This window comes from Vicia villosa, linkage group LG4 (assembly GCF_029867415.1).
Source record: "Vicia villosa cultivar HV-30 ecotype Madison, WI linkage group LG4, Vvil1.0, whole genome shotgun sequence".
In the NCBI taxonomy this organism is placed as follows: Eukaryota; Viridiplantae; Streptophyta; class Magnoliopsida; order Fabales; family Fabaceae; genus Vicia; species Vicia villosa.
The window spans coordinates 136,548,858-136,620,946 of record NC_081183.1 but is presented as its reverse complement, the minus strand read 5'-3'; the positions used below and the strand labels follow the sequence as shown (position 1 = coordinate 136,620,946).

At 31.9% G+C, this 72,089-nt stretch overlaps 6 protein-coding genes, 1 long non-coding RNA gene and 1 other non-coding gene across 8 annotated transcripts; 6 read left to right on the top strand and 2 right to left on the bottom strand.

Moving 5' to 3' along the window:
* The first annotated feature begins 19,474 nt into the window (after positions 1–19,474).
* LOC131599756 (uncharacterized) lies at positions 19,475–22,764 on the top strand. Its single transcript, XR_009282901.1, has 3 exons — positions 19,475–19,609; positions 19,686–19,835; positions 22,659–22,764. It is a non-coding gene; the product is annotated as an uncharacterized LOC131599756 (long non-coding RNA).
* Positions 22,765–24,428: 1,664 nt separating this feature from the next.
* LOC131599755 (desiccation-related protein PCC13-62-like) lies at positions 24,429–25,761 on the top strand. Its single transcript, XM_058872022.1, has 3 exons — positions 24,429–24,801; positions 24,886–25,111; positions 25,297–25,761. The coding sequence occupies exons 1-3, from the start codon at positions 24,476–24,478 to the stop codon at positions 25,654–25,656; spliced, it is 912 nt and encodes a 303-aa protein (XP_058728005.1). The 5' UTR covers positions 24,429–24,475; the 3' UTR covers positions 25,657–25,761.
* Positions 25,762–27,473: 1,712 nt separating this feature from the next.
* On the top strand, positions 27,474–30,880 carry LOC131595289 (uncharacterized). Its single transcript, XM_058867600.1, has 5 exons — positions 27,474–27,658; positions 28,663–28,807; positions 29,079–29,274; positions 30,201–30,220; positions 30,555–30,880. The coding sequence occupies exons 2-5, from the start codon at positions 28,692–28,694 to the stop codon at positions 30,583–30,585; spliced, it is 363 nt and encodes a 120-aa protein (XP_058723583.1). The 5' UTR covers positions 27,474–27,658; positions 28,663–28,691; the 3' UTR covers positions 30,586–30,880.
* A 3,369-nt stretch (positions 30,881–34,249) lies between these two features.
* TRNAW-CCA (transfer RNA tryptophan (anticodon CCA)) lies at positions 34,250–34,321 on the top strand. The gene has a single exon. It is a non-coding gene; the product is annotated as a tRNA-Trp (tRNA).
* Positions 34,322–43,837: 9,516 nt separating this feature from the next.
* Positions 43,838–45,020, bottom strand: LOC131597936 (auxin-induced protein 22E-like). The gene is made up of 4 exons (XM_058870593.1): positions 44,997–45,020; positions 44,742–44,890; positions 44,451–44,650; positions 43,838–44,359 (listed from the first exon to the last, which is right to left on the bottom strand). The coding sequence occupies exons 1-4, from the start codon at positions 45,018–45,020 to the stop codon at positions 44,250–44,252; spliced, it is 483 nt and encodes a 160-aa protein (XP_058726576.1). The 3' UTR covers positions 43,838–44,249.
* Positions 45,021–52,467: 7,447 nt separating this feature from the next.
* LOC131599754 (cell wall / vacuolar inhibitor of fructosidase 1-like) lies at positions 52,468–53,298 on the top strand. The gene has a single exon (XM_058872021.1). It carries the CDS (start codon positions 52,567–52,569, stop codon positions 53,122–53,124), a length of 558 nt encoding a protein of 185 aa, XP_058728004.1. The 5' UTR covers positions 52,468–52,566; the 3' UTR covers positions 53,125–53,298.
* Positions 53,299–58,980: 5,682 nt separating this feature from the next.
* LOC131597935 (uncharacterized mitochondrial protein AtMg01250-like) lies at positions 58,981–59,328 on the top strand. The gene has a single exon (XM_058870592.1). It carries the CDS (start codon positions 58,981–58,983, stop codon positions 59,326–59,328), a length of 348 nt encoding a protein of 115 aa, XP_058726575.1.
* Positions 59,329–61,857: 2,529 nt separating this feature from the next.
* LOC131599753 (uncharacterized) lies at positions 61,858–64,149 on the bottom strand. The gene is made up of 4 exons (XM_058872020.1): positions 63,872–64,149; positions 62,835–63,584; positions 62,286–62,439; positions 61,858–62,072 (listed from the first exon to the last, which is right to left on the bottom strand). The coding sequence occupies exons 2-4, from the start codon at positions 63,340–63,342 to the stop codon at positions 62,018–62,020; spliced, it is 717 nt and encodes a 238-aa protein (XP_058728003.1). The 5' UTR covers positions 63,343–63,584; positions 63,872–64,149; the 3' UTR covers positions 61,858–62,017.
* Positions 64,150–72,089: the final 7,940 nt, after the last annotated feature.

The window sequence follows — 72,089 nt, the reverse complement described above, 5'->3', positions numbered from 1 at the left end:
ATTTGTTACTTTATATAAATTCTAAATTACTATTTTTCTAAAAATATGCGCAAAATAGTTATTAAAAACTTTATTGATATTAACAAAAACATATTATTTGTAGATTTTAAAAATAAAATTAGATCAAAATACACCTTTTAAGATTTTTTTTATTTTATCATATTATTTGTATTCTAAATACAATATTATTTGTATATTTAAATACAATAATTAATTTTTTATATTATATTAAAAATTATTAAAATAAAATGTTAATACATTTTAAACTATTATATTTAATCTTTAGTTTGTTTTTAAATTATTATTTTTATAATATCTTTTCTACTTCAATTGTTTGACATATATACTTTTGTTATATTGTTAGATAATTGTTTAATTTATTCCTCATATATTTTTAATAATTATTAATATAGTGTTAAATTATATAGTTGGGTGCATAATAGATAATAAATTATAACTTTTATAAATAATAATATTTTTAATTGTGGTAGTTGAATACTATATTATAATATTATTATTATCAGTTTATTATTAAATGAATATTAAATTATAATTTATTATTTATATTATTATTCTTAGTGGTGACTGAAATATTATATTATTATTATTTTAGTTATAATATTATTATTTTTATTATGATTATTATTATTATAGTTATTATTATTATTATTATTATGATTATTATTATTATAGTTATTATTATTATTATTATTATTATTATTATTATTATTATTATTATCTACTTTAATATAAATGTAAAGAAGTCATGATGGCAACCCTAGCCACATGTAGGGCTGGACAACGGCCCGGGTTGGGCGGGTTCGGGCCCAAAAGCCTCACCCAACCGAACCCGCGGGTTAACCGAAACGGTTTACTCGGGTTATTGGGTCGATTCCTCTTCCAAAAAAATGAAAGTTTAACGAGCACTTCTACAAAATGATATAATTAATAATTGGCCAAATATCATCTTGCACCTTAATTAAACATGATACCAGTATGATTCAATGACACATTCAATCTTATAAGTTACAATTACAAATTATTATAACCAACACATTCAATATTTACAACCAACACATTCAATATCACTTCCTCGGAGCAAAATGCTGCTTGTTTATACCTGGCAGGAAGACACATTAAAAAAAACAAAGGAAGATTAATAATTAGCAACATAAATATTATCTTTACTGAAAGAGAAATGAAAAAATTATCTTACATTTACAAAAGATACTTTAGCCTTATGTAACCATATCTCCATTGGTTATAGAAGGAGGTTTTCATTCATCTGCTCCAAGCTTCTACCCTGCATAACATTATTATTATTCCCATAACTTTAATTGATAAAACTTCAAAAAGAAAACATATAAAAGAAAAATCTACCACTTATATAAACCAAACAAGACAACAAAAGTTTACACTATACACCAAGATAACACCTGACAGCCTCACAAGCTCATACCATGCTTCCCTTTCCCACTTATGTTCCATTAATGTCTGCAAAGATAAAGCAATAGAAATTCAATTAACTAGTTTTAATAGAAATTCAATAGAACTTGTGTTCTGATATCATCACCCAACAATAAGTTCATATCATAATAGATGAAAATTATTGCAATTATAACTAGTTTTAACATAAATTAATGTTTACTCTACGCTCGCTCGTCTAAAGCAAAATCAACTATAGTTTCAGAATCGGTAAACCTCTTATGTGCAGATACTATGAGAGCTTACAGCTGCCAACCTCTTGCAGAGCTTCCAACCTCTTGCAGAGCTTCCAACCGTCATTTCTGAGTACCTCATTATATTATGATAAGCCGCATCTAGATTCATCGAAATCGCATTTTCGAGTCCAAGGTCGAACCCCCCTTCTGCATTCTCATATTCAGTTAGAGATGCTGCATTTAGAAAGTTCAAAGACTCTTTTTGAAATGTAACTCTTTTAGAATACACTATAGATGTTCTAGCTGTTGTCCCGTAACAGAAATTGTTGGCCTTAAACTCTAAAATGCTCATTTTGATGCTTGGCTAGATCAATAACTTGTTGTGAACTCTAAACTGAAACCAAATCATACAAAACAACACGTACCTCATAGAGATGGAGAGACATATGAAATTTATATGGAGAGTCTAACAGAAAAAATCATAAAAACAAACCAAACAATAACCCCAATCAAAAGTTAGAACTATCACTAAAGAAGTTAGAAAATAGAAAGGGTAAGAAATAAAATTACACCTTCAGCTCAAAGATCAGAAAAAATGCATCCTAATGAATTGGGCCGGTTAGTCCGATTGGACCCGCCCATTGGACCCGTTAGTCCGATTGGACCCGCCCATTTTCTTTTTATTTTTCGGTTTACCAAGGATTGGGCCGGTTTCCCGGTTTTTGTCCACCCCTAGCCACATGTCATCTTAATAATAATCTTCGCCACATGTCATCATTTGTTAATAATTTTAAATAGAAATCCTAATTATTCAAACTCTATATTAAAATAATTAAAATAAATAATGAAATAATTATAATTATAATAATAATAAAACTAAACCATCACTAATAATAATAATAATAATATAATATCTTACTAATATCATAGTAATAATAATAATATTAAGAATAATAATAATATAATATTCAACCACTACTATTAATAATACTATAACTTAATAATATTGTATTAATAATATAATAATTCTAAATACAAACCTAATGATACAAACTCTATATTAAAATAATTAAAATAAATAATAAAATAATTATAATTATAATAATAATAATAAAACTAAACCATCATTATTAATAATAATAATATATTATCTAACTAATATCATAATAATAATAATAATAATAATAATAATAATAATAATAATAATAATAATATTCAACCACTACTATTATTAATAATAATACTACCACAACTTAATAATATTGTATTAATAATATAATATAATAATAATAATAATAAAAATAATAACTTAATATTTATCTAATCATAATAATAAAATAATAATAATAATAATATATCTAGCACTCACTATTAAAAATAGTATAATTTATGTAAATTATAATTATTTATTTATTATTGCAATCCAGTTAAATTTAATATTAATTTCAATAAAAATAAAAATTAAAAAAATATTTAAAGTGTGAGATTACTAATACTTTTTTTTGTCAGATATAAAATATCTAATAAATTTATAAGATAAATTGTATTTGCCTATAATTTTACACTCTTTAATTTTCACACTTTACAACTTAATTGTCTATTAATATTTTTTACATTATATACTTAAAATACATTTAATAGCATATAAAGAATAAAATATTGTAATAACAATGAAAATATAAGAAAAAATTCTTTTAGTTTAATCCTATATATATATATATATATATATATATATATATATATATATATATATATATATATATATAATTTTTATTGTGTAAAAAGTAACGGTTCTTACATTAAAATTTCATTAAAACACTTAAAAAAAATTTGTTACAAAACACTCTTAAATTTCATTAAAATATTCTTAAATTTCGTACATTATTATTTTTGATGGTATACCTTCAATTTTCTATTTTTTTCATAACCACTCGGTCTTTATAACCATGATTCAAAGATTTATTTTTCAATCGTATTCACTTTTTATTGGAACTCAGTCTTTTTCACTTTTCATTGGAACTCAGTCTTTTTTCACTTTTCATTGGAACTCTCTCAATTGTTTGTTCATGTATTATAATTAATGATTTTGACGGTATCATTCACACTTTCCTTTGAGCAGAACTATGAGTCGTCCAGAATATCAAAGATATCTTATTTAGAAACACTGATGTTATCCACATTCTCCGTGAAGTTAAATCAAATTGTAGATTTTATGTCAAAGCTCGCCTCCACCAATAACAATCTTCTGATTCACAACTCCTATTCATCGGGAAGAAATTTATTTTTATGTTTATAGTTTTTTTCTCTCTTCTTTTAAGCATTATACACTATACCAAATTTGTCTTTTAGCAGCACCCCTACGAAAGCGCTTTTAGGAAAAAACGCTGGTATAGGCTTCGCTAAAAACAAAATTAAAAAACACGCTAAAAAAGCGCTCTTATAGGGGGGGTATGAAAGCGCTTTTAAAAAGCGCTCTAGTAGGGGGGGTATGAGAGCGCTTTTTCAAAAGCGCTCTGGTAGGGGGGGTACGAAAGCGCTTTTCAAAAGCGCTCTGGTAGGGGGGAGGAACGAAAGCGCTTTTCAAAAGCGCTCTGGTAGGGGGGTTTAATGAGAGCGCTTTTTAGTCAAAAGCGCTGGTATAGACCAGGCTATGAGAGCGCTTTCCAGAAGCGCTTTAGTAGCCTTTATTAATAAAATTAAAACCAAAAACACGCTTCTACTGTTTCTCACTTTCTCTCTTTCGTTTTCTCTGCACGCGAAACAGAAACCCTCACCGTCTTCTTCATCATCCTCCATCGCCCCTCCGTCCACCACCTTCGGTCCTCCGTCCACCACCATCGGTGCCGTCCACCACCATCGGTCCTCCGTCCACAACCATCGGTGCCGTCCACCACCGCGAAGTTCTTCTCCGATTCTCACGACATCTTTCAATTTCGGTAATCTTCACAAACTTTGAATTGAGTTTTGATCATTGGATTTGCTTGTCGTTAGTTCTTGCGAATTTGTTTGAATTATCTGTTTATTACTCGAGATGCAATAGATTTGTTATAATGGAAGTGTTCATAATCTTGCTTTTGTGCATACTAACTGTTTGTGGAATGGATTGAACCAAGTATGTATCAATACTGCCTTGCTTTATGAAAATGTATTGGAATTGCTTGCATCTCCCATAACTGAAAACAGAAGCAAATAAATTGAGTTATTTTATTTTAAAAATTTCTATTGTTATGCTTCAAAGAATACTACTTCATACTCTGTACTAATTAGTGAACTGTTCAATTTTGTTTCATCATCGTCGCTCATGTGTTGATTGCAGCCAAAATATCTGAAAGTAAAGCAAATACAAGCTGAATAAATCAAGTACAGTAAAAATATACAACGAGTTTAAATGAAGTAGAACTAGAATGACAAAATATAAAACTTACAGTGAGTTTAAATGTGGCAGTGAGATAATGGATTCTGGAAGCTGTCCCGTTAGATCATTGTATGAAAATGTATCAATAGATTTTCAATAGTTTTGATCATTGGATTTGCTTGTCGTTAGTGCTCTAATTGTTTCACATGTAGAGATTAAGTAAGTGCTTATTGAGATAGGTGATTTTGTCTTGTTCTATTGATACCATTTTCTTCTTGTCTTGTTCTATTGCTACCATTACCAAGGTTTTTTTCTCTCATCTTTCACAACTTGCTCAATTTACAAATTCTTGTTACTATATATGAATTTATGAAGAAACATTATTGGTATTTTTACGGTTTAATCAATGAAATTGTTTGTGTAAAAAATGAAAGACATGGTTGGGTATCTCCGAGAATCTTCCATCTATGGATAGTTAGTTATTCTTTTTTTGTTGCTTTTCAATTCAACTTGATTAGTTCTAGTGTATAGCTTGTGTGTAGACTTAGGAAATGAATGATATTCCAAAACACATTTTTATTTAATTTTAATTTTAATTATTTGTATAGTAAAATATATGGTATGCATTTTCATGTTTGTCTCTTTTATTTTTTATGATACATGCAAGAACTTATTAAGTACTTTTTTTATTTAATTTTTGTTTTAAGTTAAATTAATAAATAGCTAAACATATTTAAATAATTTTTGTAAATTCGAGTGTTTGTAGTTACTATAGCTAATTGATAATTGATTTCATATCATTTTAAATAATGGAGTTCTATATTGGGGTTTTTTTGATATTGTGTTAGTAGTGGTGTATTTAACTGCATCGTGTGTGTGTTTAATTTTACAGTTACTTTGAAGTCTCTGGTTTCTACTTGTACAACGCCGATTCAAACCTATCCATCTCCCACATCAAGTCTATAACTCAGGTTACTATCCCTTTCTTCTTGCTTATAGTTTGTTATATTCTGCTTATAGTTTATTGTTTATGGTTCTATTTAATATCAATTTAGTGTCTCTCAACCAGTTTTTTGGTTTGTGGACTTATATTACCTTGAAATAAGGTAATGTCTTCTTTAAGAAATCGGGTATTCTGATTAGGTATTCTGATTAGGTATTCTATTATGATGATAGCTATTTATTATCTTGACAGAATTCCTTATAGAAACGAAGAAGCACTTGTTTAGCTTAATTAAGACATGGATAAGACATGGATGAATTCAAACCGATTGTCGAAAGAGTACGAGAAAGGGGTATGGGAATTTGTTGAGTTTGCGGTTGCGCACTCCAAAGACCCGCTTCGAATTCCGTGTCCTTGCTTGGGTTGCTGTTATGGGAGTAAGGTTGACGGGAATCAGTTGGGATCTCATTTACTACGGTTTGGAATTGATAGAAGTTATACATGTTGGACAATGCATGGTGAGAAAAGTAACGGGAATGCTGAGTCGAGGTGTAATAGGAAGTATGCTTCAAACGACGATTGCACAGACACATACGATTGCGATCGAGTCGAAGAGATTGCAGAAGCGCTTGAAGAAGATCTTGCGGATTGTCCCAAAATGTTTGAGAGGTTGGTAAGCGATGCAGAGAAACCGTTGTATGATGGTTGTTCAAAATTCACAAGATTATCTGCGGTGTTAAAGTTGTACAACTTAAAGGCGGACAACGGATGGTCGGATAAAAGTTTCACAGAGTTATTAGCTCTTATGAAAGATATGCTACCAGAGGATAATGTTCTTCCCAATCGAACGTATGAAGCCAAAAAGATGTTGTCCTCTATTGGCATGAGCTATGATAAGATACATGCATGTCCAAACGATTGCGTTTTGTTTCGAAACGAGTATGCAGCGTTGAATGAGTGTCCTAAATGTGGTGCCCCTCGATATAAGAAAAAGTTGTCTCCGGCTAAAGTCTTATGGTATTTTCCTATAATTCCGAGATTTAGACGCATGTATCGTAGTGAGACCGATTCAAGACACTTGACTTGGCATGCAGATGAAAGAATTATTTTTGTTATGCATCATTTAAATAATAACGTCTTTTTATATGAATAATAGGTATAATTTCTATTTTATTTTACACATCAATTGAATTGTATAAATTATATTATTATTATTATTATTGAGTGTGGAAGAATCATGAACATGGATGAGAATGCAGCCATGGAAATGGAGCATCTCAGTGTAAAGGAAGAAGAAGATTAACAGAAAAAATAACCAATTTCTGTTATTCAGTTTCAATCAATTTATAAATGGGTGCTATCACCACCTTATATACATCTTGGAAATAGTAAAGCTTATCTATCCTTTAACTATCCCACCTTCACCTACAATTACATTGTTACCCTTAATACTCCCCCTCAAGTGGGAAGATAGATATCTAACATTCCCCACTTGGAAGTGAGAGATTCATACAGTGGTGGGGGAAGAGCTTTGGTTAAAGGATCTGTAAGTTGTTGTGCAGATTTAACATGAACAAGTTTGAGAAACTGTGTTTGTACATGTTGACGGATGAAATGACAATCAATATCCACATGTTTTGACCTTTCATGACTCAAGGGATTTGAAGCAAGCTGGATTGCCGATTGACTATCGCAAAACACCATTACAGACTGCAAAGAAATGTCAAACACTCTGAGGAGCTGCTTAATCCACAATAATTCAGAGGTGAGAGAGGCAAGTGCTCGGTATTCTGCTTCTGCTGAGGAACGAGCAATGGTTGGTTACTTCTTAGACTTCCAAGCTATTAGAGCTTCTCCTAAGAAAATACAAAAACCGGATGTAGACCTTCTCGATACTTTGCAGCTGCCCCAGTCAGCATCAACAAAGGCAGTCAACCGAAGAGAGGACTTTGAAGGGTAGAACAAACCCTTGCCTGGTGTGTTTTTAAGGTATTGTAAAATTTGATGAACCGCTGCTAAATGTTGCATGAACTGGCTCAGGCGATTTACAACATAGGTGATGTCAGGTCTTAAAATTGTCAAGTACATGAGCTTACCAATCAACCTTCTGTAGCCAGAGACATCTTCTAAGAGTTCCCCATCAGTGTTATTGAAAGATACAGCTGCATCCATCGGAATATCCATTGGTTTAGAAGCTAAATAACTTGTATCCTGAAGTAATTGCAGAGTATATTTTCTTTGGCAAAGATGAATGCCAGTGCTGGACTAAGCAATCTCCAGGCCCAAAAAATAATTCAAGTCTCCAAGGACTTTCAACTTGAAGTGTTGCTTTAAGATGTCTTCCATTACCTTTAATCTATCCATGTTAGGACCAGCAAGCACAATGTCATCTACATATACAAGTAGGATGACTAATGTGAAACCTGTGCCACTAAAAAACAAAGAATGATCAGCAGGTGATTGTGTAAAACCTATGGAGATGAGTGTGGAACTAAATTTCTGGTACCACTGTCTGGAAGCCTGTCTCAGACCATACAAAGACTTATTGAGTTTGCACACTGCGTTCTCCCTCTGGATAGGATAACCCTTAGGCAATTGCATGTATACTTCTTCAGACAAATCTCCATTTAAAAAAGCATTATTAATGTCAAGCTGAATAAACTTCCACTGTTTTTGAGCAGCCATGGATAAGAGAATTCTCACAGTGGTAAGCTTTGCCATAGGAGAGAATGTATCTAGAAAATCCACACCAGCTTGTTGTGTGAAGCCTTGAGCCACTAAGCGTGCCTTATACTTGTCAAAGGATCCATCAGCCCTGTACTTGACTTTATATATCCATCTGCAGCCCACAACCTTTTTTCCAGGTGGAAGAGATTCAATGGACCAAGTGTTATTTGCTTCTAAAGCAGCAATTTCTTCAGCCATGGCAAGTCTCCATCTGGGATCAGAAACAGCCTGGTGATAGAAAGAAGGCTCATAAATGGTAGAGACTTGGTTGATGAAATGATGATAGGAAGAGTGGAGTTTGTCATAGGATAAGTGGCTTTGAATAGGATATTTGACATTGCACTGAAAATCCTGTAAATAAGATGGAGGTCTATGTTGTCTAACTCACCTTCTAAGTGCAGAGATATGTTCACCAGCTATTGGATTATCACCTTGATTTTGTCCATCATGTAACAACTGGTTATCAGCCAGCAAAGGTAGTTCTTGGGTATTGGTTAAAGGTGTGGCAGTATAGGAGTTCTCACTTGCTGAAGGAGTGTTAGGCATAGTATCATGAGGTACTATGGGAACCAAAGGATCAAAGGTAGAAGCATGTTCATTGACTGTTCGAGGCAGAACAATATCCGAAAAATAATATGGCTGGAGAGATGTGTCTTGGAATGTGTGAAAAGGGAAAATAGACTCATGAAAGATAACATCTCTAGTGATGATGACCTTTTTGAACTCAAGACACAATAGTTTGTATCCTTTGGTACTAGGGGGATAACCAAGTAATATACAAGGGAGAGCACAAGGAGTGAATTTATGTCTATATGCAGGAATTGTAGAGGCAAAACACATACATCCAAACACTCTTAAAGCAGCATAATCAGGAAGTTTACCATGAAGCAACTCAAATGGAGATTGATTGTTCAGGCCAGATGATGGTGTTCTATTAATCAAATAAGCACTTGTAGTAACACAATCACCCCAAAACTGAATTGGCACTTTGGATTGGAACAATAAAGCTCTAGCAACATTGAGTAAATGTTGATGCTTTCTCTCTACTACAGAATTCTGTTGTGGCCTATGTGGACAAGAAAACTGGTGTATGGCCCCCTCTGCTTGCAGGAAATCACCCAGCTGTAATTCCTTAGCATTATCACTCTGAATCCCTTTAACAGATGTATTAAACTGAGTATTGACATATTTAAAAAACAACTTGATTAACATAGTGGCTTCAGACTTGTGTTTCATCAAGTGTATCTAAGTGTACCGTGTATTATCATCTACAATTGTTAAGAAATAATGTGAACCATTGTATGTAGATTTTCTAAAAGGCCCCCACACATCACAATGAATTAATTCAAATGGTACATTAGTGTGATTATTGTTAGAAGTAAAAGGCAAACGATGGAACTTAGCAAGTGGACAAACATGACAAATTCCATTATATGATGAATTGACAGGAAACAACTTAGGAATTTTATTATGAATACTTTGCAATACTTGATCAGATAAGTGACCTAATCTAGCATGCCAAGTAGAAATAGAAATGTTACCAACTGCATGACATGTTGGTACATTTAACATATGCGTATTAGAACACTTATCAATGACAGCAGGAGAAGTAGTCTCAATTCTGAGGAAATAAAGGTCATGAATGCGATCACTCTTGCCAATCACCATCCCCGTGTAACTGTCCTGAATGGTAAATCCATTATCAGAAAAAACAATAGATAATTTGGATTGTTTGACTAACTGACTTACAGACAATAGGTTAATATTGAACTGTGGAATATACAACACATTTTGTAATGTCAATTTTGAGCCTAAATCAATTGTGCCTATTGCAGATACTGGGACTTTAGTATTGTTAGGCAAAGACACAAATTTATCAGATAGAGTTTTATAGGAAGTAAACAAATTTAAATAGTGCACAATGTGAGATGTGGCTCCTGAATCTACAATCCAAACATGTTTTAAAGGTGAATTATTGTGATGTGTTGAAGAAAAAACCATACCCAGTGAGTCATGTGATGAAGAAGCATCTCCAAGATTGGTTTGTCGAGCCATTTGACCTTGGATATAAGCAATGAGTTGCTGATATTGCTTTGTGTTCAGTGGTGGTGAATCTTCCATGCTACCTGTGTTAATGGCGTTTGCAGCAAGCTGTGCAGATGGCATGGTTTTGTTCTTTCTGTATCCAGGAGGATATCCATGGAGCTTAAAGCATTTATCCTTGATGTGGCCAAGAATCCCACAGTTGGAACAGAGAGGCCTATCTTTCTTTCCAATTTTAGACTTAGCGCCATTGGAATCATTGACAACATATGCCAAACTCTCAGTGGTGTCACTTGCAACAGAGTTAATTACTCTCTGCTTCTCTTCTTGAATAACAAGTGAAAATACACGACTAACCGAAGGCAATGGATCCATGAGTAAAATTTGGCTGCGAATTGAATTAAAGCTTTCATTCAATCCAAGGAGAAAAGTTAGAACATACTCACGATTGATGTGCTCAATCAAAGGACCGACGCCGCCACACACACATTGATGGATTGGACGAAACTCAGTAAGTTCTTCCCAAAGACCTTTGATCTTGGAGTAAAAAGCTCCAACAGAGAGAGTACCTTGGGTGCAAGTGATGAAATCCTTGCGAAGCTGAAATAGTCGTGGACCATTATTCTGCAAAAAACGCTCTTGAAGATCTGACCAAATCGCCGCTGCTGTAGACGCATAGATGATGCTTGCGGTGAGTTCTTTGGATACCGAGTTCAAAAGCCAAGACGCAAAGACATTATCATTGCGCTGCCATAGTTGAAACTGAGGATCATCTTCTGGAGGTTGCGGAATCGAACCATCAACAAATCCGACCTTGTTCTTGGCACGAAGAGCGATGAACATAGCATGACGCCATGAAGAATAGTTCTCTTCTGTCAAGGGATGCGAAACGAGAACAAGACCGGGGTGATCTGAATGATGGATAAAGAAAGGATTCTGCTGTTGATCGGCGATAGAAGATGTGAACAAGATTGAAACGGATCGAAGCAAAACGAAAGGGAAATAGATCGCGGAAGAAAAAAGAACGTAAATCTTGGACAAAGATTAAACGCAAAGATCTACTGATACCATATTGAGTATTGAAGAATCATGAACATGGATGAGAATGCAGCCATGGAAATGGAGCATCTCAGTGTAAAGGAAGAAGAAGATTAACAGAAAAAATAATCAATTTCTGTTATTCAGTTTCAATCAATTTACAAATGGGTGCTATCACCACCTTATATACATCTTGGAAATAGTAAAGCTTATCTATCCTTTAACTATCCCACCTTCACCTACAATTACATTGTTACCCTTAATAATAATAATAATAATAATAATAATAATAATAATAATAATAATTATTATTATTATTATTATTATTATTATTATTATTATTATATTATTATTGTTATTAATATGATAATAATTATTAACTATCTCTATATATCCTTTTAAATTATATAATTATTTATGGGAATTAAAATTGCAAAATTAAATTAAATATAATATTATAATTGATTTAGTTATTAGTTACATAACTCTGAATATTATTTAAGAAATACGTAATAATAGAGTATTTGATTTATTATAATATTTAAATAATATGTATTATGAATAATTGATTTATTTTATTAAATGGATAAAAAATATGATGACTTATCATAGTGACAGCTAAATATCACTATTTAATAAAAAAATTAAGATAGTTAGGCTAAAAAATTAATAACCTAAATTAATAAATTTTAGAATCATCCATATAAAATTGAGGAAAAAAACCTCTTTAAAATTTCATTTTTATTTTAAAAATCATTTTTTCTTTAAATTTAATTTAATTTAATTTAATTATTGATGTAAAAATAATTAATTTATTAACATGATTATATAAAAAAAATTATATTCATTACTGATAAACATTAACCCATAATAAATAATAGTTTTTTATATCTCGTGAAGTAAACAATTTATCAATCATGTCACAATATATCTCTTCCACTATAATAAACAAACAAAAAAAATCATGAAAATATAAAATGGAGTTACTTGATTAACATAGGAACACTAAAGAAAAAATCAATATGGTATGATATATTATAATTTTAAAAAAAAATCTAGAGAATATATGATTTAAAAAAAAAATCTAGATAATATATGATTTAATACTTTTTTGGACTTGACATTAAATAAATAAATTCTTAGTTTTTGTAAATTATAGATTAAACACTTATACGTATTATAAATTTAATGATTAATCACAAATAATATATACAAACAATTTAATATAATACTTTTTAAAATATTGTATTATTCACGTAAATATGACTTATCTTTCAAATTTAAAAAATATAATTGAATTTATATATATATATATATATATATATATATATATATATATATATATATATATATATATATATATATATATATATATATATATATATATATATATATATATATATATCATTAAGTATTTTTATAATTTAAAATTTTATTTATATTTAATACAATTTTAAAACACATTCAATCATAGATTATAATTAACTATAATTAATTAAATATATTTTTTTTTATTTAAAAAATATTAAGGGAAAAATTCTAACAAATCTGTGCAACGCACGGGCCATATATCTAGTTATTATTTATTTTCAATGTAGGGACAAATTAGCAAAAGTATAATTAGGGTTTGTGTTTAGAGTTGCTACCAAGGTGACATGTGGCTAGAATTTGTGTTTAGAGTTGCTACCAAGATGACATGTGGCTAGGGTTGTTATAATGACAACCTTGGATTTATATATATTAAGATTAAGATAGTCTATGTGTACTGAATGTTTCAAACTAGACCAAGGTTAAACTCATATAAAATCGGGTCATTATAGTATTTATTAGCTAGGAAGATCAAGGGATGAACACAAATTTGAGCATACTAAATTAGGTTCGATTAGCTTATATAAACAGTGAGATCATGGAACTTAAATGATCTCTCAACTGACCATAGATAATTGTCTCATATAAGGTTAAAGGGTCCTATAAACCTTAATATATGTTATGAAGTCTAACAAGTGGTTCAGACTCAAGTATACCCACAAATTTTGAGATATAAGGAAGCTGATTAATCACCATAATAATGTGAAGGACTTCGTAATAAAGAAACAGAGTCGAAGAAGGCGAGAAGATGTGAGGATTTTAAAACAACAAAGACATCTAAGAGACGAACACTTCAAAGTAAAGAAAACGAAGATGGGAGCTAAACTCATCCCATTTGTATATAAAGGCATTAACACATATCGTAGAGGTCTAGATCCACGTAGAGGACCTCCACAATAAATCGTTTCAAAGATGGGTCAAATATTTAATGCGCGTGTTCTTAAGATCTCATACTCTCACTCAAGTCGCTAGCAGCTTCCTCACTAACTCAAAGAACTTGATACGCACAGAAAAATAATGAGGACAAAATGTACTTTAGGCCGATCTCGATAAATTATATGACAACAATCATAGCTTCGTGGTCGATACCAAGGACTTAAGGGAAAATGTTCCAGACTGACCCAATGCGAAGGTCCAACTTAAAGAAAACAGTTAAATAGGTAGTCCTTATTAAGGAGTCGCGCATGACAACCAAACATTGTGTTCATCTCACACATTGGAGTCAATCTGACGCTCTCCCGTATCCAGCGTTGCATTCACCAGAGCAGTTCTAATCATACTTCATATATAAACATGGCTTTGTGTTGAACCAAAGTACAATTCATTTTATTTTTGCAAGTTACATGTCTCTGATCTTACTAACTTAAGCGTTGAAGTGCTTAATTTTTCGGTTTACCTTCTCCCCATCTACCAGAGACTTTCACCTTCGTAACAGGGACCTTTCACTACAGACTTCACAGGCGCATCTCCAATTTTGTTTTCTATATCAGAATAATAATATAACATATTATGAATATTTGAGTTTGTTTTAACTCATCCATATAAAACCGATTTGTAAGATGGGGAGTGATACTCTATTAAACTCTTTTAAAGCTCTATTTCTTTTGTGTTTGGTGCGTAGATATAAACAATGGACAGTCCATGATCTGATTGATAAACTCGAATACCGTATTATAAATTGCCTTAACTCATTCTTACAAAATCGATTTATAAAGCGAAATGTGATATTTTATATAATTTTTTTTTAAGATTCTATCTTTAATTAATGGGTGAGTTGAATTTTTTTTCAAATAATAATTAAAAATAATAAACATATTATAAATAATAATAAATTTAAATTGAGATAAGGAAATAGATATAGTATCATTTATTATTAGTATCATAAAAAAAACTATGAAACGTTTAAATATTGAACAAGTCCAACAATGTATAACGAACTTCCACATGGAAGCTCTAAGTTCTGTGTGGCTACCACGCGTTCAAATGTGAGCAAATGGCAAATAACAGCACTTGCTAATAGTAGTATTTATCTGGTAACGTGGCACATAATCCAGTACGTATGACTTTGACAAGACTAATCCAAATCAAGTAAGAAAGATTTAAAGTATGATTGATGCCATTGAACATCAACCGTTTGACTTTGACATTTAATTCCAATACTCCAAATTTATTTATTTTATTTATTTCGCACCGATTTCCGATCTACATAATAGATCGATTAATCTGGCTCGTACTATGGAGGCACGTTCAGTGGTCAAGCATTATTTCTATCAGAAATCGAACTCGATATTCTTCGAATATCGTTCTTTATAGAGATTCGTTTGTCACTCGAGTTCAGTCGTTTGGTTTCCACTACTCCAAATTTAACATAAAAGTTTGTATGGATAGAGATAGAGCAACTCTTTAATTCCCACTTCACGTTTTTTAAGAAATAATAAAGGATCGTGTCTTACTCAATCTTAATATCAAGAAATTGATTTCTTAGCGGCATAGTAAATGCCAAATGGTTAGTATACTTGTAGAAAAAAATAAAAATGAAATATTCAAGTGGCATTTATTTCTCATTAAGAGAACTTATTTCTCATTAAGAGAATTTCATCTAAGTTTCAATATTTAAAACGAGCCTACAACTTGAATGGAGATTGCGTGCACGAATCATGCATGGAACGTGTATACTAAATCAAGTTACTTAGGTTAGCAGATACTAGGTCATTGTTGAATCAAGAAGTCTTAAAAGAATTGGAAGCAGATACTAGGTCATTGTCTCAATCCAACTCCCTTCTAAAATGGGGTTATATTAGTTGCCGAATGCCGATATTGCAAAAAAGTAATGTTATCTTTCCTATTGTTTTTATCTGTATAATTAGAAGTTACAACACTATTTTCAGAATAAAATCGTTTTTTTTTCACTTCTCGTACATGAAATTGTTATTTTAACATTAATTACAAGTAACAAATAACAAACAAATTAATAATAAGTCTAACCAATCGTTAATTGGTCCAGTGAAGATTGACGTTGAATTTGATGACTTCCAAACCGAACTAAATCAGTGATGAAAAATTTTAAAAAAAAAAAAGTAAAATATACTTATGAATATTTAGTAATAATATTAATAATAAGTAGGGGTGAAAATAAGCTGGGCCGAGATAGACTTTGTCAAGCCTAAATTTGGCTTCTCAAAAAAACGGAAGCCTAAGCCTGACCTGTAGCCTCTCGTAGACTTATTTTTTAGGCATAAGTCTGACCTTTTCGAATGTTTGGTTAGCTTGTTAGCCTATATAAAAGTCTATTTATTTTAGACATATGTAAATAAGCAATTAAAATAAGGAAATTTCTTTACCCACCTCCTAACTTTCTTAGTCACCTCTGTCGAATTTACCAAAATACCCCTTGTTTCGGAAATACATTTTCGAAAACGTACTTTTATTGAAAAAAAAGGTGTTTTCGGAAATGAACTTCCGAAAACACGAAAAAAAAGTGTTTTCGGAGATACATTTCCAAAAACACCCTTTTTTTTAGTTTTTGGAGATGCATTTTCGAAAACACCCCTTTTTGGGAGAGGGGTGTCTTCGGAGATGCATATCCGAAATATTCCAAGACCAAATTGGTCTTGGAATGTTTTGGATATACACTTCCGAAAGAATTCAATAATTATTAAAAAATTAAAATCAAGGTGAATCAATACAATTAATAGGTATAAAATCAAGGTGAATCAATAAAATGAAGGTGAATCAATAAAATCAAGGTGAATCAAAATTTCCTAAACAATTTTAAAGTTAAAAATTATTTTACTAACTTATATAAATCAAAAACATTTTAATTTCATAAGTAAATTTTGAATTATATAGAGTTAAATATAAAATTTATTCATTAAATAAAATTAAGACAAAATCTTTTTTTAATTTTTTTAAACTAAATAAAAAATTATAACTCATTTTTAATTATGAATCAGAATAGAAATATATAAATATATAATAATAATTATTAATTTTGTAAGTGAAATATATAAATATATAATATATAAATATATAATAATTATTATAAATTAAAACACTCATTTTTTTAATATTTTTAATTATTATATAAATATATAAATATATTTATAATTAATATATAATAATTATTATATAAATATATAAATATATAATAATTTTTATAAATATATAATAATTATTATAATTATTATATAAATATATAAATTAAAACACTCATATTTTTAATTATTTTTGTAAATATATAATAATTATTATAAATATATAAATAAAAAATTATAACAAGTGAAATTATTTTAATTATTTTAATTAAAATTATTTTAAATTTTAGAATATGAATCAAAATATAAATATATAATAATTATTATTCATAACTCATAAATTATATCAAAATATATAATTATTATTATTATTCATTACTCATAAATTATATCAAATTTATGATATGTGAATTAATTAATATTCTAAAATTAATTTTTGGGATTTTTAATTTTTTTTTTGTTTTTTCGGAGATGTATCTCCGAATTAATCAAAATCTCAATTTTTGAGATTTTTTCGGAAATGCACTTCCGAAGTCTGGAAAAATTTAGAAAAAAAAATATTTCGGAAATGCATTTCCGAAGCGAGGTAAAGTGGGGTTTTCGTTTGGAGTGACCCCATATAGGGAGGTGGGTAAAGAAAAAACCTTAAAATAATGTTTAAATAGACTAACTTAACTTACTTATTAACATAATTTCTAGGAGACTATTTGTTTAAGAAAACTTATGAAAACAATGTTCATATGGTATTTTCATCTTATTTTCACAAGTTCTTCAAAATAACCAAGTTTTATTTATGTATTTTAATTTAAAGTACAAAACATAATATAATGATCATAAAAAAATATTCATATTTATTTAAATAGGCCAACCTGATGGGTTTAAAAGACATTTTTAGGGCTTGAGGTCTAGCCTTTTTAACTAAATAGACTTATAAAGAAGCCTAAATCTTTTCTATTTAAAGATAGTGTGTGTCCTGGTCTGAGCCTATATAGGCTAGCCTTTAGACCTCTGTTATTGGTCTGACTTATTTCTACTCCTAATAATAAGGGTTAAACAATTTTCAAAAAACAAATCTATTTTTAGGAAAGCCTAATAAGTTTTATATTTTATTTATTTTTTAAAACTAAGTGTTTTTTCCGATTCTCTTAAAAAGCATTTCATTTGTGTTTTTTCCCAAAATAATTTTTACAATATTTAATAAAATATTATTTGAATATTCAAGGCACTTAGAGCTATCTCAAACTCCGATGAATTTATCTTTTTCATTTTTACAATTGAAGGTATACTGGGTAAGAAGGATCCTTCTAGAGATCTTATTCACGGAAATTTAAGTGTTTTTGTTATACTTTTATCTCATAAAAGGGAAAAAATACATATAGTAGGGGTAATATCAAAACCTCGACAAAAGAATTTTAAAGGCTTGAACAAACCCTAACCATATAGTACGGGTAATATCAATCTATTATGTCATTGCCCCATTTTGCGTTATTTAAACAATGAGTCCATAAATCACATCGCTCAAAAATTATTTTAGATTCAATCAAGTTTCTTGCATAATCATACTCTCTAATAAAAACCGCACATATATTAATAAAAAAGAATAGAGAAAAGGAAAATACATGAACCCGAGAGAAAAGGTAAAGTTAACACAAAAGTATTTCTTTGTTAGAATTTTGAAGAAGACGAAGTGAAAGATAATGGAAGAGAGAAATGAAGGATAAAAATTTTATAAATAAGACAAATAAGTGGCCAATAGATTTTAATTTTCATTAAGTGCACTAGTCAATAGGGCCTAAAACCATGGTCTTTGAAGGCGCTAATTCCCATAGTTATAATCATTCCATTCGAGTAAATGAAATACAAAGCATTTACATTATTTACTTAGGTTAGTTTAGTAAGTAGTGATATCGATAAGAGGATTAGAGCTAAAACACTTCCCTTTTACATGCCTCGTGCTTAGAGGGTCGTGTCTCAGTATTTTCGTAATATCCGATCTACAATATTGATTGAAAGTCTCGCTTATGCATTAGTAAATGAGATTTAAAGACCTAGGGGTAAAATGGCCATTTTACCACCAAAGGTAATTTGGTAAATTCCCAACAATCTCATATGGTATGTTAGGTCAATTTAAGATTTAAAAAGGTTAAGATGTTAATTTAGCCTCTAATTCACTTGTTAGATTAAGTGGGCATGTTGGGAATTTTCTTAAGTAAGTGAAGGGCAAGTATGACATTACCATAAGGGAGTATAATTTTTTCTCATTTTCCATCTTTCAAAATTCAGAATTGAGAAAGGGAGAAGAGAGAAGAGACGCGATTGGGAGGAGAAATGGGGCAAAGGATTAAGCTTCGCAAATCCAATGTCTTCTTCCTTCCATCAAGTCATGCATTGGAGAAAAATCTAAGGGATGCTACCACAATTCATCTTACATTTCAAAATGGTAATCATCATAATCTCATTTTCACCATTCTCTCATCCTAGTTCCAATCTTCTAACCATCAATTTCTATTTCTTAGACTATGATCAATCATCATGATGAGGATGAGGGGGGAACTTGAACTCGTGGATGAAGGAAGGCAAGAAACACTAAATTTTGGGCATGCACGCGGAATTGAAGGAGGGAATCTCATTATCATTCTCTCATCTCTTCCAATTTTTATTTTGATGTGAGTTTCCCCTCCCTTAAGTGATGATCCTCCATCCCTTGAGCCATAATCTTATTGTTACTAAATGCATGTTTAAGATTTATGATTGTTAATTAATGTGTATGTTGTTAATTGAAGTGACATTAAATATTTTTGTGCTTATGATGATAATGAATTACCAACATGTGGTAATCGATTACATGCGAGAAAACTGTGTTATGGGACAGTTCTGGAGCTAGTAATCTATTACCACGCGTTGATAATCGATTACAGTTCTGAAAAAAAGTGAGACACAATTGAAAATAACATAACTAGAGCTATGAAGCTCCGATTTAGGCAAGACTTCTTATGTTAGAAAGCTAATGCAGATAAATATACGATAGTGAAGCGTTTATGACTATTATATCTCAAAATTAATGGGTGGTACCCAAATGAGAAGACGTATGTATGAACACGTTATGTCACATAGAGTTGTTGATCGCATTGTCGTGCTTAAGGTCAAGTGAGAAATCATAGAACCTAAAAAAGGATCATAGTACTCACCTAAGTCGATATATGCGGTGGATAACCAAATACAAATTTTGTATTTTGATAGGAGGCTAACATGGGTAAGTGGCTTTGATTATGTTGAGATAGGTGACTAGATTCACATAGTAGGTAATACGACTCACCACACCTATTGAAGTGTAAACCCGTAATCATAATAGTCAATTCAGACAAGAGATTAGGTCGTACCGTAAAACCTAACTCGACACAAGTACTTGTAGGACGTCACAAATTATGTAAAACTAGGCTTGTTGTAAGAAGCACTAGTAGGTAAATGACGATTCTGCGATACTAGACGCCACCTAAGGTGTACATGGGTGTGAGGAGTGTCGTATTATCGTCTCTATAGTGTTTCAGACACTAATGGAATTGTTTGTGCCTATTGAAATGTATAACTTGAAGTCAGAATGGTCAATCAGGGTAATATGGTAGGTCGCACTATAAAACCTGACTTGACGGAAGTACTAGTAGGACGTCACTAATTCCGTAAAACTAGGCTTGATATGAGAAGCTTTAGTAGCTAAATGACGATTGTGTGATACTAAACTCCACCTGAGGTGTACATGGGCGTGGGGAGTAGCGCAATATCTTCTCTATAGTGTTTTGGATAGTAATTCGACTGGATGTTCCTATTGATATGTATAACCCATAATAAGAATAGTCAATCTGAGCAAGATGGTTGGTTGCATCGTAAAACCTGACTTGACATAAGTACTAGTAGCAAGTTATCAATTCCATAAAACTAGGATTGATATGAGAAGCGCTAGTAGGAAGTTGACGATTCCACAAAGTAAGACACCACCTGAGGTGTACATAGGTGCAAGAGTTATAGTTTTGTTATCTTCATTATTATCTGAGGAGTACCTAAATAATATATATATATATATATATATATATATATATATATATATGTGTATTGTGTGATTGGTTGTGAATATGATTGATTATGTATAGAGCTAAATGACGGGGTTGGCTATTGTATTTCCTTAATTGTTCTAGCATGCCTAAGTCCTAGAACTATGTTGAGTGACAATTAAGGTGAATCAATTATTCAAAGTACAGTAGACCATACCCTATGCTAGTTATGTTTCCTCCAACTTTGAATAAGACCATAGAATTACGCTAGGCATCGGGTAGTTAAATGAATGGTAACTAGTGACTATTCTTATAGTATCCGGGAATGTACAATTCGAGAGATCAATAATGTGTGTGTGTGTGTGTGTATAGCTTGTGAGATTCAGAGTTTGAGTGTCAATGTCAGAACCTCGTAAATCACTTATATCTTATATGATTCAGAGTTTGAGTGTCGATGTCAGAACCTCGTAAATCGTCCGTGTGGAAGTGGCGTCCTTCCTATTTGGGCTTTCTAATCGATTATAATTGATTTGTCTAATCAATTAAATCATCAATTCAGCCCATGGATTATTTCTATTCTTGGTTTTTCACCTACTATATAAGAGAGGCACGCCGTCACTCCAAATCACGTAATTTTTCAACGTTTTCATATTTGTTTGAAACTTATCTCTCTCTCTCTCTCTCTCTCCCTCTCCCTCTCTCTAAAATGTATTTTCTTTCACTTCATATTGCCTTAGTGCTAGTAACTAAAGCTTTACTAGTGAGGGAAAAAATTTGTAAGTGGTCGTGTTGGTTATTTATATTCTTAAGGTATGATACTCTTAAGAGATTGAGTTTGGTTCTTGAGATTAACCTATCATAAAATATCTGTTCTTTGTTTTTTAAGCTTTGCCAAAAAAAAAAGTTGCTTTGGTTATTGAGATCAGCCATAAATCTCTAAATGGTTCATTAGTTTAGCATGGGTTAAAAGTTGTCATTGGTTAGGGATAAGCCTGTTAAAAATATCAAGATCAGATTATATTAAGATTTGTGGGCATAACTATCAAAGGCTCAAAGTTTATAGTCAAATTATCAAGAAGACCTCTCGGGGACAGGACTAGGCCAATGTTCAAACCTATATAAATCTCTGGTGCAATCTTTCTAAACCTATCTTTTTATTTTCAGCAATTTATTTTCAGTATTTTATTTCCTCTGCAAATACTCACCTAAAGATTAACGTTACGATCTTAACCGAGAAAGGTTTGAAATTAATCACGAATTTTGAATACCACAATTCCCCCACCCCCTCTTGTGTTTGAAGTCACTTGTCTAACATGAGAAACCCTGGTGGACATATCAAGTAGACAATAAACTTTGCAAAAGGGTAGTGAAATACTTGATGGTTTAGATCGGGAATCCACTGAGATTAGTATCTCATCCTCATGTTGTTATAATATTTTTCAGGTGTGCATGTGCTTTGATGGGACTCGTAGTTGGGACTTGACCCTGAAGATTGATGGATTTTTTTTGTTGTTGTGGTGAAGATGTTGCTCAATTGTTGTTGTATTTCTTTTCATTCAAGATGTATTATCAAAAATTCTAATCTGGTCGTCTTCTAGATATTTACATTGATGTATCTAGTACCAATTATTAATACCACTCGTTGTTACTATAGACATATGACTATGAGTGTTAAAATGTTTATACCCACTTCGATAAGTTCAGTTTCCTTCTGAGTTAAAACACTCCGTCCTCATAGGTCTCGTGCTTGAGGGACTATGCACCAGTATGTTTATACCAACTTCAATATATTTGGTTTCTTTTTTAGTTCAAATAATTCTCCCTTACTGACGTCGTACTTAGGGGACTATGTACCAGTATGTTTATAACCGCTTTGATATGTTCGATTTCCTTCTAAGTTAAAACACTTCTCCCTTACATGTCTCGTGCTCGGGGGACAATGTACTGATACGTTTATAGTGACTTCGATATGTCTAGTTTACTTGAGAGTTAAAAATATTACGCCCGTACAAGCCTAATATGTCCTTGGGGAACTATATACTGATATGTATATACCAACTTCTATTAATCCATTCATGTCAGTAGAGCTCTGAGATACATACACAAAGAATTAAAAGGGTCGACAAGGGAAAGAAAGGGATTGTTAAGAAATTGATGGCATGTGAGTTCAATCAATCTTGTAATCGATACAAGGATGTGACAGGATATGAGCCCAATATCAATGAGTTATCCATAGTCACAAATAGAAATTACAATAAGTATACAAATAATTGATTAGTTAATTGCTTTAATGAACCAATTGTTAACTGGTTCAGTGGTGATTCACGCTATAATTGGTAGGTAGGACCATATTTTGATCTCTCGCAACTGCGATTTGAAAGAGGGATGAAACCACTTGATATCAGAACTAACCTCAAAACCAGATTGAGTAGTCAATTGGGTCGAATACTAATGGTGAAAATAAAAAATAGCTTTGATGAAGCAGAAAGAAGAGAATACAATGACTAGTCAACTAAACTATTATAGGGGTTACAATCAAATCAAATGAAGGAGAAATGACATGGCTTGGCTGGTTGGTAAGTTACAAAGATGTGTTTTTTTTTATAAAAACCTATCAAACTAATTCATTTATAAAAATATTTGACTAGAATCATTTAAAAGAATTATAGAATCTATATAATTAAAAAAGAAAAAAAGACTTACACTCACGCAATTCATCAAACTAATTTACCTCTTCCGAGTACTAGCAACATATATCGTAAAACACTCTTTAAATGAAGAAGAAAGAAACACCTTTATATTTCCAACAAGTCACCCACCAAACAAGGCCAAAAACACAAACACATTATTAATGTTAACCACACAGCACAACAAACCTATTTCCATAATATCTTCACCACACGTAGCAAACCTTCTAATGTATTTAGTGTCTGTTTTATATAAAATTGTTTCTAAACTATTCTTTAACCAATGTTTTAATTATATATAGTAATATTAATTAAAAGTAATTTTGAAATTGCAGAAAGTACTAAATAGAAATATATATTTACAAAAACTATTTATAAATATATTTCTTATAAGTTTGAAAAGAAACTTACGTATAGGAAAAGAAATATCCAAAGATGGGTTATATTTCAATTTTTAGAAGCTAGTATAAACCAAAAAAACTAGTTTATATATAGCTGCAAGCATCATATATAGTTTAAAACCATATATATACAGTGACACATTCATCATCCTCATAAGAAAGTGTCTAACACATGGCTCCAAATTTTATTTCCAAGCACACTTTTTCTGTTGTTGTTTTACTTGCATCCCTTATCTTTACCCCAATATCTTGTTCTCGTGTATCCACTAGTCCTCCAAAAACATATTCAGATGTTGATCTTATTGAGTTTGCTCTTAATTTAGAATACTTGGAAGCTGAGTTCTTTTTGTATGGACCATTAGGCCAAGGATTGGATGAAGTTGCTCCAGAGTTAGCAGAGGGTGGACCTCCTCCTATTGGTGCAAAAAAGGCTATATTAGGTCCACTTGTTAAGGATGTTATCTTTCAGTTTGGTATGCAAGAAGTTGGACATTTAAGGTTCTTTTTCTGTTACTTTTCTTTAATCATCTCTATAGTGTTTTTTGAAGTTGTGAAGTAAAATTGTGTGAGTTCTTTTTGTAGGGCTATAAAGAAGGCTGTGAAAGGGTTTCCTAGGCCTTTGCTAGATCTTAGCAAATCATCATTTGCTAAGGTGGTGGATAGTGCTTTTGGACATCCTTTGTATCCTCCTTTTGATCCATATGCAAATGAGATTAACTTTCTGATTGCATCTTATGTGATTCCTTATGTTGGTCTTACTGGCTATGTTGGTGCCAATCCACTCCTCCAAAAAGCTACTTCAAGAAAGGTATAGCCTTAAACTATCCACAACTGTGTCTGTACAGAGCTTAAAATTTGTCATGGTTAAACCGTGGTAAAATACGGTTCCTGTTTATTTTTTCACGGTTGAACCATGACCGACTTACACAGAGTCTTCAAAAATGTAAGACTGTCCTGATTTTACGCGTCATAATGTTGCATGTATTGTATCAGTTAGTTGCAGGTCTTCTAGGAGTAGAATCAGGCCAAGATGCAGTTCTTCGAGCATTATTATACGAACGCCGAGCATGGATCGTGCATCCTTATGGAGTAAGTGTGGCGGAGTTCACTAACCAGATTTCATGGCTCAGGAATAAGTTAGGAAAAGAAGGTATAAAAGATGAAGGTCTTGTGGTGAACTCATCCTACCCTGGCAATATTCTTGCTGGTGATGAATATTCATTGTCATATCCAAGAACTCCAGAGGAAATATTGAGGATTGTATATGGAAGTGGTAATGAATCTGTCCCTGGTGGGTTTTATCCTCATGGAGCATATGGTCATATAGCAAAATCTTATTTACCAAGTACTTGATTGGAGTTATTGAGAGTTAAATTCTCTTGTTATTGTCTCTATATATACTTTGTGGAATAAGACCCTTGAGAGTGAATAATATAATAAGGTTTAATTTGATTAAAAGATATTCTTGTGGTGTTATAGATTAAGATTTGATGTGACTTACGAACTTCAAACTTTGGAGGTTTTGGGTTGTCCTCAACTCAATTCACCACGTTAACTATCAGCTCGATCACATGAACATAATCTTGACAACGAATTCGGCCACATGAACATATATCAAAATAATTCTAAATGAGGTGAGCTATCATAAATAATTCTCAAATATCTCTCCTTTAGAGACCATATGTTTAGGAGGCCGTAAAGCATCATAAATATTTCTTAAATCATCTCACTCTTTAAAGCCGTGTGTTTGGAGGGTTGCCTCACGAGGACTTTGAACCACCATAAATATTTTTTAAACCTCTTGCTTGCAAGATTAGTGAACTGATATAAAACTCTTAAACATGGCCTGTTTGGTAAAAATAGCGGTTGACTGATAAGCTAACTTATAACTTATGACTGATGGCTGATGACTGATGACTTATAGCTTATAGCGGATGGTTGAGACTGATAGCTTATAAGCTCATTGAAGTGTTTGGTAAAATTAGCGGTTCAATTAAATTATAAATGTAAAATGACATAAAAGATATTTAATATATAATTATTTTATTTTAAATTAAAATAAATTATAAGGGTTAAAAATGGATTTTACTTGAAATAATAAGGATAAAAAAGGAAGAAAAAGTAATAAGCTATAAGACATAAGCTAAAACGCTATTTGAAATAGCGTCTGGAAAATAAGCTATAAGCTAGTAAAATAAGCTATAAGCTCGTGATGAAAAGACCGTTATCAAACGGGTCTAAATTATCATATGAACTTATAAGACATAAGACATAAGCTATAAGCTCAAAAATATGTCTTACCAAACAGTTTTTCCTTACGAGTCTCATGCTTAAGAGATTACAAGTCTAATGCTTAAGAGACTCATCAATATTTTAAAGAAAATTTTTAATACACCTTATAAATTACTATTGCACATCGTAAAATTCTAAAAATATTTCTAGATTAAGAGAGATGTATCTTCGGACACATCAAAAACATACATAATTTATTTATTTTTGAGACACCATAAATTTATGATTAAATTTATTTCGAAAATATATTTCTGAAATTTATCTGAAAATATATTAATTAGCCTATTGAAAATACATTTGAGAAAAACAATTGTACTATCTAAAATTTTTTACTTTTTTTTTATTCTATCATTTATTTATATTTATTCAATTATTTATTATGTTAATACAAATTTTAATTAACAATTAAATTAATTAACTATTTATTTTTGTTATTATATTCTTATTTTATATAATAAATAAGTGACATTGATTTATGATCATTTAATATTTATTTTTTTTAGATTTTATAATTATAATAATAAATATAATAACAATGTTGTGAAATTTAAAATATTATATAAAAAACAATAATATATCATAAATCAGTTGCGCAACGCGCGGGATATATCCTAAAAAAAATTTATTCCGTTCAAATAATACTTTCTAAATCATATGATTAATTTTTTAAAGATGGGTAGCAGAGTAAAAAAAAATTATTCCGTTCAAATAATACTTTCTAAATCATATGATTAATTTTTTAAAGATGGGTAGTAGAGTAAAGTTACCTCCATCCTAATAGTACCCATTTGTTGTTATTAAAAGGTAGTAACTTTTACAGTCCAAACACGCCGCAGCTTATGGCCCACTAAATGAATTAGGTTACAATGTGGCTGGAAAGAAAAACTAATAATAGTAAAAAACAAATAAAAATTACAAAGCTTCAATTAAACCCCAAAAAATATTTCAGAATTCTCCGTCTCGCACTTCGCCTCTGTACACTTCTTCACTGAGATTCCGGCAGCAGCAACATCACCGCCGTCCCTTGCATCGCGATTCATCGTTGTTCCAACCTGATTGTTAGGTATTCACAATTCAACCCATTTAATTATGAAACTGATTCTCGTAATTTACACACAAATTTTGCTCGATAATTGTAGTTACAGTGATTAGTTGACTCTTTCTCCAGATTTGTGCAGTTTTCTCTATCTATTGTGATTCTTTAGGTTTCTCTTAGGGATTAATTGTTTTTTTGAAATCTTCATTGTTGTTCTATTGGAATGCATCTGAGGCACCCGCCACAGTGATTCTTTAGAACATGGAGTTATCCGGTCGATTTAGTTTGTCGTGATAGGATGATTCAGATTACATAATTGCGGCAAGTGCGTTTCCAACGTTCTGCAATTTGGAACCATAAATCTCAAACATTGCTACGGTGATGGATGATGTTATTTTTTGGTTTTGGTTCATTGTAATGAATTTGCTCGTCTAGTAGAGCAATAAAGCCGTTGGAATTGCTGAAATTGCTCATTGATCTTGAAAGAATAAAGATGGGAATGTGAGAGTGAGACAAGAAAAAAGAATTCACGTCACAACCCATATGGGCTTTATGTAGCCAAAGAAGCTGGTTGTTTATGGGAATATATCTTCAATTCTTGACACAGAAAACAAACCAATGACAGTAGCACCGATTGAGCATCTGTTTAAGAAATTTGGTTATTCTAGACCTTAATTAGTTGCATTTACAAAGTTCTAGGTAGGTAGAATATTTTAAATGTTGCTAGGTAGGCAGGATTTTAAATGTGCAAAGTGCTTGGTCGGACATTTTTTATACAAATTTATCCTTAACAACACTATTGTTTCCCAAATTTAAATGTAAATTGAAAAACATACAATATGAATATTGAAATTGAAGTTTAGATGAGTTTAGATAACATAGAGCTTATGAGACAAACAAGTGAGTTCAATTGAAAATTAACGTTATACAGTAAAATCTATATACAACAAAGCACATAGAAAAAGGGTCTGGTTAAGAATTCAACAGTTTTATTTCCAGTAAAAATCGTTCAATTATCTTTTTGTTTACAGGAACATATCATCCAATTAGACAAGATACTATGGCTGTACATTCTGGATCGGGTTCATCAGAGAAGAAATCAAGCAACGGAGAGAATGAGTTGCTGACTTTTAATGCTGAGAATATGCAAAGCAACATGAAAATTATCTATTACAGGTTTGGTCTTATTGCACATTTTTAATACTATGTTGAATATGTACATATAGCCGAAGTGTCATAAAAGTTGTTTCGGGTGGTAGTTTTAGTATGAATTGAATTATATGATTCTATGCATATGAATTAAAAGTCACACAAGTGCTTTTGTATATATAACGCTCACACAGAAAGGGGAAATAGGGATGTGTTGAGTGGGTTGGGGGGATGCAAAGAAACAGACGTTCAATATTATATAAGGTTCACAGTTGAATTTTCTCCGTCTCTTTTGCAGCCGTACATTTTTATCTATAATTGGCGGAGTTGTTGCTGGTATTTTGGGATTTACAGGCTTGTACGGATTTGTCTTTTACTTACTTCTCATGGCGTTTACTTCCGTTGGACTCATAGTCAAATCAAAGTTTAATATCCACACATACTTTGATTCCTGGAATCGCGTGCTAGTTGATGGCTTTCTCGGTGGTTTAATGGTAGGTTGGTTATGTTCACTACATCTTTCTTTTGTGTATGAGTATCATCTTTACTTTTCATGAAAGAAGAAATTTGTTTGGATAATCTTAACTTTTCATGAAAGAAGAAATTAGTTTGGATAAGATAGGTAGACACATACAAATTGAGAATTAGATACCCGTCCAAAAAGAAAATTAAATTTAAAAAGTCAGGGAAAGCATTAAAATAGTCATCAACATTTTAGAGTTAACCAAATTCTTTGCTTATTATCTACTGGTAGCCCGTGAAAACAAAGTATTAGCTGAACAACGTGATTGTGGTAATTGCTTATTTAAAAGATTTCCTCACCTAGTCACATAGCCAAACCATACATGTTAACCCATTTATTCAAGAATCATGACCACAGGCACTGAATCGTGTATTTCTCTGGTCTCTTACTTAGCAGGCATAGGATGTAAACTACTCAGTTGTTCACTTATGCTTATTGGCTAATAAGAGATTTTCTAATATTCTTAAAGGGAATGCAATTCTTGTTTTCCTTGTGATTATTTGTGCATACTTCATGAGTCGGGTATTTCCATTGTAAAATACTTGGCTTTTTCCCGCTTTTTAGGAACGAAAAATAAAGATTCATCTTTCTAGTTTGAGTGTTACCTGTGTTCCCTTTCTCTCTCCCTTCGTAAAATGTTTGTTAATTGTACAGAGAAAGGCTAAAAGTAGGACTTTATGTCATATTGAAATTTTAAATGTAAAGCTTGTGTAGTTTTTAAAATAAGAGGTATTTTTAATTGTCTTGCTGATCCTATCTGATCAATTCAACAATATATTTAGATCATAATATCTATGTGGGGGGGTTTTATCCTCTCTCATTCCCTGTATATTTCACTCTTGAATGTGTACGTGTTCAGCATTTTAACTTGTTTTCCTTTTGTTTGAATTCATGCAGTCGTTCGTGCTGTTCTGGACGTATCCTTTTCTTTCTCAATAATACTTCAGTGGAGTATTAATGCAAATTTAGTTTTTATTCAATATCATAAAATATATTTTTGAAATGGAATAAGTTTTTCATTATTGCATCAAAACTTATTCATAAACATAAAATTAAAATGTGGCTGCTCAAGTTTTAGTAACAACTTTCAATGGTTAAGAATAAATTAGTGAAACTTTCAAATGTTCTTGAGCAGCCATTGACATGCTCATTCAAACTGTGCTATGGTTGTCTATAACAAATAACCGTTATTCCTATATATTCATCTGCTGAAATTCTCTGTTATGCTGTGTTTCCTTGACGAAAATAAAGATTTGCATATGACATTGCTCATATATTCTGACCGCAGAATTTGCAAGAGATGGCCATATTTTCTCCACCGATGCGGCTATTGAGATCTTGTACCAGAATGCAGTTATAACTTACACTCTTCACTTGGTGGATATCTTTCATGATGTTCCCATTTTTAAACAATGTAAACTTAACTTTCATTATCTTATATGTTCATGTATTATTTAAAATAGAACCTCAAGTGTAAAGGGCACACACTATGTCCTGGGCTTAATGTTGCTGTCATTTTGTCCTCTAGGATATTTTTCTTGAAGTTACTTTATGATATAGATTGCAATTTTATTTCATTATTCTGGTTAGCTTTGTTTCTGAATGAAAACTTGTATCAAACCATTCGATTAATCAAACACTTTATTAAAAATTTATATAATCTCTTCCTCAGATTGTAGTAGCATGTTTGGAAGCAAGACACCACTATATGTTTCCCTCCATTCATCTTTCTCTCCACTGTTTGCATTTTTTCCATCTTTTGAGTCTCTACGACTTCTCTATTGACCACCGGTTCATGGAAACATTGCATAAATGACATTGTTTGTTTTGTTAAAGATTGTTAGTGTCGCCGTTCTTATAGTCTATCTTTTCTGATTTTTGTTTTTAAAAACATTGCATAAGCTGTTCTTATAGTTTATCTTTTCTGATTTTTGTTTTTAAAAACATTGCATAAACGACATTGTTTTGTTTAAGATTGTTATTTACAAGGGGAAACATGTGTATACAAAGCAGTTAGCATAATCGATTATAGCGAAAATATTTCGCACTTCAAACACTTGTGATACTTATTCAAAGAGCTATACTTACTTTTAGGCACATTCATCTAATTCCTGCCAAAACTTGTGTCATTTTATTTTTTTGATGCAAGCATTATCTTGTTGCAGCTTTTTAATTTTCAGTTAGAAACCATATGTATAGTACCTAAAGAACTTTATCTAAGTATTTTCCAGTAGAGCTCTCCATATTGATACTGAATAATAGACATATTTTTCTGGTGACCAAATGATATTTGACATATGATAGTTATGCATACTTCCTTCCACATTAAGCATATAAAACGAAAAGAGAATTCATATGATGCATTCTAACTGACCACAACGCACTTTGGATGGAACTCTTGAAATTTAGATACAGGTTGATGCACAAGAATCTGCAGCTATCAGTGCACTACTGGAGGGTGTTTTACCATCAAGAGACAGCATGAATTCCTGGAGCTGGATACCAAACAGATACACAGGTTTCACAGTTAAATCACACTACAGAACCTTACTGCAATCCCTTTCCTCCTTGCAGTTGGATGTGGGAAAGCAACACTCCGTCCAAAACTAGTGTCATCGGATGGCGAGTCTTGTTAGACAAACTTCCATAAAAAAATAAAAAATGACATGGATTTCTATCTAAATCCTAGTGTCATCTTAGTGGATTTCTATCTAAATCCTCAATTCCTCTAAAAGGACCACATTCTAACTCACCACGAGTTTGACTATGGAAGTTCATCTATTTCGAAGGAAGTTCCCTATTCAATGATTATACATTTCAATTTTGGAAACATCAAGATAACAACGCATCCCGATCCTATAGAAAAATGTCTTGACCACCATATAAGTCATGCATCACTTACACCCCCTCCCATATCATAGGAAAAACCACAATGACTATGAGTTTCCAGTTCCATGCTTATCCAAGTATGTTCCCCGTCAATTTATATATTGTGATCCCTGACAGTCTCTATGCAAGTTGAGGTATATCATAATCTATACTTCATTTTAAGCATACCAAGCCCTATAATTCCATCACACATTCCTCATGTCAAAGATTGAATTGCAATCTTACAACATGGAAGCATACTACACTAGTCTAAATTATTATCATGACCTAAGTTTAGATACCCACCTTAGGCATTGGTTCTAGTTTCAAGGATAACAGCTAGTAAAAAAATTTCATCTAAAGGTATACTCAATGATAATTTGTTGTATTTTTTGGAATTCGGACTCCATAAAATTTTCATCAGTTAATTGGCACTTAAGGTAGTAATTCATAATTTTTTTTCCACTCGCTCCCTCGGTGTCATATTTCTTTTTCACAACTTCCTATATGTATTAGGTAGTCTTGTAGAAACTGTAACAATCATATAAGTCATTTGTCATATCCTTCAAAATCTAGTTTTTGTTGAGATAAGCATTAGCATGCCATATGAATGCCTTTTTTTTCTTAGATATTTTTATCATTTTCGAATTTATCAGATGATTTGTCCATGATTGGTGTGTCCTTAGAAGAAGAAGAAGGGACTTCGATAACTCAAAAGCGCCAAAAATAAAATGATGTAGGAAAAACTCATAAATTTTTTATGTGAATAGACAAATGACTAAAGATCTCTATTTATAGTGAAAGTTTTGTAAAGGGTCCATGGACAAACGACCTAGACCATTTGACCGTTAACAAGGTGGACAATTAGATAAACAAAAGTGTTTGAAAGAATTATAAAGAGGAGAATTTTTAATATCCAAAACAAGATTAATATCACTCTCAAGTCTGAATCACGTTATATCAATTATTGAAGCTATTTCTTTTGTTCCCAAAATTTCTATAAGAGATATTTCAATAAGACGTCATTACCTCTAAACACTTAAAGAAGTGAACATTATCTATGAATTAAGAAGATTTTCAATTCACTTATCCATATAAAAACTCACACTTGAAATCTTCTAACATTAATACATGTTTATCTGAATTATCATTATCTAATCATCAATATGTCACAAAGTTCTTTTATATAATAAAACTTGTTGAAAAGATTGACAATGCAATCCTAATTGACCAGTTTACAAATACTAATATTAAAAGATGAATGATGAATCCCAAACAAAAAAAAGTTGTTGAAACTTAACAAACAAACAAAAGATTGATGAATAGTAGTTTAACACTACTAAAAGAAAAGACTTCTTAACAACCAAACAAAAAACCAGATACGAGTATATTTATAAAAAAAAAAATTGATACGTGAAAGCATTATTTAATTCTCATCAAAGAAAAGCAACATTTAAAAATAATATAAATAAATAGGAATACACCTACTTCAATAATTGAAAAGGAAATTTCGGATAAAGAAAAAAACAAAGAAAATGAAAGTTCAAAGGGAAAGAAGAATAAACAAAAATCAGAAAAGAGTTTGAAGAAGGAAGCAAAAGAAAGAACGGTACATCATGAGTTCTTCCAGGTGGTTACGTGACATATCGATCTTCCGGTGGCCGGAGCTAGATCTATCGTTACCGTGGTCGGTATTCCGGTGGCCGGTGCTGGACTTGTCGTATTGGAGCGGTGGCCGGAACTTTCAGGAAACTCTGTCGCGGTGGAACTTTTGGTTGGTGGATGACGTGTTGTGGGCACTCGTTACATGTATAGAGTCTCTTGCTTTGTTAACTATGCTTTGTTATTTCTTCCTCTGTTGTGGTTGTACTCTATGATTTTTGATTTATTTTTCATGATATTTAATTTGTGTATAGTTTTTTTTATAGGATTTGTGTGTAGTGAAACTCAGAAATGTTAAAGTTATGACAGAATTTATATTTGTGATATCGATCTTGAAACATGTTTTTGATAAATGCTTTTCAAATTTTGCTTTTTGAATGACAAATGGTGAATTCTAACCCAATTCATCAACAAGTGGATCCTTGGCGCAATGGTAGCGCGTCTGACTCCAGATCAGAAGGTTGCGTGTTCGATTCACGTAGGGTTCAATCCCCTTTTTGTTTTCTGAATTGGAGAAAACGTTGCCTGTTTTCTTTCTTTATTTGTAGGAATTGCTTGAATAGAATTTGTTTTTCTTTTTAGGTACATGATACTCTTACTTTTTAGTGTGTGGTTGTGGAATTTTTGTTTTTTTCATTGAGTTTTATAGGATGATGGGTTATTTCCCTCATAGAGATGTCTGTATAAATAACAGATTGTAATATTTTTCATTTTATTAATAGATTTTTTCATTGAAACAAAAGTAGATTATGTTTAAATTCTGGCTTCCTATAGTCAAAATGTCTTTTGGGCTTGACTATATATGGTTGTAGAAAAATATTTTGAAGGTTGTTAATTACACCTTTAGTATTTTTTTTCTTCAAATTTTATAGAAATCTAAAAAAATCTAAAAAATACTTCTATTAACTGTCTAAAATTTGGAATCCGGATGCATCATAATACAACAAACATCTTAATCACAAATGCACTTAATACAAGTAAAAATATATCTAACTTATAAAATTCGGACACACTCTTCAGAAATTGAACTTCAAATACATTTTTTGGAATGCAAATTGTCAAAACTTATGCATAATTCCGTGGCAAACTCTTACACTCATGATGATAACACATTTTCCCTTGAACCCACCCAAAATTTCTTGCATTTCTATTTAAGATTTTTGCTTGCAAACAAATTCTATTGTATTTCAACATGGAAAAGCTCAAAATCATCTCAAATTGCAGGTGATGTACATGTCTTCCGTTAATGATCATTGAAATAATTGCAGGTGATGTACATGTCTTTCGTTGATAATCATTGAAATAATCTGGTTTTTTTCCTATGTATCATGATTGTTGTTTGAAAATTATAATCCGGACCCTTGAAATGAGTGGTCTGGAGATTAAACTACAAATTCATTCAATGGTGATTGAAATTGTCTTATTTTTTATTGGTTCTAGGTATGGTGCACCATGATGTTGCCAACAAAGTTAATGCATCAAAGGATAATGATCCGAAATATCTCCAACCAGGTGATGTACACGTTAATGTTGGAAAAGAATTTACTAATAAACACGAGTATACTCAAGACCGATTCTGACTTTTTAGAAACTCAGAGCAAATAATAAAAATGAACCCTTAAGAAAAAACTGAATAATGGATCAAAAGATTTAGTTATAAATAATAGTGATATATCTTTTTATAAAAACACAATCAACAATTTAAATTAAGTTTGTCTACAGCTTTTTTTTTTTTTTCCGATATTAATAGAATGGAAGTTGTTAATAATAATTACATAGATTTAATTTTTTTTAGTTGTTGTTAGAGATACATAAATACAAATTAGCATTAGATTGTTTACATAGAGATTCATTTCATATTTTTAATATAGATAAGTTAGCATCAAGTTGTTTAAGAATATTTTAAACTTATTAATTTAATTTATTATCCATATATTCATAAGAATTAATTAAAAATAATACTAGTATCCAATTTTTAATATTTATTATTGTAAGATAAAATTTAACAATATGTCTTTTTATAGAACAAGATTAAACCACTAATAATTATATGATATTTCTTAACCTAAGAACTTAATAATAAACAATTTAGTCATATCATAATTTTTTAAATATTTAATTACAAAAAATAAATATTATTTAAAATTTATATTAACGAAATAAAATCAGAAAATTTAATGAAACTAATATTATATATATAATAAAAAGCAATAGACAACAAAAAATTTATTTAGTTTTGACATTTTAATAAAATAAATAAGTTTCAAGGTTCGAACCCGCGACCTCGGCCTAAAAACAAAACATTCTTGCCATTGCACTACAAAGATAATATATTTTAATATATATATATATATATATATATATATATATATATATATATATATATATATATATATATATATATATATATATATATATATATATATATATATATATATATATATATATATATATTTACTCCAAGAGTAAGTGTTCAACACTTACTCCAAATCTTAACCATTGATTTTCATAAAACTAACCGTTTTAATTGGTCATTTAATCTAATTATTTTTGGATTAATGATAATCAATGATTATGATTTGGAGTAAGTGTTGAACACTTACTCTTGGAGTAAATATAACTCTCCTTATATATATATATATATATATATATATATATATATATATATATATATATATATATATATATATATATATATATATATATATATATATATATATATATATATATATATATATATATATATATATATATATATATATATATATATATATATATATATATATATATATATATATATAGAGAGAGAGAGAGAGAGAGAGATGATTCATTGACACTTACACCAAATCTTAACCATTAATACCATTCAATTTAACAGTCTTATAAATAGTCTATTTTTAGGAGAAAGAATAGTATATATATATATATATATATATATATATATATATATATATGGTGTAAATTATGTGTGGATATTTTTTTTTCTCTTCTACATCATTTATTTTAAGGCAAATTCTTAGGTACCCTGCTAATTTCAATGGGTACAGGTACCCAAGTGAAGTGGACCAATTAAAATGGACCATTTGCCGACTTAATTAGATGGCATTTGTTTTTACATAATAATATTTTAAAATTAAATACAAGTATATACAAATTGCAACGATGTTCTTTCAAATAAAAAATGGAGTAATGTTATTCATACACTAATTGTTACACCAATACTTACACCCAACAGTATTTTACGGTAGTCACTAAATTTGGTTAATGCAGTGTAAAAACTTCGTTAATGCAGTAATGAAGTTGGTTAATGCAACATCCAGGTATTAAAAATAATTTTTAGCAGTCACCAAACTTGGTTAATGCAAGTGTAAAAACTTGGATAATTCAGTAATAAAGTTGGTTAATGCAACATCCAGGTATTAAAAATATTTTTTAGTAGTCATCAAACTTGGTTAATGTAGTGTAAAAACTTGGTTAATGCAGTAATGAAGTTGGTTAATGCACGTCCTGGTATTAAAAATAAACGTTCGTACATGAATAGTATTTGTCCGTACATGAATAGTATTCGTCCATACATGAACAATGTCGTCCGTACATGAACAGTGTCGTCCGTACATACGGTATAGGTGTAAGATTTGGTGTAAGAATAGCATTTCTGTAAAAAGTGCAACCGTGTTTCAATTTTTTTTCCTTACACAGTCTTTCAAAAAAAAATCATTTTTCTCAAATGTAATTGAATTTCTTCTCCTCATATCATATGCTATATTTTCTCCTCTTTTCAAGTTTCTGATTCCAATATCATCTGCTTTCATGTTTCAAGTTCGCAATTTTCTCGTGCCCTAGTTTCCTCATTTCACCGATTTTGGATATTCGCTCGAGTTTTATTTAGTTCTTTCGTCTCGATAATGCTGCCATGTATTAAAACATGATATGATAATGTCGGTGATTATTTCTACGATGGTGATAAAACTGAGTCTAATTACCTTGATGTATCTCTCTTTTCGATTCTATAATTTGTTTATTTTTATAAGCTGTCTATGTGAAATTGGTTCCTCAAAATAACTTATGTGACATAAAAATGACTAAGTTTTGATTTGGGAGCATATTTTCTAAACATGTTGTCTGAAACCAAACCTAACCTTTTTTTTTACCTTAAAAAGTTTTCTTTTGTGATTAGTGTTTCTCATATATGCTTTATTGCACCAATTATTGCTTGTTATATTGAGATAGGATGTTGTTTTCAAAGGTTAGATTATCTCTTTATTTATATTAATGCTTGTCTTTTTGTTGATTTGAATGAATTGGATGTGAGTTCTAGAATTTCAAGGTGCTACCTTTGTTTCTACAATCATATTGAATTGTTTTTGTTGACATTTATCATATTATCATTGAATGATAAGAATTCAGTAGTTAAATGATAAGAGTTCAACAACCATTTCTAAAAAGTATGTATAGTAGTACAACTTTTCACTGAGTAAGAATTTTTTGGTTCCTAGACTATTTACAATGTAACTTACTCTCGCACTAAATGTTCAAAATCACAATATATTAGTTCGTAAGATTAAAATTTAACATATGGAAATTGGAGTAACAATGTCATGTTTAGAAATGGATTTTAAGATATTGGAACAGTACCACATGATAAACTTCCTTGGGATTGGACCTATTTTACAGAAACCACAAAATGAAAACTAGTTAGTGCTTCTGATATTAAATTTTAATTAAGTTCTTCAAGAAGATCATACTTGTTTTAAGATTATTTACCAAGTTTTTGATCATAGGTCATTCATGAGCATGTGGCTTCTATTCATCTGTTTGCTATAAACAAGAATAGATGGAATTAATGGTTTGCAACTGTGCATCTCTTAATAAAATCAAGTCATAATTTTCTATACCATAAGAGTATTTTCATGGTTCACAATTTGTAGGGAACTATTATAATCTTTAAAGGAACATAATTTGTTGATTAAGTAAAACACAATCTATATGGATGAGTGGGTTTTAAAATTGTTTGATAATGTTGCTGGATGTAATTTTCTCTTACTTCAGGGAACTATATATTGGTCTTTGTTTTTTTGTTGTGGCCAGCTTACATGTGGCATCTGTTTTGAAAACTATCCTTGTTCTATGATTGGAATGGCTTCTTGTGTTCATCCATATGGGTTAGAGGGCGTACATGAAATTAATTGATCCTGGCATCTTGTGATTCATATCACACTTTAATATTTTCAATTTTTCATCATATTCAGCTTCACAATTGGACAATATGAGCATGGATTGCTTCTTTAAGAACCGTGACAGAGATGCTTCAAGGAATTTGAAGATGTATCCAATTGTACTTCTTCTAGGAGTTATGATAGGTATGAACGTGACAGATACCTTGGTCGGAAGAGACAGAGACTATCATCATCAAAGTAGTGGAAATGTGGAATATGTATAGACCCATGAAATTCAACATTTGTCAACGGTGTCATGTAAAAAATTATATAAGATGATTGACAAGATTATTAAAGAGAAGGAATAGTAGTAGAAGGTTTGTAAATTTGTCTACGAAAGTTATGTTGGTAAAAAATGTTTATAGGTTTGGCTATAAGCGTTTTATTTTTGTCTACCGACTAAATAGTTTAATAGGGAGATGATCTGTATTAATTGCATTCACATGATTGCATTCTAGATCTGATATGTTATACCCTCCTTTCAAATTAATTTGGTCAAGTTAATGCTTGATTCTGGTTCTTTTCTTGCACAATTTGGCACATGTTGTATACCAAATGTTAATCTCAATTTTTTGCCTACAATGTTAGTCATATCACACTATGAGAAGAGACTTTTTTTTTATCTTGGTGATTACCTTGGTATTAAAGTTGATGCTTGAGTTGGTGTCATTAGTGGTCGAGAGTATTAGCGTATTCTCCAAACTCGTATGTTTGATACGCTGTGCATATCATCTTTTTGATCAGTTAGCTAATAAATATAACAATTTTTATATATTTATGATTTAAAATCAATTAGCTGAGCAGCAACCAAGATGCACTCAACTTGTAAATAAAGTTGGATCTCACAAATAGAATTGCATCACTCATGTATAATGAAACAAGTTACATTCGTGTCAAATTCACATCATAGGACATGATTAAATTCACCAAACATAATGTGGCTATAACTTGTAAAACAAAGTAACATTTAAATGCAATTGCAATCAAAACACTCGGTACCAATAGAAAAGTGATCTTCCATTGAGTTATTCAATATTTCTAATCTCAAATCAATATCATAAGGATTTAAGTTAAAGAAAATATACCCCAGACATGGGTCTATAGGTCCATCCAATCCACCTTTTGATAGCACATTGAAATTTCAGTTCATGATATCTTGCATTTTGTTTTACCAGCTCATTAGATGTGGACTATTTTGAGAACACAGGTAACAGTTGTTGTTGGAAGAGGTGTAGTATTATTTCCAAAAATAAGCTATAAGAAGATATACTCATTTCCATGAATAAGACCTATGTATTTTCTCATACATAGGGTATATTTTGATCACTTCAGAACACCCAAAGTTTATTTGTTAGTTTGTGGTAGCTGACTGACAGTGAAGATTCTATACACATTTTAAAGTTCAATTCCCAGACAAAAAAAGTGTTGAAACAATCTTAAACTTGGTTACTAAAAACACCTATGTTACAACAATGACACTCTAAATGCTGAAGCAAGAAATTATCAATAATTGAAAAATGTGTGTACTAGCAACTAAAATTTCTATTAACAAAAGTATATTTTACAGAGTATTTTGTATCAAACAACCTAATTTTAATCTATTATAATGCAATTGATTAGAATAACAACCCTTAAGACTGGAAAATAAATAATTTTAACATCAAAATGAAAATCTTAAAATCAAAATATTTATACAGGAGAAGGATAGAGACAGAGATAAGAACAAACGCAGGGGCGGCGACGACAAATAAAGCAGTGGCGGCGAAAAATTACAGTGCATTAGAAAGTTTAAGTGTTAAGCAAAAATTGTGAAGCATCAATAATTGCTAGTTGTGGAGATAAGAGCATACACACATTGGCGGCAACGGCGAATGAAGCGGCCCATACAAAAAATACAGTGCAGCAGAAAGCTTATGTATTTAGCGTAAATTGGGAAACATGAATAATCGATGGTTGTGGATAAACAAAGAAGGAATGAAGAGCATAGAAGAAATTTTGGAAGGAGGAAGAAGAAAGCCGCGACCGTTACAGGAGGAGGAAGAGAGAAATTGCTTTTCTGAAAAAGAAAATAACGAAGAGAAAATGGTGTTGTAGGGTGACTTTTACAATTTTGATTAATTGAATATACAATATTTATTAATATAATAATTATTAATGATGTGGACCTATCAAAACTATACAGGTCACATAGGTACCGGTACCCAATCAAATTTGATGGGTACTGGAGTGTTCACCTTATTTTAATAAGGGTTAATTATATCAGGGGTCCCTACAAAAACGCGACCCTGCACTTTTAGGCCCTGTAAAAAATTTCTTAGAGAAATGGTCCCTGCAAAATTAGACGTCACCATTTATCGTCCCTCCCGTTAGTTTTCACTAACGGAGGATGACGTGGCACGCCATGTGGATGGCAGCTTGACAAATATCTAAAAACGTTTGAAATTGCGGGGGTTTTAAACCTCTTCTAAACTAACCCAGAAAAAAACAAAAATTAGTTCTGAACTTTTGTCAAATACCTTGCAAACAAGTTTGACACATGTGTTATTACACGGTTTTAGAACTTATGACACATAAAAATAAGTAGATGATGCCAATGCCACAAGACTAACCTCCACAAGCCAATCAATAAGAATTCGGCGCATGCTTGGAGTTGGAGAAATGTCTTGCTGCAATTTCTCCATGTAATTGGTAGACGACCTCTTCTAAAGCTGAAGAGATTTCACCAAAACTTATTATCATTCCTTTAAAAGCAAACCTAATTATTCTGCTTTATTCTTAATACAAAAGCATAACAAATGGAATGAAGGAATAAATATGATCAGAAAAGTACCGAAGGTATATTTTCTTAAAAAAATAATAATAGAATGCTTGCTATTCTGTTTTAGATATTAAACACATCTAAAACTAATATGTAGTTAAAATCTAGCAGAACTGCTTACAAAAAATGTAATCAGCAATAACTTTGTTTCAAAGGCATTTGTAATAGTTAAATCATACCTTGGGAAGACGGATCAAAATCTTTGATTGATGTAGTTCTTCATTAATTGCATGTGTTTGAGAGGAATAGATTTATCTATTCTGGTTTGACAACCTTGTTACCGTCTATATCCACTTTGCATTTTGTATATTGAATAATGTTTGCATTCTATATCGTTAATCAAAAACAACTCAAGCAAAAACAGTGTCCATATCAATATCAATGATTTTTGAGTACGTAAGAAATAGGAAACAAAAAACAATTGCAAAAAATAAAATTAACCTTTGTAAACTGCATCACCTGTAAAACTCTATTGAACCGACCTGCAAAGCACATCAGTGAACAACACAGATTCTCCAACTCAGCTTCACACCTTCAACACAACTCACAAAACGTAAACACATCTGCAAATACAACCACACAACTTGCAATGACATCACCAATCCGCACAAGTTCACTCTGACACGGTCATGATCTGCATCGTCCAAGCAGCTACACCTTCAACAAATCACATCATCATCATCTTCTATGCAACAACGTCAACACCACACCACAAACCACAATGGATTCACAAAAAATGCAACGCATCTACTTCAACTCAACAATTGCTAGCAACACACAACATTCACTCTACTCAACCGATCTATAATTTTGATGCGAGCAGAGCAAGCAATAAACGATTAAACAGAGAGACGGATTGCATGGGATTCCTACAAGGTCATCGTTGCTAGAGCTTTACCGGAGTTTCATTCTGTGCGCTTCAAGGTTATATTTCTTCATTTTGTGCTTAATAACATCATAATATTTGTTGTATGTTTCAATAGTGTGTGTTGCTCATGTTTAACATTCAGAACAGTATTTAGAATCCTTGGTTGATTGAGTTTTGAGTTTGTTGATTGTGTATAATGGCGGATGTCATTTTTGTTCAAGAAGTAATGTTCAGAGTTGATGGGATAATGTTTTTGAGATGTATGTATGAACAGAGGGAGTTTCTTGGTTTTGCGCGAGAATTTAGGAGAAGTAGGTGGATTTTCAGTTAAAGCAAAGGAGAGATTAGGGACAAATTGAAATTTGAAACAGAAGTGTGGAATAGAAAGTAAAAGAGTTTGAAAAACCGTGAGAAGTGGATATTGGATGAAGGTGTGTTGTTCACTGATGTAAGTCTTTTCAAACACACACTCAATGCAAAAACTTGCTTGCAAGGTGTTTGAGAAAAGTTCAGAATTAAGATTTTTGTTTTTTTTAGGTTAGTTTAGAGGAGGTTTAAAACCCCCGCAATATTATATATTTTCAGATTTTTTCCAATCTGTCTTCCACGTGGCGTGCCACATCAGCCTCCGTTAGTGGAAACTAACGGGAGGGACCAATGTTGGGAACGGAAAAGTTTGCGAGGAACATTCATTGAAGAAAATTTTTAGAGGGACTAAAATTGCAGGGTCGCATATTTATAGGGACTAAAAACATAATTAACCCTTTTAATAATGGAGGAGAGAGAAAAAAATTCACACATAACCTCCACCATTTATTTTAAAGGGTTAAATATGTTTTTAGTCCCTATAAATATGCAACCCTGCAATTTTAGTCCCTCTAAAAAATTTCTTCAACAAATGATCCTCGCAAAATTTTCCGTCCCCAATATTGGTCCCTCCCGTTAGTTTCCACTAACGGAGGATGACGTGGCACGCCACTTGGAAGGCAGCTTGACAAATATCTGAAAAACGTTTAAAATTGCGGGGGTTTTAAACCACTTCTAAACTAACCCAGAAAAAAACAAAAAAAATTAGTTCTGAACTTTTCTCAAACACCTTGCAAGCAAGTTTGACACATGTGTTATTACACGGTTTCAGAACTTATCCGCACCAGATCTATGAACACCAGGAGGAATTAACGATTTAGAAAAAAATTTCTTAACCAACAATCTCAATGTTTAACTTCATAGGCTTCATGCATGCTTTAGAAGATGCATCCATGGTTTTTGGTCATAAACATGCTAACCCCTTTGTAGGGACTCCTGGGATAATTAACTCAAGAATATGCATCATGGTCTTTGCTGTTGTTTATTTTAAATGGTCATAAACATGCCAACCCATTTGCCGTTGATCCTTTCACTATCTTCAACCTCTTGCAGGAGGATATGAACATGTTGCAATTAATATAAATACACACATATTAATTAGTTTACTTCACAAAACACAAAATAAAAATTAAAAGAAGCTGTTTAAATTATTGTAACTTACACGGAACATCTCCAACCAACATCCAATCATCATCCTTATACTCATAAGTAGGAGCATGCTCAGAGCCATTATACCTTTCTCTTTCTGAATATTCACCTGTTTGATTAATCACAAATTAATATTAATGATAACAAAGTAATACAAAAATTGACCAATTGATTATTGTTTGTTCCAGCATGCTTCTTACCAATTGTGCACTTGAATAAATTTTCCAAAGCTATGAGAAGCTCTGAATAACTTTTGTAAACATTAAAATCTATCTTTCTCAAGTAAGGTGCACCAGCCATGCTCACTTTCACGTACATTCCACTTCCATCTTCCACTTTCTTTTGTTTTAAACTTTTCTTTCTAAACAATCTAATTGGTGGCCATCCAACTACTTGCACCCTGCAATATCCATCAATTTTCATTCATCAGTTATATAATTCCCAAAATTCAACAAAAGTTTAATTATCCAATCCATAATATGACCACTTACTTTGAAGATCGAAGGTTGTTATGGAAGATATTAAAGGGGAAAATAGAGATGAGATGTGTACAAGGTGGTGGTGTTGTGGAGTGGGAGAATGAAGATGGTGTTGAAAGGGGCTTTTGGTGTTCTTGGGTCTGGTGCTGATAATCTTGTGGCTAAAAAATTCATGGCTATATTACAAAGTTTCTAAGTTAGTTTAGAAGAGGTTTAAAACCCCCGCAATTTCAAACGTTTTTAGATATTTGTCAAGCTGTCCTCCACATGGCGTGCCACGTCATCCTCCATTAGTGAAAACTAACGGGAGGGACAATAAATGGTGACGTCGTATTTTGCAGGGACCATTTCTCTAAGAAATTTTTTACAGGGACTAAAAGTGCACGGTCGCGTTTTTGTAGGGACCCCTGGCATAATTAACCCTATTTTAAAATCTAATGGTTCAAATTCATTCTCACATTCTCATATAAAGCAGGCATTCTCATATGATATACCCTATATATATATATATATATATATATATATATATATATATATATATATATATATATATATATATATATATATATATATATATATATATATATATATATATATATATATATATCATATGAGAATGGGTAAATTATATAAGAATGTGAGAATGTAATAACAGCCATTGGATTAGTATTTAATGGTTGAGATTAAAAGATATTTTTTAAAATTTGATTAATAATTTCTTTCTTCTTAATGACACATGATTTAGTGAAGATCACAATTTAATCTCAATCATTCCTTTTTAAATCTGATGGTTCTTATTCATTCTCACATTCTCATATAACTTATTCATTCTCACTAGATATGCCTTATATATATATATATATATATACATATATATATATATATATATATATATATATATATATATATATTGAGGCCCCTCTTTTATTGAGGCTCTGGGCTATGGACCTGCTTGCCCAGACCGAGGACCTTCCCTAAGTATACTTTACGTAAACATATGCTATAATCGATTCATATGGAAGTTGCCAAATTGGGTTTTGGCATTCTTATCGAGAGTTTGAAATCTAGATTTGATAGAAGACAAGCATTTGTTATGATGAAATACGAAAGGAGTTGTCAGTATAAAGAACCTATGTGGAAGTTGAAACGTGATGACACCGAAACAAGAGAATGTGGATGTCCTTTTAAGGTGTGCGGATACCGAAATCGAATAATACATGGACATTTAGTATGATTTAACGTATGCATAATCATGGATTGTTTCACAAGTTAGATGGTCATATGATTGTTTATCGTTTGAATTCTGAAGAAAAGAAACTTGTTTTTAACATGACATTGAATATGGTTGAGCCCATAACTATACTCATAACTTTGAAAAGGAAAATACCCAAAAGTGTATTAAATATTAAACAAGTATACAATGTTCTCCATGGAAACAACAAGTGATTGGAGGTCTAAGATCTGAAATGCAACAATTATTGAAGTTGTTGGATGACCATCATTATTATCTACGTATAAAGTGGGTGATCATGGAAAAATGTTCGAGATATATTTTGGACTCATCATGATTCCATCAAGTTGTTCAACATATTTCACACGGTACTGATAGTTGAATCAACATATAAGACCAACAAGTGCAGGTTTCCTCTTCTGAAAGTTATTGGTTTTACTTCTACAGAGATGACTAATTCATTTGGCTTTGCATGTTTGGAATGTGAAAAATAGGATAATATTACATGGACTTTCGAAATATGTTGGAATATGCTGAAAGACCTAGAAAAAATATCATATGTGATTGCCGCTGATCCCGATACCATGCTGATGAATTTGGTTGCAAAGGTATTTCCTACATCATATGCTTTATTGTGTAGGTATCATATAACAAAAGATGTGAGATGTAGAATTAAGGTTGTGTCAAGGACCAAACATATCATGAGTGAAAATGAGAAAATGTTCAAACCTAGTCAGGTATTGGAAATCATAATGGATGCTTGGAATGTTATAATCAATTCTTCTATATACGATTTATATGTCAAATCTATCATAGAGTTCAAAAGGGGGTGCTCGAAATATCCATATTTCTTAAAATATGTTAAAAGTATGATATTAGAACAGGTGAAGGGGAAACTTGTTTGTGAATTGGATAATTGAGTTAGACATTTTGGAAATACCACAACTAATAGAATTGAATAGGCTCATGCTACATATAAGAACTGTTTTAGAAATGGTAAGGGAGATGATAATCATACACTTATCCTTCAACATCTTATTAAAGAGTTGTAGGCCCATAAGGAAGGTTACACGAGGTTGGAAAAAAGAGCAATACAATGAAATTCATAATGCTTTGATTCCTTGTTTTAAGGGTCTAACACTAGAGAAAAAATGCATGTGTTTTCTTTATAGCTAGTGCATATAACATACTATGTATCGATCTCATAAGGTATAGTTTCTCAAAAACATTTTTTCCACTTAGAAGTGGCCCACCTTACAATATAGTCGGATGCATTATGTGTATAGTATGGCTTTCAAAATTATCACATTTTTTCAAGTTTATTTCAAACCAGGATGTCATATACGCCGAACATCCTCTAAGTTGACATCTCATGGATGTAAAGTTACTTTGGTATTTTCATGGATGTAATGTTGACCCTGTTTTGATGTCTTATAGTGTATATCTAACATTACTTTTAGAAACATTAAAATTGAAGTTCTATTCTCATGAGGACAAAAATTTGACCAAAATATTGGGATAACGTGTACAACAAGTTTATGGCATATTACATATTATAGGGATAGATGTCAGACACAATGTCTAAGACAATGCATACCAGAAAACCAGAAAATATAATTTAAAACATAAAGCAATAAAGAACAAAAAGAATTGTAAACCTAGATCGGTGCAACCTCACCTACGTCTCCGGGGCTTCAAACCCTAGAAAGGAAATCCAAAAAATTCTAAAGTTGCAATAATCACTTAATGTAAGCAATTATCACTTTTACAAAAGTAAATTTCTGGGTACGAATAAGCTTGGATACTAAAAACTATGCCTAAGGGTCCTATTTATAGTGCTAAACTTGTACTGGAAGTGTTTTAGATTTTGTATGAGTGGTGGAGATAATGGAGGAGCTTGGATAATTGATTCTTGTGAAGAGGGAAAATTTGCTAGACTGGTCAGCCAAGACGAGCATCATGATCATGATGACCTTTCCGTCATCTTGCTGCTGACCACGACCTTATTGACGACCTGGTCGTCATCCAGCTCACACGCATCTTCTCCATTTTGTTGACTTTGGCGACGAGTTTACCTCCTGTTATGGGTGACGACCGTTATGATAGTAGGGAGTCCGTCATAACAGTAAAATACTTGTAATTTTCTTCTATTTTTTTCATTTTCACCGTTTTGTCGCACATAAGCCTTCTCCCGCAGATACCTAAAATAGGCACGCAACCAACATAACTCTACAAAAAGACACGAAAACGACACTAAAATACATGTAAAGCGAGTCAAAAAGTACGATACATTTTTTATTTATCAATGTACACCCCTACATAAGCCATCCAATCAAAGTACCAACATGTCACCTCTAAAGGTCGTGTTTGACAGTGCTTGCTGTATAGTGTGAAACAAATATCTTCCACCAGAATGCGGCCAATAACAAGTATGTATGTATTAGTTTCCATATTCCCCATGAGTGGGATAATCGAGCACGCGTGCAGATACTCTTCAGTATAGTCAAAAACATACTCCCGTATGGGCATACCCTAGAAAATGCTAAAGGATCCGTGCTTGAAAATGGTTCAGAGGAAAATTAGTAAGGGTGTGGTACAATTATTATGAAATTAATAATTGGCATGTAAGTAAATCACCTAAAATTGATAGTTGTTTCATGTCATTTGTCTCATCTTCCATTAACTAGATTCACTTAACTTGGAGTACAAGTAAATCAAATAATATACCCTCATTTATACTTATAAAAGTAAAAATGAGGCTTCAACTTCTTATACTTTGATTCTAGTACATTAATTGATGTAATTGTCTTCTTCATCTATCTCTTCAGGAAGTAACATGTTTCCCGTTTGGATTTTAGGAGCCCCTCGATTATGACATATGTGTCCACTAGGTGGTTATGGGTGTTTATCAATATGCTCTTCCCATTTCCCAACTCCCCACTAGATATGGGGGTTCTATTTGATGTTTCCAATGGTGCCTTCTTCTTTGTAGCAACAAGGTTGTCCCAAATCCTTTTTTCATGATTGGTTTTGGATATAGGCAAATCATTTCTTGTGGGTTCGGGCTATGGTGACACAATATCTTGTGCTCAACCCATCCTGTCATGCCCTTCTAACCGCTTTAACTTTTTCATCTCATGATGTTATCGTAATTATGGGTTTCTTCTTATTGTCTATAAAAAGTCTCTAGGAAGTTCTTTAGAAAACTATTGACATCCTGGTTGATGTGTAGATTTTAGGTTAGAGCGTAGTTAGGGTTTGTCATAGTTAGAAGTAAAGTGGAAACTTTGAAGGGTGTTTTTCATAGATGCGCCAAATGATATAAGAAAATATTTTTATTCGAGTGTCATTGATGAATTTAATGATGCTAGGAACTCCGATATTGTGAATATATATGTATATGATCTATGGTGGGGGTGTACTTGTAAACACTTTGACAATTAAGTCACAAACATGCCTAAGTGTGAGATTTATGATTTAGAATAATGTCTACGTATATATGCTCTATCCTTTAAACTTTATTGTCGAATTATATGATTTATAGACCCTAAAACCTTGTGTAGGGCTTGTGAGATAAATTTCAAAAGATCCTACAATTTTTTGTCATTTAATAGCCTCTAAGGATCCATCAGCCTTGATCGAGTGTTTGTTAAGGATATGTTAATGTCTTGTTTCTCAAGACTTGTATGATCTAATTGATGGGTCAACATGAGGAAGAAGCATTCACATTGGGTCAAACACTCACATAAAGGTCAAAGACTCACCTAAGCAAGTGATTTGGAATATTGTGTACATAATTCTACTTCATTCTTAAAACTTTATTGTCGGATTGTAGGATTTATAGGCCCTAAAAACTTATGTATGAATCATGAAATAAATGTCAGAAGATCTTACAATTTTTTTCATTTAACAGTCTCCAAGGATCCATCAACCTTGATTAAGTATTTGTCAATGATATGTTTATCTCCTAAACCGTCTTGTTTCTCGAGACTTTGATGATTTGATTAATGGGTCACCATGAGGGGGAATCATTCACATTGGGTCAAAAACTCACCTAAATGTCAAATATTCCCCCAAACAAGTGAAAGAGACACCCCATATTCACCTAAAACATTAAGGCAATGAGTGTATGTGTCATCTCACTTATAAATTGATAAACCCCCACTTTTTCAAGCAATATGAGACACTCAACGTCTCACACTCGTTTCTCAATAATCTTCTCCTCAAGTGTGATTCATTCATTATGCTCCTCCTCAAGTGGAAGCTCTTTCATCCACATACTTGTACCACCGTTGACAGACACCCTTACCATGTCAAATGGCACTTGAATGGGACATGTCGTCTAACCACTACCATGTCAGGAAAACTTTTGATACAAGGAGCTATGGTATCTTACTTGCTTATGGCTCTGATACCACTGATGGATCATCTTGAGAGAAAACATTCACACTAGATCAAACACTCACCTAAATGTCAAATACTCACCCAAAAAATTGAGAGAGGGACCGCATATTCATCTAAAACCTTAAGACAATGGGTGCATGAATCATTTCAGTTATAAAATATTCAACCTTCACTTTTCTAATTAATGTGAGACTTATACGACTCACATTTGTTTCTCAACATTAATTTCTCGTGAATTGGACCCTAACTTAAAATATTCCAACTCATTTGAACTTTATTAATTATTTAATTTAATGTTGAGATTTGATCTCAAAAGTTTGTGTGCAAAATATTAGCTTATAGTCAACAATCTTTTACTAGTTTTGTCGTTTTTATCATTTCCTTTGTTGAAAGTTAGCATCTGTTTTTAGTGCAATTGTTCATGATTCTCTCTCGATCCTTGACACAAAAAATTTGTATTTACATCTAATCAATCAAAAGGTTTTTATTTTTAATTTAAACAAACGAAATCTCAGTATAAAAACTGTGGTCCTGTCTTTGTCTCCCCCCAACTTCCTTCTTAATTCTAGGAGAGTGGTTTTATCTTTTAATTAAATGAAGATAGCAATGTCTAGAAAGTTCTCAAATTTGGCATCTTACATGCAAGAAGAGAACTACTATTTTGGCATTACATGTCAAGTGAATAAAGACACCCGTGACTCGTGACACCCTTCCAAATAAACCTTAAACAATGTGTTGATGTTTGTGTGGTTTTAATAATCATAATAATTTTCTAAAAATATTATGTTATGATTAAGTTTGGTGTCTATTGGTTTATTTATATTTGAAAACCTTATAGTATAGTACACAATAATTTGTTGGGACCAAGGTAATTGTATATACTATAATATATGTATCTTCTCAACCGAACGCAAAAGCAACCATTTTATTATTTTTTCAAAAAATAGATTAACAAAAAATGACCCATATCAAGGTTTGTACAAAAAAATAATATATTTATTGATAATAACCAAACATATTTGAGTTCACTAAAACTATGTTCAATTATATAATCAACTCTAGTACATTAAAATTAGTAGAGCCCATGGTTAAGAAAAAAACAAACAACAAACTTATCATACTTTTTTAACATTGGAAGACCACAGACTGAACACACATAGAATTTCAAGAGAAAACACCGACAGTGATTTTTAGAGATCCAACTGTTTTTCATTTTCTATACCACATACATATTTTCATTTTTTTACAAGCAAAATACTAACAAAAATTAAGATTTTTTTTTTTAAATAAGCAATTTATATCTAGCGGGTTTCGAACCTGAGCCTTTGAGAGGAGTACACTCTCAGAACCCAAGCGTTTCACCGCTAAGCATGTCTGTTTCTCCGTTTAATCGCATTTTATAAAACTTAAAAAAAAATGAAATTGTCGAATGCACGAGCCTAAAACCTTAACTCCTCTAAAAAAATGTGAGTGGGCCAGCCCGCGACCATTATACTCTTAAAATTCAAAATTGTAAATTATAAACGGGACGATCTAGGACAGAGTGAATATATTAGAGGATGTGGATGCAAGTCCGTTTTATCACCTCGTTTGATATTTATTTTTATTTTTATTTTTTTCACCATCAAATTAGTTTGATTTGAGGGTCAATTCTAATATCAAATGGTTTCAATCCTTCCAGATTGCAGTTGCAGAAGATAAAGCCGAAATTTATATATTAACTTTGAGATTCGTTTTGATCATTTAATTTAAGAATTCATATTAATTTCTTAACTCTTCAAAATATATTATATCAGTTTTTGTTTAATTAACAATAAATTTTTTTAAAAATTCATCGTTAATTAGACAAAAATAATTAACATAACATATTTTTAAAAGCTAAAGGATAATATGTATTTTTTAAGTTAAAAATTTAAAATAAACTCCCAAAAGTAAAAGGTATTACAATATACTATATTACTACATATAATTTATTATTTTTTAAATTATTATTAGTTTCAAGGTATAAGTGTTTTTTGTATTGTGCCTAAACTTTGTGGCCAAAGCTCATTTATAGGAATTTAAATGCACCATTCAGAAAAGATGAATTAGGCTTAGAATTCCTAAGCAAGCAATATTTAAACTCACTCAACTACCAAAGCCACCCATAAATACAAGCCAACAAAAATAACTTTTCTCATTTCTCATTCCACTCCTCAAAAAATGAGGAAAACCACTACCATTATTTCATCACTTACGATCCACATTCTTCTTCTTTCTTCCATTCCCCTCTCATCCCCCCAACCCAACGAAAAAACCAGCACCACCGATATAATAGACCAAATATGCAAAAAAACACCCTTCTACGACCTCTGCACATCCATCCTAAACTCATCTCCCCCAACTCCAAAACCCGATCTCAAAACCATAGCCCTCGTAATGGTAAACAACATTCTCTCAAACGCAACCGACACACTCAGCTTCATCGAAACCTTAATCAAGAAAACCTCGGATCGTGAAATGGAACAAGCATTGGCCTTCTGTGCTGAATCGTATATCCCTGTTGTGAAGTACACTCTTCCTCAAGCTGCTGAGGCTATCAGCCAGAACCGGTTTGGTTTTGCTGGGTACTGTGTTTCTGATGCTGTCAAAGAAGTTAACTCTTGTAATAAGAAGTTTTTGGGGTTTGGGGTGGTGTCACCTTTGGGGAATAGGAATGGTGTTGTTCAGAAGCTTGTGGATGTTGCTTCTGCCATTATTAAGCAACTTTTGAAGGGTTGATTTGTGAATTGTGATTTTTTTTTAGTTCTTTTTGTATTGTATAGTGGATCTAGCAGGTGAATTTAAATAGGATACTTGTATTTTTATATTATTACTGAATAATAATAATAAATAATCATAATAATAATTACTGTGAAATGGTTTGTTTTTGCAATTAAAAATGAAGAATTTGATCTATAAATTTATTGTGTTCATTTTATTCATTTTTTTTAAAGAAAATATTTTTATATTATAATGTTTATACTTTAATTTTTAATATTTTAATATAAATAAGAATATTAAAAAAATATTTCGAAAATAATAATAATAAGTGTATTACAACATATATAAAATTAAATTTCAGTCTTCTACTAAAACTTTTTAGTGCCAGGTGTCAACTTCCTGCATAAGGAAGGTTCGTATGGGCAGTGTTTTAAAAACTGGACCGGACCAACCGGTCGAACCGGAAACTAGCTAGGTAACCGATCTGGTTCAATAGTCGGATCGGGTATGCCATCAAACCGGTGGGAACCGGTAAAAACCGGCGGTTTAATTGGTTTTTTTTTAAACTTTTTTTTAAAATTTTTTTTTAACATTTCTTTTAAACTTTTTTTTTAACTTTTTTTTTAATATAGTGTATTACTTAAATAGCATTCTCACATAGTTTTTTCTGTTAGTGACAAATTAAAAACTTTATTGTCTATTTGTTATCTTTGCTAATAAATTTTCTTAAATAGCATAAACATATTGAATTTTATTTGATTTTCTTTTTAGGAGGATCCTATTTTAAATTAAATTTGGTACACATTGGAGTTATTTTGTTATAAACTATTCAATTAGATTATGTTGTAATTAGACTTTGTTTGCAATTAGACTTTGTAATTTTTTTACTATTTTGTTATGTTTGATACCTTTGTTTAAAATTTGAATTTAAGTTATGAAATTGTGAATTTATGATATGATATTTTTAAAAAATTTAAAAGCTAGTTATATTTTTTTAGAGACTGAATCATCAGGTTCGACTGGTTTTATATCTATATAATGACAGGTCTATTCAATCGAGTTATCCGGTTTAATCTGGTTTGGTCGTGCAGTTCGACCGATAAACCAGTGACCCAGTACCCTCACCGGTTCGATGACCGGTCCGGTTTTTAAAACACTGCATATGGGTAACATGCTGAATTGATGAGGAAAAATAAATGACAAATTATTAAATGTTGGCTCCATGGTTTTTGTTATTTATCTTTTAACCCTCTCAAACATTTTGCATTATTATTTTATTTCATTTAATTTTTTGGAGGAGACCCTCTCAATATGTATTAAATATTTAAAAAGAATTACAAATGTGAATAGTGTGAGGAAATTTGATATTGGTTAGGAATGTGGAGACTTGAGGTCTATATTTTTCACTTCTTTCGCATGCCAAGTCACAAATTCACCTATTCTATCTTAACCTTTATCAGACCTTTCGATCTCAACACTAAACTCCGGATTGGATGCCACTGTACAAATCCATTGCAACATGTGATCACGAAATTCATACTCTTGTTCATTTTTAAAATGATTCTCAATATCTACCATCTTCACTACTACAGGTGAAGCATCCTGAGACACAATAGATTTAAGGATAGCATCGATATGCACCATATCTAATGAAAACAAAAACATAAAATATAAAATATTAAGAAACATCCAAAATAGAAAACAAATTGTTGGAAAATCAGCACAAATAGTTTCCGAAAAATGCATCTCCGAATGAGTTCATCTATATTTCGGAGATACACTTCTGGTTACAATGTAACCTTTTTCAGCTTCAAAATAAGATTAATGTGAGCAATGGATGTTGAAATGAATGAACTTTACCTTAAATTTCAACTCCTTTAACTTCTTTTGATTTGATGAAACTAAGAATGGAGATTTGGAGTGAAAAACTTGATTGAGAATGAAAGGGTTTTGGGGAGGGTTTAATTAAAAAAAAAAAAAAGAACTTTGATCATGCATGGGGCTGTTTTTAGCAATTTCACATTTGATTTTTCTGGAGATACATCTCCCGAATAATCTGACATACAAAGATCGCAGTATTTCCTAATTCCCGCTTAAATATACCGAAGGTACATCTCCGGGTGTCTCCTTGTAATGGTTAATTCTCAATTTATTTTACAAAACTCTCGGAGATGTATCTCCAGAAAAAAAATTATTTGTCTGTAGGGTGGAACTCAATTTGCTCATTTATGTGTGATGCAAAAGGTGCGCCCAAAAATATATCTCCGAAATCAGAAGGGCGTTTTTCGGTTTTCCATCGGGTTCTTTTGCACTATATAGGGTGCATTAAGAAAATCTCATTTAAAATCCCCCTTTCTCACATTCTCTCTTCTTCTCCCAATGCTTCACTCCCTATATAGAACTCATCTACCTCCTCGCCTTTATTTTTCAGCCCAAATATACAAACTCGAATATAAGTTCTCTAACGAGCTCCCTTCCAATTACGGGTCTTCCAAAAACATAATTTTCATTATGTCCTATACAACTCTAGAAAAGTTACTTAAAAACCTCTTTGACTCAACTTTCCACAATCTCTTCTCTATTTTTTGAAAAACTCTCCACCACCACGAACTTTGCCTCCCTTCCCAATTTCCAAATCACCATATTTGCTTTCCAACACTTTAGCCCATAAACTATTTTTTCATTCATAATTCTCCATTTTCACTCACCAACAAAATAAGATTAAAAGCCTTTAATTTTTTTTAAGCCTAAACCTCTCACTTCCTTCTCTCTACACACCTTTTCTCAATGAATCCAATTAACTTTCTTATTTTCCACTCCTCCACTCCATGATTTTTCTTTAAAAAGAGAATCAAGTTTAGATATTATACCTAATGGAGCCTTAAAGAAAGTGAAGAAATAGACACATAAGGCGTACAAAACAGACTTCTTGAGAACAATACGACCACCAATTAAAATATGTTTATTGTTCCAATTTGACAACCTATTCCTGACAGCATCTACCACCGAATTCCACACACCCTTCCTTTATGTGGTTACCTCTGATACGATGGCCCAAGTATTGAATGACACACCTCCGAATTTGCAATTTTACACTAATGTTGCTTTCTTTAGCCAAGATTGGTGAATCTTAACCCCAACTAGAAGAATTTTGTAAAAAAAATAACTTTCAATCCATACACCAATTCAAAAAGATGCAAGCTAACCTTAATAGCCAAAATATTCTTCCAACTTTTCTGTCCCACTATTAATGTATCGTCTACATACTAAATGTGGGAAACACACACTCTCGAATTGGAATCCATCAAATAGATTCAACTTAACACTTTTAGCCATCAAGTTTAGACCTTCTACTGCTAATAGGAACATGAAGGGTCAAATGGGATCCTCTTGCCTCAATCCTTTACTCATCTCAAACTCTTTCGTTGGGCTACCGCTCACTAATACGGATATGAACGCCAAACGTTGATAGTCTAAAATACAGCCCTTCCATTTTTCCATTGAATCTCATTCTCTCTATCACAAAGTATAGATGTTTTAGATCCACTTAATCATATGCTTTCTCGAAATCCATTTTAAATAACACTGCCTCTTTCTTCCTCCTCTTAGCATCACCAACCAACTCATTTGCTATTAAAACACCATCTACCAATTAGCACCCCTAAAAAAAGCCAATTGTGTGTCTGAAATAACTTTATAAACCACGTTCTTTAATTTGTTTGCTAGAAGCTTAGCTAGCACTTTATACATGTAATCAATCAAGGATATAGGCTGATACTCCTTTAGCTTCACTGAATTCTCTTTTTTTTGGAATAAGAGATATAAAAGAGCTATGCCTCGCAATAATCTGCAAATTTGCATGAATCTCTATAACAAATTTCTTAAAGTAATCTTTGATCAATTCCCAAAAATCTTTAATAAACTCAAATCTTCAATGCTCTAACAATTATTATTTCTTCCTGCACGTCTTCTCACCAGAATTGCTATATATAAAATAAAGGGACAACTTCTATACCCATCACAAAAATTTGGGTAGTGTACCTTCAACCAATCACAAGATCCCATTTAATTTTAACATATTTAATTATTTATAAAATAGTCTAATTGTTTGTTGTTTCTAATACATTTTACACTGAATGTAACTTTACCCAACTTTTTGAGTTGGGTAGGTAAGAATTCACCATAAAATAAAGGTTTTTCTATCTTATGCAAATTTCACATGTTAAGAAATTTAAAATGGTAAATTTGTCTTGGAACTTGTGTATTTAGTATTAAATGTATAACTTTTAAATAAATAATGAATGTTTTTCAATGAAAAATTACTACTTTTAGGTGCCTTAACATGTGTAATATTGCACATGTTAGACAAACCCATAAAATAAATTAAACTTTCATGATATGTCATCAGAGTGATAAAGCTTAATATTATAATTTATTAAAGAAAAACTCAAATCTTACATTGACTAGAGATAGAATTTTGAAATCCTCCACTTTATAAACTGAGTTTGTAAGGAAACTCAAATATGATATTAGAGTTTATCAATGAGACCATGGATCGTCCACCATTGATATTAATGAATCAAACCCAAAAAAAATGTTGAGCGTTAAAGGGTGTATTGGAAAAAGTTCAAGTCTCACATTAGCTAGAGATAGAGTCTTGAAAGAGTTTATATAGAGTGACACCACTCACTTTACAAATCGGGTTTATAATAATGAGTTAGTTCAAACTCTAATATAACTCAACTAAGATTAAGTCTAATCTAATCTAATATAATTGTAAAACAATGATTAGTCTCATAATAATTCTTTCATCTATCTTAAACTCTTTGAATGTAATCTGGTTTTGCAAAAATAACAAAGATTTAAGGATAAATCTTGTCATTAGAGAACTGCTATCAACACGATCATCTCAAATGCCTGTTTAACTGGGAATGGAGCTTCCATCACAAATTTTTTAGCCCTCAAGTCATTTGATTTCAAATCTCACCCTGCTAAGCCTAGGTTAATTAAGGAAGTTATTTGGCACCTCTATTCTAAATTGGGTTAAATGCAACATAGATAGTGTTTCTCTTGGAGCTCTTGCTCTTGTCTCTTGTGATGGTATTTTCAGAACCAACAATCCTTATCTGATTGGTTGTTTTGCTGAAAACATAGGTTATCAAAATGCTTTATTTGCAAGGCTCACAAGGACTATGAAAGCCTTTGAAATGGCTTTTCTTCATGGTTAGAAAAACTAGCTTTCAAAAATTCTAATATAGTTTCTTGGAAATTAAGGAATAAGCGGTCTAACTGCATAGAGATAATTAGAAAAATGATGTTTATAGCCTCACACATACATATAGAGAACATAACCAATGCACAGACAAATTGACTTCATTAGGATTAGGCATTCAAGGTTGTGTCTGGTAGGATGAAGAGTCTTGATTTGTCTGAGAGGATTTTGGTCATAGTTTCTCTAATTTTCAATGTTGCTTTGTTTTGGTCCCCTCCCTTTTTATAGCTCTATCTTTTTATTTTAATGTACTCTTTTTTTACTAAAAAATAAGCGGGGTTACTTTGTTCCATGAAACACTTTTGGTCTAAAGGTGGAGAATCCGGCAAAGCTCACGGAGTTTAGACCAATATCTCTTATAGGATGTTTGTATAAGGTGCTATCAAAGCTACTCGCAAACAGGTTGAAGAGGGTTATTCACAGTTATATTAGAAAACCAAATCGCTTTCTTGGAAGGTAGGCAAATTGGAGACAGTATACTAATTGTTAATGAATTAGTCGATGAAGCAAGATTGAAAAGAGAAGCATTGTTGTTCAAAGTTGATTTCGAGAAGGCGTATGATTCGGTTGATTGGAATTTCCTTAACTATATGATGATTAGAATGGGATTCAATGATAAGTGGAGAAAATGGACTAATGCTTGTGTTCGATCCGCTTCTGCCTCTGTTTTGGTTAACGGTAGTCCGATGGAAGAATTCCAGTTAAGGAGAGAGTTAAGGCAAGGGGACCCTCTTTCCCCGTTCCTTTTCCTTTTAGTGGCGGAAGGCTTTAGCCTTTTGATGGACAAAAGTGTTAAGAGGAAATTGTTCGATGGTTACGAGTTTGGTAATGGAGAGGTACAAGTATCTCACACTCAGTATGCGGACAATACTATTACTATGGGAAGAAGTTGGAAAAATGTATGGGCAACCAAAGCAATTTTACAGCTTTTCAAAATGGTATCGGGTTGAAGGTGAATTTCCACAAAAGTTATTTAATAGGCATAAATATGTCGGAAGGTTGGTTGGAAGAGGCGGGTTCAGTTCTGAATTGCAAGGTTGGAGGGACATCTTTCAAGTACCTCGGAATGTCGGTTGGATTGAATCATCGTAGGTTGAGCGCATGGAAGACGGTAATTGATGTAGTGAGAGGTAGATTGGCATCTTGGAATAATAGACACTTATCGATCGGAGGCCAGATAGTTCTTATAAAATCGATCTTGAGTGCCCTTCTTGTGTACTATTTGTCATTTTTCAAAGCTCTCACAGGTATTATTTCAAAGCTTGAATCCATGTTCAAAAATTTTCTATGGGGAGGGGGGCTGGATGGGAGAAAGGTGAATTGGGTGCAGTGGGAGAAAATCTATCAGGAGAATGGCAAAGGAGGATTAGGGATAAAAGACTTAAAAGCTTTCAATTTAGCATTGATGGGAAAGTGGAAGTGGCAGCTTCTAACGAAAGGAGATAGAGGTTGGGTGAAGATTTTGAAAAGTAAGTACGATAAACTAGAGTTCGGGCAGAATAAGACGAATATGTATAGTTCACTATAGTGGAGAGACTTGTGTCTTTTGGATAAAGAAGACAACGAATTTGGAACGTATTGGTTTGTGAATAATACATTTGTAGAGTTAGGAGATGGTTCAGATGCTTCATTTTGGGGAGATCTGTGGCTGGAAAAAAAGAGCTTAAAGTGGAGGTACCCGAATTTGTTTAAACTGGCTAGTGTGAAGAATATAACTGTTAAAGAGGCAATTTGTTGTGGCAACGATTTGGCGGAATGGACTGGCGAATGGGAAAATAGTTTAGAAGGGGTTAATAGTAAGTGTGAGGAGGAGATTAAAAGTAAAATCAGAGGGATTGTTTTGCGGGATGAGGAGAAAGATAAGTGGAGGTGGGGAAAAGACGAGTATTCGGTGAAGGATGTATATCAAGAAATCATGAAAAGGAAGAAATTCCAAACAGAGGCAAATACAAATCTGGCGGCTGCGTGGAATTCTCTCGTACCTCAAAAAATTTCGGTTTTGATTTGGAGAATTTGGCAAAATAGAATTCCTAGTAGGGAAAACCTGGTTAAGAGGGGCATTTTAGTTGATTCTCAAAATTCATGTATGTTTGGTTGCGGTATTGAGGAAAATGTCGCGCACATTTTCTTTGAATGTCCGTCGACTATGGCTACATGGAGCGAGGTCCTAAGGTGGCTCGAATTTTCCTATGTCCTACACAATTTTGCTTTGCAAAATTTTGTTCAATTCACATGTTTATGCAGCAGTGGTAGAGTTGCTTAGGACATGTTCGTCGTCATTTGGTTCCCGACTATGTGGATTATTTGGAAAAGAAGGAACGAGAAGATTTTCAGAAATTCAAAAGAGAACATTAGAGCAGACATTTTCGACATTCAAGTTTCGTCTTGGAGATGGCTAAAATCAAAGATTAAAGGATTCTGCTACGACCTCCATTGTTGGATGTCGGATCCCCAAAATTGTGCTTTGGGTGGAAGGATTAGTTTGCAACTTCTTTGCCTTTGGTCGGTGTTGCAGCCTTTGCGCCTCTTTTTCGAACAAGTCCTGTTTTGAGCTTGTAGAGCTATTGTCTGTTTTTTCTGCTTGACCATGGTATTTGGGTTGTTTGTTGTAAAGGTTTGTCTATTTTTTTCTAGTGCACTTGAGACTTGGTTGGCCCTATAATTTTCTATTCTGGTTTTTCTCCAAGGGATTGGTTTTTTTTTTTTTGGTGAAATGGAGGGCCTAAGCCCAAAAATAAAAGAAACTACAAAGAAACACTCCTAATCACAAAATCATCCCTATTATCTATCTCCATAGGTTGAAGCATCCAAGGAGGGGTCTCACTATAATAAATCGTATCACCACTTAAATTCCTACCCTCTATAGCAAGAAGATTGGCACAACTGTTAGCCACCCTATAAATATGGTGTATTTTGACTATACTGATTTAGGCATCTATTATGCCTGTATTAATATATTTGGCTTATCAAAAAAAAATTATAAACACATTTTCCTTCAATGTCACCTGTATTAATATATTTGGCTTATAAAAAAAAAATTATACACACATTTTCCCTCAATGTCACCTTGTCACTGGAGCTACAAGATGGAACTGCTTGAGAAACTGAATTGTTTTTTAAAAAATAATATCAGAAAGATTAAAATTTAAATGACAAAACCCATGAACAAGTCATTTTCCATCAACATGATGCACTTTTGTAAGAAACACATGTTACTTGTCCCCTACCCAATGAAGCTTCCTTATGTAGAATTGGGTCCATCCTAATGTACAATCTTTTATCATATACTCCCTTGTATAATTATTATAAGTAAAATTGATTTTTCTTTATTTATTGAACAATTAACTTGAATTGATTTATGTTACATCAAGTTGCAGAGGAGTTAAAAAGTAACCTCACATTTTTGGCATGCCAATGAAAAAAAGTGGTAACTTTGCCAGGGTAATTTAACTCACTCCCAATATTGATTAATATACATATAAAGGGAAAAATTACCAACACATAAATAATAATTGATAATTATTGAGAGACAAAGAAATGTTTGTATCAGAATCACAATAAAACTAAGCCATCTCTTCTCAAAATACACAAGTGATGATGATGATGACATTCTTTTTGTTCTTAAAGATTGCATTAACCTTAATCTCTCCTCAGTTTTTCATTCAAATCTGAACCTGCTATCCGCTGTACAAAACTGTAATAATCAAGTAGAAATTGATATTAGAGAAGTTTGTAAAATTTAATATTACAAAGTTGATCCTCTTTATCTCAGGCGAAATTTCAACCGATGGATTAACATAATAGCTAGAATAATCCAACCGTTGAAATTTTGCTCGAGTTACAGGAGGGGCTTTGAAGGATCAATATTGCGACGCGAATGGAGAGGTTTAATGACAAGTGTGCTTACTTGGGGGACTCTGAACCCGGTGCGTTTGAATCGCTTGATGGATTGAGTTGGTATCGAACCGAAATTAAACCTTCTTCTGCTCCTCCTTCTCCTCCTGATATAGATAGAGGTGACCCTTGGAAACTTGCCACTGAGCTTTTCCCAGATGACATGCCTGCAAAAGGAAGTTCTAGTTAAGAAAAGAAAATGGCGAAGTGTTCTCGCAGACCAAAATTCGAAATCATAGATAAGTGTCAGTGCTACCGCGATTCTATCAAAAGCTACATTTTGAAGCTTCATTAAATGCGTGATTTCGAGAAATTTACCGTCATTCCAAACATGCACGAAAATTTACTTGCTATTCAGAAACATAGTAATTTAGTAAAATTATCAATATTTTAATTGGCCTAGCAGAGGAAACAGATTAGATATGAATATGTAGAAACAAAAATGCAGTAGACAAAAGGTCACAAAACAAGGTAAAACAACGGTATCCGACTTGAGCATTAGCAAAAGATTATAAATAAAATATATAAACATGATAAGAATTATTTGTACTACAAGTTTTACCTTGGAAGATTATCACAACGAAGAAGATAACGGTGAACATCAGGGCCAATGCACTGGCGCCATTGGACGAAGCTGGTTTACCATTTTTCATTTTCTTCAACGCTTTCATGCGCTCCACCCTTGCACGCTTCAACGCTGCAAGTTCAGATAACTCCCTGATCAACTTAAAATCAGCTTCATCTAATGACGGACCCTTCGGAGGTCTCGGAGGTTTGGCAGCCTTTTTATTCATCGCCTTTTTATGATTCTCCTTCACCGGAACCTTGTTCACCACTTTCATCACATCCAACGAAACTTCACTTAAATTCGATTCATTGAAATATGAACTCGGCCCAACTTCACCTCTAACAAAACCCCCAACAAACTCACCGGAAAATTGAGCGAATAACATCTTTCCTTGCTTTGCAGTGATTGAATTAGAAACTCTCCTCGAGTTATCTTCAATTAGTGCCAATCCACTTTCAACATCAACTTCAATATCTTTCTCCTTACAATTTTGAAGATCCATCTTAACTTCCACTACAAAAATCAAATCCAAATTCTCACACTTTGTTACCACTCTACAAAAACTCAATCCTCGAACTCAACCCATCGTTAAAAGCGGCATTCTCAAGGTCAACAAATGCGACATATTAATTCTTAATCGATCATAAACCATCTACATTAGACAGATTCCGACGATAACAATCACAAGTATCTATTATCTTCCTCCCAAAACATAAATGTAATAATCCCTTGAAAGGACTAAACCTGCATCACAAAAAAGAGAAAAACCTAAATATCAAATTTATGATAACTTTCCCTTTGTAGGTAGCAGAATTCATAAGTAAACCAAAGGACACAACTTTAAGCTACCCAATTTTCAAATAAAGAAAGGAACAAAAATTCAACCCTAGAAAATAATAAAAAATGTAAACCCTCAAACCTCAAAGTCAATACACAAAACGATAATGGGCACCCATGAAAACGAAAAAAGGAAACTTTTTTAAACTAACAGAACTCATTCCAAAAAAACAATCATAAAAAAATGAGTATACCTTATTGTATTGAGAAAAGGGGAAGAATGAACCCTAGAGAGATGGAAATGAAGATGAGGGCTATAGAATGAAACAAAAAAATGGAGTGAAATAGTAATAACAATGTTGTTGTTGAGATTTGTTGAAAGGAAGATCCTTGTGAATCTTTCGGTGAAATGCGGTGTCTTGATTTGAATTTGGGAAATGTTGTGACGGTGATCTATTCGATTACAGTTGGCCCCATGTCCGGGTTGCACTCATACAGTCTTATGTTGTTGTCTATGTGTTTTTGTTTTCTAATATTAACCATCAATTATGTCATAAACTAAACTGTTAACTATAAGACAGTACAACCAATTCACCTCATGAAATGTGGGATGATGTTTTTTTTTTTTTTTTTTTTAAATTTGAATAACCGTATAGATTGATATCTTAATTTAGATTTTGATCATAATGAAAGGTAAAAAGATTTAAAAAATTTAATATTGCTGTATTTTTATATTAAAATTTTTTTTAATATAAAACTTTTGATTAAATTTGTAGAGAGACCTTTATTTATCATCTTAATTGAGATTAGATTGAAAATAAGTTCGGTTTATAATTAGAGTTATCAAATGAGTCGGTCTGATCCAGTCCACTTTAATTCGGAGGGCTAAAATGTTTAAATGGTTTGCCCCGACTCATTTTTCTCAGGATCTACTCTAGCCGGAAGTGTTTACTGTATTATTTTATTGTAATTTGGGTTGAAATATTTTAAATTCAAAGTTGATTTGACTTGGTTAACATCATTGTGATATCTAGGGATGGACAACCGGTCGGGTCGGTTCGGTTTCGGGCTCAAAACCCCAAACCGGCCCAACCCTCAGATTAGAAATATAGGCCCACTTCCGTCCGGTTCATTAATCGGTTATTTCGAATTCGGTTTTTTTCGGGTTCGGTTTTCTAGCTCGGTTTAATCCGGTTTGTTTCAATATATTTTTTTATTTAATTTTAATTTAAATAATTTAACTGGCACTTTTTTTCTAACTTTTTTTTTAATTTAAATTTGGACAGTAGTAATTTTTTTCCTTTAAACAGACAGTTTTTAATTATTCAACAAAGTAAAATTAAAATTATCATTATTACATAATAGAGGCCAGATCTACAAATTTTAATAGTGTATAAAATGATTTAAACTACAACAGTCTCAACCCTTAAAAATATAATAATAGAAATAAGTCATCCTAAATTCCTAATCCATATAGAGCACCGGCATATAGTCATAGAGTCTTGATGAACCTCTTGCAAATAGATACCTAAAAAATAACAAATCAGAATACAAGAAATATTACAGTATTAGTAAATAAAATTAAAGGAGAAGTAGAAAATTAAAACTGTAAAATAACATAAAAAATAATACCTATACTCCAATTTCTTTTCAACTCTTGAACACCCAGAAATATATAGGAGATATAAAAACAACAAGAAGAAGATTAAGGAAATGAAGAAAACAGAAATGGTTGAGTTAAAACAGAAATAATACCCATAGATTGAAAAAGACAGAACTTTATGAATGGTTGAGTTAAAAACCTTTGCCACTTCTTTGATTTTGTGAAAGAGATTCGACTTTGTGAAGCTGTGAAAGAGATTATATGAAAGGTGAAGATGTGAGAGAGAGGAGAGAAGAATAGATTGCAGCGGCTAGGGTTAATAAGATTCATCACTTGTGTTAAGTTTATATAGAGGTATGGTATTACATTTGGGGTTCTCAAACAATACAGAAATACAGTCCAACCCAATATAAATATTAAATAAAATAAAAAAAATAAGACTATTATGCATGCGGCGGTCGGATTCGGTTACATTTGGATTCAGTTTAATCAACCGAACCGAACCGTGACTATCCACAGCAAACCGGAAGCTTCACCCGTTTGACCCGAAGACCCGACTTTGACCCGACCGAAACGAGTCGGATTGCATGGATCGGGTGAATAGTAACGGACGGTGGTATTTTGTCCACCCCTAGTGATATCAAACCCTTAAACCTGCAAACTCCACAAATTGAAAGAAAAATATGGTTATCAAGTTGTTATTTTTTGAGATAATTCAAAATAAAATATTCAGTATAGCAATTAATATTTATCATTTGAATTAACTCTTTTGAATGGAGTTAAAATTAATTTATCAATATTTCTCATAGATATTAGTTTCTTGGAATGTGAGTTAAACTCACGATATCATATAATTAATTCAATTTAGTGAAAAATATTCATTATTACATCTTCTATTTCTAAATATATTTCATTTAAAGTTTTTACACAATTTTTAAAAAATATAGTAACAAAATTATTTTAGAAAACATAACATTTTTACTAAACTAATGTGGTTAATTATTGATACATTTCTCACAAATAGAAATATAAATATAAAGTAGGATATAATATTTTAAGACTAATTTATATATAGTAATTAAAATATAATTTTTAAATAATAATAGTTTATTAAAAAGTGGGTGATTTATTATAGTGAACATTTAACGGGTGCATGTGTGTGATCTAGCGGTGAAACGCTTAAGTCCTGAAAATGTGCTCCTCTCAAGATTTCAGATTCGAAAACCGCTAAAAACAAATTGCTTATTAAAAAAAAAAAATTGAACATTTAAGTATATTTAAATTTAGTTGACTAAGTAGTCCTCATTCAATCAAACAATATCATTTAATATTATTTATTTTCAAAATAAATTATAATTTTAAAATTAAACTATAGATATGGATATCTTATGATTTTATTGACAGAATAATTAAGAGTTTTTTTAGAAAGTTAATTCAAAATGTAGTGTGTATTTTATTGGCTAGAATAAAATCATTAAGATCAAAAAGTTAGGTGGTCTTAGATCCGAAAAATAAGAGAGGTTAATATTTTTATGTTAGGTAAGTTGATTTAGGATCTCCACCAGAATTGTGATTTCATATGGATCCGATTTTTAAGTATAAATACATCATTGAAGAAACGTTTCTTAATATGAAAAAATCGAGATTAGTTATTTGGAAAGCAATTTGAACGTTGAGACGACTCTACGCTTTTTGAGAAACTATGAATTTACTACTCGCTTTTGAAAATCTACTGGCTTCTTGGATCCATTATTCATCCAAGCGGGTAGTTTATATGAGTGGGTTAAACACGACATCGATGGTGACTTTATCTTTTTGGCTGTTTGTTGATGGTTATGGCGTGTTACGAACAAACTATGTATTGAGAATGAAATGATATCTTTCTAATACTTTGAAACTTATCGCAATGAATTATGATAATATGTTAGCTAAATATTTTCTCAAGCATAATTTGTCTCATCCAACGAGAACGATCACGTGGAATGCACACAAAGGTAGTAATAAAATTTTGAATGTTGATGGTAGTAGCCTCATTAATCTCGACGTCTCGAGCTTTTGTGGATTGATTTGAAATAGTGATGGTCCTTGAGTTCACTATTTTGTAGGTAATATAGTTTATTCCGACATCCTTCATGCGTAGCTGATGACGCTATATCATGATTTGCATATAATCTGAGAATTTGACATCAAAGATTTAATGTATTATTCTGACTTCAACTCTGCTATCAAATTTATTTTATAGAATCTATTAATATTTTGCATCATTATGCTGCAATTTTTTACAAAATTAAAAAGTTTTTTTTAAAGAATAACAATTTTATATTCTTAAAAAGAGAAATGTATGCTGACTATCTAATAAAATACAAAAATAATAATGATCTGATGGATCAGTCTTTTGCGGGGTCTTATATAAAAAAATTCCTCTTTTACTAGTTAATAATAGTGTGACATTATTTTCTATTTTCTTCCACTTGTACCCAAAAAAAAAATTAAAACTCATGAGTATTGAAAAAAAGAAGTTTTAATCAGGCAGTCGCTATTAAGTTGATAAGAAGCGATATTATGCACGATCATGTGTTGTTTTCATTTTTTCCGTCAAAGGCACATGTCCAAAGACAAAGCCACATGCTCACATAGCACGTGAATTATAACCTTAATAAATCCGCAATCAAAACCTCTGTATCTTTTGGCCCACATAGCACGTGGATTCTAACATTATGGAAGACTTGCTTAATTCATTAAACTAACTTTTAATTTAATGAAGTAAAAATAAGCAACATATATTTTACTTCATCAATATTATTTTTTATTTGAGATTGAGTTATAAAATATTATCTATAATGATTAAGAAAAATGATTGTTTTTGCAAGCTTTGAAATTTGTTTTAAGTATTATGAACAAGAAACTAAATGGTGAAGATTCACTTCATTGGTGAATGTTGGTGACTCATCATACTAATTTAACGAATTATTAACTAATTTGCTAATAAATTAATTAACATTGTAGAGTACACTAACTTAAGGTGTTTTCGGTAAGCATTTATTTAACCATATTCAATATGGTTGTGTTCTACCTCTCAAGGACTCCATTTTGTCGAGGAGTATATGTATCAATGAGTTTTCTACTAATCCTATGAACATCCAAAACTTATTAAAAGAAGTAAAAGTATATTCACCTCATCTATGAGTTCTCAAACGTATAACTTTACTACTTGATTTTCTTTCATCAAGCACTTTAAACTTCTAAATTCAAATGCTTTTATGCTTCCTAGTTTACAACGACTTTATGTTTCAAAGAAATTTGCAACTCAAATGATATGGCATCGTGAGAACACCAGTAATCTAAATATTTTGCGTTACCCATCTGATGGAAACACTTCGATGAAGTTTATCCCTATTATTCTAGTGACCCAAAAAATATAAGATTGGGTTTATGTACTAATGGGTTTACCCCTTACATTCAAGCCTCTAGTTCTCCATATTTATGTTGACTAATCGTAGTCACACCCTACAATCTCCCTCCCAAAATGTGCATGACCAAATCATACATGTTTTTGACTTGTCTTGTACCTGTATCGTACAACCCAAAAGTTAAATTAGATGTCTACTTGCAATCTTTGATTGATGATCTGCATTACTTGTGGAGAGATGGTATTGTGACATATGATATCTCTATGTAGCAAAATTTTGTAATGATAGAGCATTTAATATGGACAATCAATGATTTTCCAGCATATGGTATGTTTGTTTTGATGGGGGACACAAGGTAAATTAGCATGCCCTTATTGCATGGACAGTACAGATGCTTTCACCTTACAATATGGTGGAAAAAGTTGTTAGTTTGATTGTCATCGCAGGTTTCTACCAATGGATCATCCATTCAGAAAAAGTAAAAAGAGATTTACAAAAAGCAAGATTAAGAAAAAAACCACCATACATGTTTACCGGCCTGATGTTTGGGAAATTGTTAGTGATTTTCCAAAAGTCACAGATAGTGACTGGGCCACCAAATTTCTAGGGTATGAGAAACAACATAATTGGATCAAAAGAAGCATATTTTTGGATCTACCATATTGTAAGGATAACTTGTTAATGCAAAACCTTGATGTGATGTACATAGAGAATAATGTATTTGATAATGTGTTTTACATTGTTATGAATGATCCTGCAAAAACAAAGGACAATGAGAAGGCAAGATTGGACTTACCTCTTAAGTGTTTACGTGGGGATTTAGAGATGCACCCTCTACCTAATGGAAATATGGCTAAGCCAAACGCAAAATTTTCCTTAACATCTGAAGAGGCAAAGTTATTTTGTAGATGGATTAAGGAACTAAAAATGCCTGATGGTTATGCCTCGAATCTTTCTAGGTGTGTTGATGTCGCTAAGGGTGGGATGAGAGGATGAAAAGTCATGACTGTCATGTATTCATGGAGTGTTTGCTTCCAGTTGTTTTTTTGTTCCTTGCCTCCGGAGATATGGAAGCCGCTAACTGAGTTACGTCGTTTTTTTAAAAGACTTGTGTTGTAATACATTGAAGTTGGAAGACCTTGTTAGGTTGAAATAGAACATTCCCATCATCATATGCAAGCTAGAAAGAATTTTTTCACCAAGTTTCCTTGACTCGATGGAGTATCTCCTGATTCACCAGCCTAATGAAGCAATCCTTGGTGGCCCTGTACAATATCGTTGGATGTATCCATTTGAAAGGTAAATGATGTTCAATTTTTGTAGACTAATTTAATGAAAAAACATATTTTAATCGTTTCATGTGTAGATTGATGAGGGACTTCAAGCGTTCGGTGAAAAATAAAGCCAGGGTAGAAGGTTCAATATGAACTGTCTACTTGCACCGTGAAACTACCCATTTCTCTCTCACTATTTAAAGACCTTTAGTTTGTTGCCAAGTACAAGTTTAAGTAACGATCCTCGATCAGATCTTGAGAATGCCTAACCAACACTTTTAATTTTTAGCAAATGTGGCCATCCTAGTGGAAAGCCTCGGGATTATTGGGTGATTGATAAGGAATGGAAGTCTACTCACGTGCACATCCTAATTAATTGTGAAAAGGTTAAACCGTATCTCGAGTAAGTACATTTTTGTAAAACAACTGCATTGTTCTCAACCATTTTGTGTATATATATATATATATATATATATATATATATATATATATATATACTCATCAATTTTATGGTTGGTGTCAGATTGTTCATACAATATCATTCTATCAATGAGAAAGATGCTTCTGATCTTATACACAAGAAATTTTCTTCATGGGTAAAGGACACTGTTAGTATATTTCTCATAATTGATATTATGTGGTTGACGATAAAATATCTCTAAGGTTAGACGCATTTTTTAGGTGAATGATGAGAGAAATGGAACAATTAGTCCATACCTGAAGGCACTAGCTGTCAGTCCTAATCCGAAGGCAACATCATGGAACATGTACTTTGGTAATGGGTACAAGTTTCACACTCAAGAATGGAGTCGTGGTAAAAATTATACTAATTATGGGGTATATGTTAAAGATCTTACAAATGGAGGAGAAAACAATTTTTATGGCATCATCCAACGTAACCTACAATTGGAATACATTGGCTTTAGCAACAAGATTGCCCTATTTTATTGTGATTGGTTTGATCCAACAAATAATAGTGGCACAAAAGTTAATATTGAGTACAATATTGTTGACATTAAGATGAATAAGTGATATCGTCAGTATGACTTGTTCATTCTTGCACAAGAAGCAAAACAAGTATATTATGTCCCATATCCAGAAATGTGAGAAATATGCATGGATGGTGTGCAACAATCACCACTAAAACAAAGGGTTATGTCGAGATAGAAAACACCGAGATGATATTCCTTATCAATACAATGAAATGTTACCAGTTGTGCCTATTATAGAAGTTGAACAAATACGTGGTTTAGCTGGGGGAGGGTTAATTAACGGGGTCAGGCCAATAACAAGGACAATTGGCCCAATGACTCAAGATTGAGAGAACATTTTATCTTGTGTTTATATATTTTTATTTTTTTTATTATTAGAGATTTGAAAAGGCAGTTTAAGAGATGGCATGTTTGTGTTTCTTGGCCATCATGGTTATGTAAGTGGTTCTCTAGCCACTAGTTGCGTAGTTCATAAAATTTTCATATTTTAGCTTTAATGTATTAAATTTTGTTTAATTGTAAGACTTGTTTCCACAATGTTATCCAAACTTTAATATAGTATAATATTATATTGATGTTATGTTCTTGTGGCCATGATTTTTTTTGTATGATATACGAACATGAACTAGTGAAAAATATATATATTTAAATAATGTGAAATGTTATGTTCTTGGAAACCTTATTGTTAGCTTCTATTTAAATGACTGGACAAAACGGAAAGAGAAAAGCACTACAGGACACAAAAAGTAAGATGGCTAAACCTTTTCACTATTTGGTTTCTGCTGGGGATTTTTAAGAGGGGTTTACCTTAAGGCTTAGTTCATTGTAAATGTTTTTAATTGTTTGTTTGTATGCTTTATTTTTTAAGGGAAATGCTTGGGTTTGTTATTGTGTGAAAGATCCTATACCCGGATCTGAGTACCTTAGGTAAATGGCATGAGATCAAGGAGACTGCACAGCGTATACTGATGTGGTTGATCTGATGGCCATCGTTAGTGTGACACATTGGTTTGTCCTGGTGTTCCTTGGGATCCGACCTGAGGAAATGCTTGGCTACCGCGTGGTGTCATTAAGCACTAATTCGCCCCTAGAACCTTAGTTGAACTAAACTTTGGCCTTTTAGAAAGTAGCGAGATGGCTGGCTTTGGTTCCGACTGAAGTTGGTTGATACTCGAAGCTACACTCATATGGAC

What these genes read in the sequence shown, in the direction of transcription:
- LOC131597935 (XM_058870592.1), top strand. Translation starts at nt 58,981, where the DNA reads ATGGGATTCAATGATAAGTGGAGAAAATGGACTAATGCTTGTGTTCGA.
- LOC131599753 (XM_058872020.1), bottom strand. Translation starts at nt 63,342, where the DNA reads ATGGATCTTCAAAATTGTAAGGAGAAAGATATTGAAGTTGATGTTGAA. An exon ending in CGTTGTGATAATCTTCCAAG is followed by an intron (nt 62,440 to 62,834) that starts GTAAAACTTGTA and finishes TTCCTTTTGCAG; the next exon opens with GCATGTCATCTGGGAAAAGC. An exon ending in CCGGGTTCAGAGTCCCCCAA is followed by an intron (nt 62,073 to 62,285) that starts GTAAGCACACTT and finishes TGATTATTACAG; the next exon opens with TTTTGTACAGCGGATAGCAG.
- LOC131597936 (XM_058870593.1), bottom strand. Translation starts at nt 45,020, where the DNA reads ATGGAGGATGACGTGGCACGCCAT. An exon ending in AACAACCTTCGATCTTCAAA is followed by an intron (nt 44,651 to 44,741) that starts GTAAGTGGTCAT and finishes TGGATATTGCAG; the next exon opens with GGTGCAAGTAGTTGGATGGC. An exon ending in TTTATTCAAGTGCACAATTG is followed by an intron (nt 44,360 to 44,450) that starts GTAAGAAGCATG and finishes TTAATCAAACAG; the next exon opens with GTGAATATTCAGAAAGAGAA.
- LOC131595289 (XM_058867600.1), top strand. Translation starts at nt 28,692, where the DNA reads ATGGCTGTACATTCTGGATCGGGTTCATCAGAGAAGAAATCAAGCAAC. An exon ending in GCTTTCTCGGTGGTTTAATG is followed by an intron (nt 29,275 to 30,200) that starts GTAGGTTGGTTA and finishes GAATTCATGCAG; the next exon opens with TCGTTCGTGCTGTTCTGGAC. An exon ending in TCGTTCGTGCTGTTCTGGAC is followed by an intron (nt 30,221 to 30,554) that starts GTATCCTTTTCT and finishes ACGAAAATAAAG; the next exon opens with ATTTGCATATGACATTGCTC.
- LOC131599755 (XM_058872022.1), top strand. Translation starts at nt 24,476, where the DNA reads ATGGCTCCAAATTTTATTTCCAAGCACACTTTTTCTGTTGTTGTTTTA. An exon ending in CAAGAAGTTGGACATTTAAG is followed by an intron (nt 24,802 to 24,885) that starts GTTCTTTTTCTG and finishes TTCTTTTTGTAG; the next exon opens with GGCTATAAAGAAGGCTGTGA. An exon ending in AAAAAGCTACTTCAAGAAAG is followed by an intron (nt 25,112 to 25,296) that starts GTATAGCCTTAA and finishes GTATTGTATCAG; the next exon opens with TTAGTTGCAGGTCTTCTAGG.
- LOC131599754 (XM_058872021.1), top strand. Translation starts at nt 52,567, where the DNA reads ATGAGGAAAACCACTACCATTATTTCATCACTTACGATCCACATTCTT.